Consider the following 69,348-nt stretch of genomic DNA (forward strand, 5'->3'; position numbering starts at 1 on the left):
GGATGTTGGACATTTCCTGATGCTTATTTAGAGGCAAGAAATCTGGATCATCCAAGACTCTTAAAAAGTCATCTTTTCAGACCTCTGCTTTCATGAAGACCTAATCCTAAGTAATTAGGGGCCAAGTCAGAACTTTGAAGGGAACCTCTTGTGACCTTAGGGTGTCCGCTGTGTGTGAGTAGTCACAGGGCTGCCTGGGCAGCATCCTGGGGTCTTGAGAACATTTTCCTGGCTGGGGGAGAAGTTTGCCTGGGCCTGTGGCTCTCTCTTACCTTCTTCAGAGCCACGAACTCATTCTCAGCATTGGCCCGGAGCACCACCTCCTCTTCATACCTGGATGATAAGGAATAAGAGAGTAAATTCTCACTCTGAACTGAGAGCCAGTTCATGACCTCTTGCGACCTCTCTGCTCCATCGAGCCTGGCTCCCTGTTGCCACCTGCATGTTCTCATCCACCGTGTCCCATCTTTACAGCCTTTTATGAGTCAGTGGCCCTCAGTTTCTCTAAATCACTTTTACTTTCTCAAAGTGGATGTGGGGTTTGAAAATCTGAACTTTTGCTGTGTTCCTTTGCTGGAAAATCCTTAGGGTCTTTGCACCTGACCTCAGAGGAAGTGGGACCCAACTATGGCTGGACCTGGGCACTGTTCTCAAAACCAGGGGCTCCTTTTTCTGGGGTCGATTCACTCATTTCCACAGGGGGGATTAGGGACAAATCATGATCAATTCCAGTTCTCCTTTTTCCTCAGGACCCACAGAAGGAATCCTTCTCCCATACATATCAGAGCCCCACCCCTGTCTTCAGGCTGGGGATTGAAACCAGCATTCAACCCTAATCCTTTCAGTGGCTCTCATCTGAGTTTGGCCCCTGCTTTGGGGACCAGCCCATGCCCATCCTTGGTCAGTGCTGTGCAGAAGCCACTCACTTCTTCTTGAAACCCTCAAGGACATCCTGCATGTTGTTCCTCTCAGCTTCTAACCGGGCTCGATCGCTGCTCACTACATCCAGCTGGTGCCGCAGGTTGGTGATGTAGTTCTCAAAGAGGGGCTCCAGGTTGCTCCTGGTACCTTTCTGCTCTTGCAGGAAGCTCCACTTGGTCTCTAGGAGTTTATTCTGCTGCTCCAGGAAGCGCACCTAAATCCACAGGGGCAAAGACATGGCAATGGAAGCACTCCATAGAGTCACCTCCGTGTCGGCTAGTTGCTCAAATGGCCAGAGGTGACTTAACACGTGGTGACATCGTTCCTTCCTCTGTTGACTTGCATTCCTCCTCTAACTCAGTAGGACCCGGCAGAGCAGGGCTATGACCCCTCCTCGCGCTCAGCTAGGCTTAGCTACAGACAGAAGCTTTTGAACCCAAGCTCTTCAGTACCGTTTTCCCCGCAACCTTCTGAGAAAGGTGAGGGATGGTTGACTGGGAAGTTGGAGATTGAGTCTGCCTGAGCTGAGGTTTGCCTTTATCTGAAAACGGATGTCAGCCATCCCTGGCAGGGAATGAGGAGCAGAGTAAAGTACATTTGAGGTGGGATGTGCATTAAGTGAAAATTTCACATCATTGGTCACACCCATCACCCCAGATACCCTATCCACTGAGGCTGATAGAGCTGGAGGAGAATGTAGAGAACATTTGCTCCAAGCCCTCATTTCAGAGGTGAGGAAACTGAAGCTCACAGTGTTGAGTTCCTAGACTCAGACACAATCAGAGCATCCATCTCCGTGGAGACATGGCATCCGGGATGTCAGTTCCACCTCTATGTTCCTCACATCAACCTGAAGATCACTGACCACCAGTGGTTGTTCCAAGCTCTTTCCCTCCATCTAATTGACTCTGCTGAATCTGGATACCCCACATGGGAGAGGGGTATGAATCCTTTGTTTTATATGAAAATGACTCAACTCCATTCTCCATTTCCTTAAGCTGGAATGGCTACCCAGCCTCAGGAACCATGAAAACTTCCAAGAGAGCATGAGGAGCTCAAAGGATAAAACCTCTTAAACCTGGACCAGCCAATACCTGGTGAAAGATATTTCTAAGTGACTAGGTGGAAGGCCTTAGTTTGTCCAGATGTCTTTAGATTTAGCTGGATGGTCCTCCCTCCTCCAGAAGACACTGCCACTGTTTTAGTCTATTCCTCCACGCAGTGCTTCCTCAAACTCATCCTCGCTTTGCCACAGAACAACCCAGAAATCATACTGCCATGTCTTTAGTTGATGTCTGAAGGATCTGAGGTCAAGGTCTATGCCCCAGGCATGGACCAGGTCTTAAGGGAAAGAACACCCCAATGCATTTAGCTCTCACCATCCCAGACCCAGAGGCTGGGCTGTCCCACGTACCTTGTCGATAAAGGAAGCAAATTTGTTGTTGAGGGTCTTGATTTGCTCCTTCTCATCCCTCTTCACCCTCTGGGCATTGGGGTCAATCTCCAGGTTGAGGGGGGTCAACAGGCTCTGGTTAACAGTCACTGCTGTGATAGATGGGGCTGCTGGCACTCCAATTCCTCCAACTCGGTAGCCAAAGCCAGGGCCGCCAAAACCATAGCCAAGGCCACTGCCAGCTCCAAATCCCAGACCAACACAACTGCCAGACCCAAACCCCAGACCAGCGCCGCTCCCATCACCATAGCCAAAGGCCATCCCATTGCCAACACCAAAGCCAACTCCACAGCGGATGGGACGAGGGCCCACGGCTGCTATCCGGGGTGAGCATGATCCAAAGCTGATGACACTCCGACTGCCAAAGCCACTAAGACCCCGGAAGCTGGGCCCACTCCTGCAGGAGACAGAGCTGGTCCGGAAGCGGTTCAGGTTCTGGTGGGTCATTGCTGAGCAAGAGCTGAAGTTGCCCACACGGCGACCAGAGCTGACTCTGTAGGAGCGGCAAGACATGATGGCCTCCTGCTTGAGAGCAAAGCGGAGCTGCAGAGTGGGGTAAGCTGAAGCTGGGAGTCCCTCTGAGGCTAGTCGATCCCTCTCGCCCCTTTTATGTGTGTGGGGATCTGAGGGTTGGCCCCATAAAAAGGAAGAAAAAGCCATTTGGAAGCATTTATGAGCTTGGGTAGTTAGCAGAAACTCTTCATGCCTGTAACCTACTTCGCAATGAGCTAATCTCAGACACACCTATTCTCCTCAGGATCAGGGCCATAACATCCAACCTATAAACATTAAAAACGTATAAATGCATAAACATTATGGTCCTATTTTCCCTGCAAGTCCTCAGTAATTGCCATTATGGGGACATTAATTTGCTTTGGTCATTAATCCAATAGACTTTCCACTTTAAGTGTGGCTAACCACCAGAAAGTTAGGATGGCAGCAGCTCCAGCTAGAGGCTTGTAAGGGAGGCATCTATATAGATTCAATCCCCTACATAGGTGAGGGGTGTGCGGAAGGGAGGCAGGGTCTGCATAGCTCCAAGAAAGAAATGATGAGCCTATAGCTTATTGCATCCCTGTAGATGGATTAAACAATCCAGAAGCCATTTGCCGTGTTTCATCTATCCTCTATGATCTGGTTTCACTTTTTGCATAAGAACTGAATAGTTAGTAAAGCTCATTTGGGTTAGTGTAGATTCATGTCTGCTTTGAGACACTCCAAGTAGATTCATTCATTCACTCAATCATTAATTCATTCAACAACTACCAGGTGCCCACTCTATTCCAGGTAATGTACTTGGTGCCAAATGTACAGAGATAAAAAAGATGGTGGCAGAGGGAGATTAATCTTGAGGACTTCCACCAGTCAATACTTTTGTGGCATAATTTGAGGCTGGAACATGCAATGATGTGGCCTTATATCTGTGTGGAAAGCTAACCACACGATTTTGAGCTCCCCCCTCCCCCAAATACACATTAAGGCTGATCTACAATCCTGTCTGTACAGGTTCCTTGCCTTCTTGATGAATCTTTGGTTAGGATGGAGAGACACAAACCAATAAGCAGCTGGGTGGAAAATGAAAAGTTCTAAGCCACTGTGTATTGATATCATTGTTATCAATATTCCAGATATTTCAGGACCCAGAGACAGGTGTTTGCCTTTTTGTAGTCTAGCGAATGATATGATGTATCCTGTTTGTCTGTGCCTGGGGAAAACTTGTGTTTGATTGGATGCTTACTTGGGATTCTACTCGGAAGGATATGTGCTTTTGACTGGAGCTATCCAGCTCGGGTCTTCACTCTTCTCTTCCTCTCCAATCTCTATACCTCTTTCTTTTCCTTGTCTTACTGCATTAGCTAAGATTTTCAGTTTGGTGTTGAAAAGGGAGCATCTTTGCCTTATTCCTGATTTTTAGTGAGAAAGCTTCAAGTTTCTCGGCAATAAGTATGATGCTAGTTGTAGTTTTTTTTTTTTTTAATCAAGTTGAGGAAGTTTTCCTCTGCCCTAGTTTTACTACTATTTTCCATAGATTCAGCTATCAGGTGTATTTCCAAAGAGAGAAGAAGCAGAAACATAGTTATAAGAGAATGCTTCTTGGGAGTTCATGTCGTGGCTCAGTGGAAATGAATCTTAGTATCCATGAGGATGCAGGTTCCATCCTGGCCTTGCTCAGTGGGTTAAGGATCCTGAGTTGCTGTGAGCTGCAGTGTAGGGTGCAGATTCAGCTCCAATCTGGTGTCGCTGTGGCTGGGGTGTAGGCTGGCAGCTGTAGCTCTGATTCGGCCCCTAGCCTGGGAACCTTCATATGCAGCGGGTGTGGCCCTAAAAAAAAAAGAAAAAAAAGAATACCTCTCATGAAGATTGCGGAGAGGCTTCCATGTTGCTAAATTCAGTGCTCTGTTCTCAGCCTTCAGTTAACTTAGCAAGATTTGACATAGTTGCTCATTCCCTTCCCTCAAAACGATTTCTTCTTTTAGTTTCTAGACACCACGTTCACCTGATTTTCTTTCCGTATTATTGACTGCTTCTTTTCAGTCTTCTCAGCAGGCTTCGCCTCATATCTCCAGCCTCTACACACCATAGTGTTCTTGGGCTCAGCCTTTGTATCTGCTCATGTCTTTATCTACACTTGTTCCCTTGGTGACATCATAGAGCCTCATGACTTTAAATGCCATCTATCCACTGATGACTGCCGAGGTGTATCTCTACCCTGGACATCCATTCTGGGCCCACATATATATTTCGGTCAACATCTCTATCTGGATATCAATGAGGCACCTCAACTTTAATCTGTCCAAAACCGTTCTCCGGATCGATTGTTCCTATGAAATACATTCCACTTGCCAGATTCACTATCCCTGCCATAGTTCAGGCCAAAAATCTGGGAGTCATCTTTTATTCCTCAGCTTTTTCCATATCCCACATTGAATCCATCAAAATATATCTGGACTCCTACTGCTTCTCACCACCCCGCTGCTACCATGTTGGCCCAAGCCCATCACTCCTCACAGGATCTCTTGAAGTGTTCTCCCAGCTAGTCACTCTGCTTCCTCCATTGCCCCTTCTGTCTTTTCTTGACACCACAGTCAGAGCGGTCCTTTAAAAAACATGGCAGGTTATGCCATTTCTAAGTGAACCCCTTCCAGTGGTTTCCCATCCCGCTCAGAGTAAATGCCACACAGGATTCTACACAGTCTGCCCTCCCTTTTCATGAACCTCATGTCCTTTTGTCCAGCCTACTGCTCACCCTGCTCCAGCCACCCTGGCCTCCTGTGTGTCCATCAAACAGGTAGGAAAACTGCTCACTTTCCCATTTGCTTTTATTTTTTTTTTCCCTGTTGGGAGCTCTTTTCCCTCAAATAGCTACATGGCTGAGTCCCTCACCTCTTCCAGTTCTTTGCTCATAGGTCACCTTCTATTTAAAGCCCTCCCACCGCCTTCTTAGCACTTCTTACCATCCGAGATCCCCTCCTACATGGATTTACTTATTTATTGTCGGCTTTCCCATATAATATAAGGTCCAGGCACTGCTGTCTATTTTTTTTTGTTTTTTGTTTTTTTTGGCTATACCCGTGGTATATAGAAGTTCCCAGGCCGGGGATTGAACCCGTGCCACTGCAGAGGCTACACCAGGTCCTTAACCCACTGTGCCACAATGGGAACTCTTGCTCTACATTTTTTTTTTATTCTCCTCTGTGTCCCCTGCTTGGGAGAGTGGGGCACGTGGTAAGCATGTTACATAGTTTTGTGGAATGAATGAAGACCCTGCAAAGATTAAAAGCAGGAGGAAAGGGGGAAAGAAGCAGGGGGCCAAAAAGAAGAGGAATTTGGGCATTTGGCTTCATAGGTATTTCAGGAAGAGGAGATTCCAGTTTCCAACATGGACAAGAATGTCCCTGAAGGTGATGATGGTGCAGAAACTCAAGAGCTCAGTGGGGCCCCACCCAGTTTGCCCTGCAGCTCCAGCCTCTTGGGGTGTGAGTCTGGCTGCTTGGAGGAAAGGGCGTCCCCCTCCCCTGAGGTCAGGCAAGTGGGTCCAGGAGACTAGGAAGGGGACTGAGGACACCTGTGGAGGGGAAAAAGGGAGGGGAGCAGGAGGGATGGCATGGAGGACACCACAAGTATGCTGGGCTGGGGACAGAAGACTTGACCCAGCCCTTGGAGTCAGATGGACCTGGGTTCAATCCCAGTGTTTTGTTTTGTTGTTTTGTTGTTCTGTTTTTGCTTTTTAGGGCCACACCCATGACATATGGAAGTTCCCAGGCTAGGGGTCGAATCAGAGCGGCAACTGCCAACCTACACCACAGCCACAGCCACATGGGATCCGAGCTGCACTTATGACCTACACTACAGCTCACAGCAATGCCGGATCCTTAAGCCACTGAGCGACACCAGGGATTGAACCGCATCCTTATGGATACTAGTCGGATTCGTAACTGCTGAGCCACAACAGAAACTCCTCAATCCCAGTTTTGTCACCAGTCCACAGTGTGACCTTGGCTGGTGGTGCCGCAAGGGTTCAGCAGTGGCTGTCTTTGGGGGGAGGCAATAAGGGGTGCTTGTCTGTAGAGAACTTAAAAACAATGATACATCCAACTAAAAGTCTGTCGCCTTTTATTATCACTGTGCAAATGCGTGCTCTCCATGGTATACCAGTGACCCAAGGAAATTGTTTAACCTCTCCAAGCCTCAGTTTCCTCATCTGTAAAATGGAATTATAACAACTGCGCAGGATGTCAGGGTTACACATGAAAGTGTCTGGAGTGGATGCTGTGTGGTGCGTGGCATGGTTATTGTCCTTTATGTCTTTCCTTTGCTCTCTTTCCTCCCTCCATCCATCTTTTCTTCCCTCTGCCCCTTCCCGTCTCTTTTTTGCCCAAATCTCCTTTTCACTTCTAAGCTGTCATCTCTGTTCCCGTCCAGCATCCCACCTCCCTCCCGCTCTGGTGGCTGTGGCCTCATTTCCTCACCAGCCATTTCTGGGGCTGCCCCACGTCTCAGGCTGGGCTGGGTGGGGTGGGGGTAATTGAGCCCAGTCAAGCATAACCCCTGTCCTGGGATGAGCTGTCGCCATCAGCCGTTTATAGTTCTGAGGCATTATTTCGCCAGATGATGCATAACACAAACTCAGCCGTTTGTTAGGGGGTGGCAGGTGGGGAGATGGGAGGAGCTGCCCTGGAAACTCTGAGCTGGGGCTTTTGCTGCTCTGACAGTTTCTTCTTCCTGTTGGGAGTCAGGCTGGATGTAATCCTGAGATCTGCTGGCTGAGCCCAGCCGCGGCTCCTCACTGAGCTAATGTAGACCCATTGCTGGCTCATGGAGATGCTATCGGCATGGGGGGTGGGGGAGGGCTGCTGAGGTTGGGGAAGGTGGGGAGGAGGGGTTGGGAGGGGAGGGGGCTGTCCTGGTTGGCTGAGCAGAGCCTGGGAACCCTGGGCATGCTGCGACTATGCGTGAGTGTGTGTGTGTGCACGTGTGTGTGTGTGTGTGTGTGTGTCTGTCTGTCTGTCTGTCTATCTGTGTCTGTGTATGTGTGAGCATGTGGGAGGGAAGGAGGTGGACAGGGAAATCCCAGGTGATGAAAAGCCTCTGCAAAAAGCCGCCTTCTTAAGAGTGTTTCCGTTTGGCCAGGGGACAAGTTTGGGCTGGAGAGAGGCACTGGGAGGTGTTCAAGCTGAGACCTGCCCCGGTGACAAGAGAAGCTCAGGAGTCCCGCAGCAGCAGGAAGGGGATGATGGGGAGAGGCTGAAACCTTCCAACCCTGTCAGACTAATGATGCTTGGACAGAATCTGAACACCTCCCAGGACAGACAAACCACCCCCTGCTTGGGCACATCCCACCCTTTCAGGCAGAATGATTTTTTTCAGGTTCAGCCCAAATGCCTCACCTGCCTACACACTTGTCACCCGTCAGGGTGAAATGATGCTGCTTGTAGGCGTGCAGGTCACTTTGCTTCAACAAACCTTGCTGATGTGAGCCCGGCATCTAGGTTAGGTGTTGGGACCTTCTATCAGACATGGTAACCCTAAATTCTCCTCCTCTGCTCACAGTTCCATTTCTTTCTTTTTTTTTCTTCTTTTTTTTATGGCCACACCCAAGGCATATGGAAATTCCCTGGCGGGGGATTGCATCCAAGTTGTAGTTGCAACCTATGCCACAGCTTCCACAACCCTGGATATTTTAACCTACTGTGCAGGGCTAGGGATCAAACCCACAGCTCCACAGTGACTGGAGCCACTGCAGTCGGATTCTTCTTCTTCTTCTTTTCTTTTTGTCTTTTATCTTTTTAGGGCCGCACCTGTGGCATATGGAGGTTCCCAGGCTAGGGGTTAAATTGGAGTTTTACCTGCCAGCCACAGCCACAGCCACAGCAATGTGGAATCTGAGTCGTGTCTGCGACCTGCACCACAGCTCATGGCAATGCTGGGTCCTTAACCCACTGAGTGAGGCCAGGGATTGAACCTGCGCCCTCACAGATGCTAGTCAGATTCATTTCCACTGAGCCACAACAGGAACTCCTGCAGTTGGATTCTTAACCCACTGCACCACAGCGGGAACTCCCACAGTTCCATCTCTGCTGCCATGTCCCTCAGTCCCAAGTCGAGAGTGGCATTAGTGGGTCCTCTTGGGGCCGCTGATGGGACTGGGACTAAGAAAGGGTCCTGGGGAGCCTGGGGGAGAAGCAGAGGGCACCTGAGGGAGGGGGCAGTGGGGTGAGGAAGGGCCTCCTGGTGAGAAGAGGGACCAGGAAATGGTAGATATTCTGGGGAGACAGATGCAGAAACAGGGGGCTCCCTTCTGGGTCCTCCCCCACTCCCCAGGCCTTCTTGGGCTGTACTCCATCTGTCCTCACGGGGGCGCTCTGGAAAGGGCTGGGATCTGGATTCTGGAGGCCCTGTGGATGCAATGAGGCCTCACGCAGACGGTTCTCCCTTCCTCCCCAGGGCAGGGCTGGGGCCTGAGCCTCCCTGTAATCCCAGCACCCAGTGCAGGGCGGGTCCCTGGAGAAGCACAGGAGATGCTTCCCTGCGTGAGTGATGAACAGCCAGGCCACCACCAGGAGGCACTTTCGTCCTGCCTGTCTCCCTGGGGAGACAGGGACGTTGGGGGCAGGGCTGCACAGCATTCAGGGGGATCCCCTGGTGGAGGCCCTGGAGGGGTGCCCCAGGACCTCTAGCTCACGTCCAGGTCTGAGCTGGGGTGCCTCACTATTGGACTGTGTCTGCCTTGTGGGTGGTTCCAGACATGCCTCCCTCCCCCAGGCGCAGCGGGAGGTGGGGGGCAGGAGGGGGCTGGACCACTGTGGAATAGGAATTCCCAAATTGATGGTGAGCAAGCCCACCTTGCATGAGGATGGGGGAGTCTTTCCTCCCTCTCCTCCTTTGCTCCCCTGAGGTGTTCCTGGGCCTGGAGTGGGTTGTCGTCTACGGGTAGAGGGTGGGCGGGCTCTTGGAATCTGGGCTTTTGCTGACTCCTGGCCAGAGTGTCCCTGTAGTTTCCAGAGCTTTAATTTTAATCAGTGAGGAGCTTGGGTGGCTCTAGGCCTAGGTCCAGAGTGACAGGGCTTCAAGTGGGAACCAAGGCTGTGAGGTCCCCACTGTTCCGTCCCCTCCTTCCCTGGGTGTGGATGTGTGTCCCTTACATGGCCAGCCTCACCTGCCTGACTCTGTGCACTCAGGCTCACAGTTGCTGATCCCTAGCCTGTAGCCCCCTCTGTGTTTCCTTGCTTCCTCTCAGTCCTGCTGGCCTTCGGGCTCCAGCTTGCCTGCCCCTACTCTGGGGACTCTCCCAAGGCCTGTGACTAGGGCAGGACCCTTAGTCATGTCCTCCTTCACAACAAACCTTGCATCTATAGTTTCTTTTTATCTTTTCTTTTTTTTGTCTTTTTTTGCCTTTTCTAGGGCCGCTCCTGCAGCATATAGAGGTTCCCAGGCTGGGGGTCTAATTAGAACTGTAGCTGCCAGCCTACGCTACAGGCACAGCAATGCGGGATCTGAGCCACATCTGTGACCTACACCACAGCTCACGGCAACGCCGGATCCTTAACCCATTGAGCAAGGCCAGGGATCGAACCCGCAACCTCATAGTTCCTAGTCGAGTTCGTTAACCACTGCACCATGATGGGAACTCCGCATCTATAGGTTCTTGTTCCAGGTCTGCATCACTGGCCAGGCTGCAAGCCCCAAAGGCATGCACTGGGCCCAAGGCCCCATTTTTTAGAAACAGCTTTATTAAGATGTAACTCCCATATCATATAATTCACTCACTTTTAATTGTGCAGTTTAGTGATTTTGGTATATTCCCAGATATGTACAACCATCAGCAAAATTGATTTTAAAAATTCTTATCACCTCATAAAGAAACTTTTAGCTGTCCCCCGCCCCCCATGCCATCTTCTCCTTCCTGCAGCCCTAGGCAAGCACGGATCTACTTTCTGTCTCTGTGGATTTTCCTAATCTGGAATTTCATACGAATGGAATCATAGAACATGTGGTCCCTCTGTCTGGATTCTCCATATTTTTCTTTCTAGGCCTGCACCTGCGGCATATGGAAGTTCCCAAAGGGGTTGAAATGAAGCTGCAGCTGCCGGCCCACACCAGCCACAGCAATGCTGGATTCGAGCCACATCTGTGACCTATGCAGCAGCTTGCCACAGCACTGGATCCTTAACCCACTGAGGGAGGCCAGGGATCAAACCCACATCCTCATGGACATTACATCGGGTTCTTAGCCTGCTGAACCACAATGGGAACTCCTGTCTGGCTTCTTTTATCTACCGTATGTTTTCAAAGTTCATTCACGTTGTAACCTGTATTGGGACTTCACTCCTTTTTATGGGTGAATAATATTTCACTGTGTGGAAAGACCAAAATTTGATGATCCATCCATCCATTGATGGACATTTGGGTTATTTCCATTTCTTAGCGACTGTGAACTGTGCTGCAATGAAACTTCACGTACAAGTTTTTGCATGAATGTATGTTTTTCTTTCTCTTGAGTACAAACCTATGAGTGGAATGGCTGGGCCACCTGGTAACTCTGTCTACCATTTTGAGGAAAAGCAAGATTGTCTTGCAAAGTGGCTGCACCAGGTTACTGCCCCCACCATGGGCTCGAGATCCTGTGTCTGCTGTCCCTCCTGGTAGATATGCCCTGACTGGGGCTGCCTTGTTTACCACTGTGGCACCAGCCCCTGGGTGGCCTGACCCATAGCAGGTGTTTGATAAATATATTGAGTGAGTAAGAACACGAGCGGGTGGGCCCTTTGGACTCTGTTGCCTGCAGATCTGTAATCCTTGTCCGTTCAGACCCTGACCTTGCAATCTTCTCTGGGAACCTCCCTCTGACCCCTTGCTGGGCATTATCATGAGTTGCTTTTTCTTGTCGCTCCCATCTTCTCTGGCTTTCATTACTATGACTCCTCTGTGGGGCAGAGTCCCTCCAGGGTTCACAGGATGCATAGTCACTTCTGTATAACCAGCTTCTAATGCAGGGCTTGGCACAGGAGCCATACCCTGAGTGGGTATGGCTTTGCCCCAATGCTTAGGGGACAGGAACCACAGGGGGGAGTTTGTGGTGGTGGGAGGGTCGTTATAGGGGATCAGTGAGGCAGCAAGGGAAGGTATCAGGACCCCACAGAGGGTGGAACTGATGCCACCAAGTCTCATCTCTCGGTCCCTCTCCTTAGCTGGGCTGCTGCCCATCTTCCCTGCTTTCCCCAGGCCTGTACATGGTACACACAGTCCAGAGGAAGGGAAGGCAGAGCCCGGGCTTGGAGGCTGCTAAGTACAGATGTGATAGGGGGTCCCATGGACTTTCTCTAGGACACGTGCCAGGGACCATGTGGTGGGGATGCCTATGGGGAAGAGACCCGTGGTTTTCAATGTGCAAGTGACTTGCATGCTCTTGGGGTGCCATGTACAGGTTTTAAGCGTGATCTGTATGGATCCGCATTTATTCCACAGGCTACTTGCCCATCACTCCTATGGAGTTTTCCACTTTGTGTAATAACCTCCATTTCCGCTGCCAACTCCCCGATCCTCCAGCCCCCAAAGGCTGTTCATCAGTCTCCCCTCATTGCCCTTCACAGAGCGGGGTGAAGAATCCTGATTCTGGTAGCCTGTGAACAGTCAATTTATTGGGAATAGACAAGCCCAGAGGCTCATGGCAGAGACATGGATCCCTGGGTGGGTGAAGCTTCTGCAGGTACAGTGCTGTGCAAGGGTGAGGGGATGAAGGGGGACTCTGGGGAGGTGGGGTCAGCCCAGCACCTCCTCTTCCCCCATGGCTCATGAGCCAGAGCCCCCACGTCTGCTGAGGGAGCCCTGCATCACTGGAGCCAGGAAGACCTGTTTATATCAGACCCAAAGCGAGAGGAACTCCAGGGAGAAGGAGCAGGACAGGGTAGCCAGGTACAGAGGGTGGGGGTGGGGCTTGATCCCATTGAACAAATAATGTCAGCTCTTGATTGTCCCTTTGTTCAGTAAATACTCCATGTCCTTTGCCTTTGTGCTGGGCATTTCTCAGCCATCAGGTGCCAGTGTGAGCTCAGGAAAAATACATATTTTCAAAAGGGCAAGTGCCACACACCTGAGCAGGTAAATTTACTGCCCAAGACCACGTCTTGATTCTGTGTGCTAACCATTGGCAGGTCCCAAGTGATCCTGAAATCCTGGCACTTGGCGTTGGGATTCGGAATGGGATTTTGAGGTATCTCCTTTTGATACTTGCAATCATGCATGTATTAGGTGGGCGTTAAAAGGAGTTCACGTTTCTTAGGTGCCTGACAGCGGAGGTAAGAGACAGCGGAGGTCAGGGGTGTGGGAGGCTGGATGTGTAAGGAATGTTCCATGAGATCATCCACAAAGCGGACTGTGATGTGATGTGTCCCTTTCTTTGGCTTTCTCACGGGGAAGAGAAGGGCTTGGGGGCCACTGCCCTTCTCTTGGTCCCCCTAAAGCCTGACTGTGAGCATGTCAGGGATTCAGGGTGGGGGTGCCTTTTCTTTCTGTGCATCCCACCCCTACCCCAGGGCCTAGCTCGGGGTCTGCACACAGCTAAGTGAAAAGTGACCCTTGGAAATACCTGAGCGGCAGCTCCCATGAAAACCCAATAGAAACCTTCAGTCAGTACAGGATGGGGGGATTTTGGAAGAGCCTTGTCTTCAACCCTGGTGGGAGGGCAACACCCCTGGCTGGGGGGCTGGTGCCCTGTCCCCTGGGCTTCCACCTTCTGGGGCTGTCCTAACACTTGTGGCAGGAAGGGCTGCCCCCAGTCCCGAGCTTCACGCTGGAGTTCCGCCCACTCCCACAGCTGAGCAGCCCCTGGGGCTCGCAGGGGATGTAGAGTTCACCGGTGCCCACCATGCTACAGCCTCCGCTGCTCTTGAGGACACTGGGGCCCCCTGGACAGTACACGGGTGTGCTGACCACGCACGGCTCGTAGAGGACTGCGCCTTTGGAGCTGCTCACAGCTGCAGGAACAGGAAGGGAGGCTCAGGGCCCTGCACCGTGGGCTCTAAGGACCCTGCCCTGAAACATCTCAACCAGGCCCTGTGCCTACCTGCTGCCACTCACCCCTAAGGACACCCCCGTCCCAGCTACCAAAGCCACGTCTCCCACGCTAGCCACATTAACTGCTGGAACGTTCCCCACGTGTTTCTCCTCTTTTCCCTAGAGCTCTATCTTCTGCATCACCCTCTCTGTTTCTATTTGTCTCAGGCTGCTTCAAGTCCTCTTTCTCCAGAAAAGCATCTCTCTGTCTCTACGGTTCCTGGTAGCTTCTGGGACCTGAAGCACCGGGACCGTGCTGCGTGTCTGCTCCTGGTTCTGACTCCCATAGACTCAGGTGGCCCTGAGAGAGAGCCTCTCCATCTGCCAGGAGCTTCCAGGCAGACAGAACTCTTCCTTTGGGGTGGGAGAGGCACGCTAAGGTTCGGTGTGGTCTGTCTGTACTGGGTCGATCAGCATCCAAGACCCCAGCCCCGCTCCGCCCAACGCCACCCCATGACAGCTCATCTACTTACAGATATTCACGGGCCCGATGCCTTCACACAGCCTGGGGATGAGAGGAAAAAAGAAACACAAGGGAACTCACATTATCACTGGGTCACCATGCTGTACAGTAGAAAATTGACAGAACAGTGTAAACCAGCTATCATGGAAAAAAAAAATAAAAATCATTATTAAAAAAAAAGGAAACACAAGAGAACTGCATCAGGGAACAGGCCAAGGACTGCGCGGCACGCCCCTCCTCCTGCCCGCCCCACGGATCCTGTCAATGAGGAGGGTCTGCAGACTGCATGCCGCTGTGGATTCTCCACCGCTGTGATGGGCAGCGGCAGCAGCAGCAACCAGAGGGCAGGAGAATAGACACACCTGGAGCCCATTCTTGACTTACCTGTGCTCCTCGCCCTCCAGCAGGCGCCGGTAGGTGGCGATCTCGATGTCCAGGCCCAGCTTGGAGTTCAGCACCTCCTGGTACTCCTTGAGCAGGCAGGCCATGTCCTGCTTGGCCTTCTGCAAGGCCTCCTCCAGCCCCGCCAGCTTGCACTTGGCATCGTTGAGGGCCGCCTCGCCCTGCTGCTCAGCCTCAGCTATGGTACCCTCCAGTTTGCAGCGCTGGGGAGAGAGGGAACAGAAAGGCATTACTGGGGGCCCCGGAGTCCTGGGCTGACTCTCAGAAGAACATTGAGAACATGGTCATTGTGAGATAATGGGAAACAATATATATTGGTCTCTGCCCTGGTTCCTGGCACAGAGATCCCCCCATACCCTGTAATTTCCTAAGTGATAAGCACACTAGGAGCATCCTTTGTCTTAACATTTGGACTTTGACTCTAATTTCTGACACAGAGTCCCTAAATCCCTTAAAATTTTCTGGGTATTGGCAATGTCTTTGTTTTAATAGGATGACGCTAGGTGGGCTTCTGGACGGGGGCTGGTCACCAATAAGGCCAAGCCATGATTAGAAGCTTGGAATTTTTCAGCCCACCCTGCCATTCTCTGGAGACGGGAGAGGGGCTGGAAATGGAGTTAATAATTGATCATGCGAGGAAGACTCCATAAAAATCCCAGTAGTAGATGATTTGGAGAGCTTCTGTGTTGGTGAAAAGGTATAGGCCTGGACATGAAGCTCCATCCCCTTCCCACATATCTTGCCTTAACCATCTCTTCCACCTGGGTGTTCATCTTTATCCCTTATCATATCCTTTTATAATAAAATGGTAAGTTATGTGAGCTACTCCAACAAATTAATGGAACCCAAGGCAGGGGAAAGAGGAGCGTCATGGAAACCTCCGCTATATAACCAATTAGTCACAACCTGGACTTGGGATAGGCATCTGAAGTGGGGGCATCATGTGAAACTTGGGGGCCAGGCCCTAAGCTGTGGGATCCGTTGCTATTTCCAGGGAGTGACATAAATGAGTTAAATTGTAGAATACTCAGCTGGTGTCGCAGAGCTGGTTGGCGTGGGAAAATCCTCCACACCACTGGTGTCAGAAGTGGGAATGTGGGGCTTTCCCATTGTGGCGCAGTGGAAACGAACCCAACTAGCATCCATGAGGATGTGGGTTCGATCCCTGGCCTTGCTCAGTGGGTTAAGGATCTGGCATTGCTGAGAGCTGTGGTGTAGCTTGCAGGTGTGGCTCGGATATGGTGTTGCTGTGGCCATGGTGTAGAACGGTGGCTACAGCTCCGATTCAACCCCTAGCCTGGGAACTTCTGTTTGTCACAGCTGTGGCCCTAAAACGCAAAAAGTGAAAAAAAAAAGTGTGAATGGGGTTGTGGGAGAGGAATGGAGGGACACAGGAGGAAGAGTGAGTTTTTCCTATAGTCATGGTTACCTGCCGGATTCAACTGTGCTGTGGGTTTCACTCTAGGATTGTGACATTTGGTTCCTCTGGGGGCTTGGGCCCAGTTCTCCTGGCTATAATACCTCGAGGAGATAAGAGAGTTTCACCTTAGATATGCCAAGAAATTTCTTTGTGGCTAGTAGATTTTAAGCTCCTGCTTGGTTTCCACTAGCCTAGGAGAACGGAGCCGTCTGATTTTATGAACTCTGCAGAGTCACCTTGAATTTCAGGATCGTAGAATTACAGAATCTTGGTTGGAAGGGGCCAGGAAAGCATCTTTTCTTATTTTTTCCCCCCTTTTTAGGGCTGCACATGCAGCATATGGAAGTTCATAGGGGTTGCATCAGAGTTACAGGTGCAAGCGTATGCTACAGCCGCAGCAACACAGGATCCGAGCTGCATCTGCAACCTAAACCACAATTCATGGCAACACCAGATCCTTAACCCACTGAGTGAGCCCAGGGATTGAACCCGAATCCTCATGGATACTTCGGCTTCGTTACTGCTGAGCCACAATGGGAACTCCCGGAAAGCATCTTTTCTATACTCCCATTTACTGAAGCACACTTGCTGTCTCATCATGATGAAAGTAGGTTACCTTGCCTCTGCCGGGGGTCAGCTCTTTTGTAGAAAGGGCTGTCTCCTTCTTATGGGAGGTAGCAAAAGTGTATTCCCTCTATAGCAGGGTTCCCGGTGGCAGGGGTTGGGGGACGGGATGGGCACGCCCCTCACAACCAGGACCAGCCTGTGATGGGGGTCAGCCTGTGATGGGAGTCAGCCTGTGATGGCCTCACCTGGGCTTTCACATTTTCAATGTCTTGCTGCAGCCGCTGGATCAGCTTGTTCATTTCCAGGATCTCGTTCTTGCGGGTGCGGAGGTTGTCACAGTGGTTCCCAGCTGTTAGTCGCAACTCCTCATACTGCCAGACAGACTGGGAGGTCAGAACCTGGGCGCTGCGCTGTGGCCCCTCCCAGCCCCCTTTCCCCACTGTCTTGAGTCTCTTCTCGCCTGATTTCCTGGCTCAGGTGCTCTCTGGATTCTTAGGCTTATTCTGTTGCCCTTCCTGTTCCATTGCCGGGCCATTTTGGGGTCCTTTTCCAGGTTGCTCTTTATTCCCTTCTTACCTTTAACCTTCGGGCTTATTAAATTCTCTAAGCTCCAAGCTCCTCTCCTCTGTTTAGGAGTTCTGTGTCGCATCCTTTTCTCTCTGCCCCAGAACTTCCCTCCCTTTTGCTCCATCCCTGCTCTGGACCTTGGAGGGGGGGTTTCTGTGCTCAGCCTGGGGCACCTAACAGACCAAGGACCAAGGAAGCAGCAGTCTGCCCCCCAGGGTGAATATGTTTGCACATTCTCATTCAAAACAATTGAAAACACAATGAAACATTCCTCCCTATCTTGGCTTAACACTTTTTTTTTGACCTTTGCACTTTGGATCTAATTTCTGAATAGTATGTTATGGATTACATTAATGGATTTAAAAATATCAGCCAGCTTTACATTTCCTGCATATAATGGATGGGAGTGTTTTGCATAGAAAATGCAAAGCAAGGGATAAACACAAATCACTCTCTTTGGTTATTGTGGGAAAGCCTGTAGTTGCCTAATCAATATCCATTTTCCTCTTCTTCAAACAGAAGCCCAAATAAGAGATATTTCTTATCAATGAGGTTTATGGCCATTGCTTGGTAGGGCTTCCAGGAAAGCCGTTTAAAGTCAGGGATGACTCAACTGGCATGTTCCTATTACCCTCTGTTCTTCCTTCTGTCTGGAATGATCATGTGATATTGGTGGTATTGCAGCCATCTTGGTACATGAAGACACCATGAGGATAAAAGCAGTGTGTTAAGAATGGCAGAATAGAAAGCTAGAAGGAAGCTGTGCTCCTGATGGTGACTTGGAATGCTGGTGTTACCTCTGGACAGTCTATTTCTGTACTTCAAGATATTTGAGAAAAAAGTAAAAATCAAATTTGTTTTAACTGGGAGTTCCTGTTGTTTCAGCAGAAATGAACCCAACTAGTATCACTGAGGATGCAGGTTCAATCCCTGGCCTCACTCAGAGGGTTAAGGATCAGGCATTGCCATGAGCTGTGGTAGGTCGCAGATGTGGATCAGATCCTAAGTTGCTGTGGCTACGGCATAGACTGGCAGCTGCAGCTCCCATCCGACCCCTCTCCTGGGAACTTCCATATGCTGCAGGTGTGGCCCTAAAAAAGACCAAAAACATTTGTTTTAACTACTATTATTATTATTATTGTTGATTTCTGATCCTCACAGCTAAATACAGGTTTTTTTTTTTTTTTTTGTCACACCCATGGCATGTGGAAGTTCTGGGGCCAGGGATCAAACCCATGCAATAGCAGTGACTGAAGCCACAGAATTGACAACACCATATCCTTAACTGGCTGAGCCAACAGGGACCTCCCAAATGCAATTTTAAAATAATAGAGTTATCTTTCTAGTTCTGACTTAGGAGGATGGGAAACTGTGTTGTTTTCCTTGAGGCCACCACAGTGATGGGTGGCTCAGGAGAGCAACCAGAGGAGGGGCCAGCCGGAGTGAGCCCTGGCTGTGGATGGGCCAGAGACTGAGTCACAGGGCACTGACTTTAGGCCAGTGTCTGATACCTTGATCACCAAGAATTTCCAGACAAAGGTCAGAGCATTGCTGGGGGCACTCCCGGAGAGGGAGGGGTGGGAGGCATTGCCCTCAGTAAATAGTCCAAAGCACTTTAGCCCAGCTCGGCAGCTCTGCCCCCCTGTCTCCAGCCTCATCGCCTTCATGGTGCTTCCTGCCCTGGGGCACTTCCCTTTCATCCTTCTTTGGCCTGGCTCCTGCTGGCTCCCGATGGCCCTCAGCCAGACGTAGGCTGCCCCCCTGCTCTGTGTATTTCAATCCCACTTGGCCTCCAAGATCCGATCAAATGCCAGAGCCTCTGCCTTTCCAGTTGCAATTTATTGCTTCCATCCTGGTCACACTCCCTCAGCCTGCTGCTTGACTTCAGCTGCCTCGTATTTCTGTTTGGTTGGCAACAGGTTTCTTTCCTGTGGGCTGTGATCTCCTTGAGGACAGGGATGGTCTGACTTAGTATCCTCGTGGTGTCACACACCCCCAGGAAGGCCACCCTTCCCTGGCACCCTATTAGAAGCCGTTGCCACCACACTCCCTACGCTTCATTCTGACTTATTTTCTCTGTAGCACGTGTCTAACTGACATCCACGGTACTTCTATTTTGTTTATCCGTCCCACCCGTTCCTCTAGAATAAAAGTGACATGAAGGCAGGGATGGCTGTCTATCCTGCTGGATCTCTGGCATCTAGGAAGGTGCTTAGCAGGATAGATGCTCAGTAAACAGTTATTAATGAGTGCATGAGTGAATGAATGAATGGTGTTTTTCACAGACGGGGCAGCTGAGACTGAGATGATCATATTTGTTAAATCAAATTGCCCTCAGGGGCACCGACTGCCCTCCCGGCAAGCCCCTAATTACCTAAATCTGGGGTTACCTTAATCACTGTTTTGGCTCTACCATTAGCAGCCACTCCATGCCATTAGCCTCCTCCCACGCCTTGAAGCCTGGAGCCCTCTTTGCCATCATTGCCAATTAGCACTCCTTGAAGGCTCCTTAGAGAAGTGCTTCCTGAGAGTCTGTGGGTGAACAAAGCTGGGGAGCTCGGATGACAGGCCTGGGGGGTTTCTCACTCACCCTGTGGGGACCTGGCCTGGGGCCGGGCAGAACAACAGGGGCTGGGGTTTATGGGGCTGCCTGTCACTATTCGCTCCTCACCCACTTCCTGGGGGAGGGTGGGTCTGAGGTTCCCCCCCCACCCCATGCCCCGCACCGCCTGCCTCCCGCCACCACGCCCTTCCTGGGCCTTACCCGGCCCTGGTACCAGGCCTCTGCTTCCGCTTTGCTGCGGCTGGCGATTTCGTCGTACTGGGCCTTGATCTCGGCAATGATGCCATCCACATCTAGCTCCCGGCTATTGTCCATCTTCACAATGACCGAGGTCTCTGAGATCTGAGACTGGAGCAGGCAGATCTCCTGGGGGAGGGGGACCGGGGGTGAGGCGGGGAGAATAGACGGGCTCTTTTGAGGATAAAGTGGGGGAGGGAGGGAGGAGGACAGGCGGAGGTCTGGCTCTGACCTTCCCACAGTAGATTTGCCTGGGCTTTGCTTAGCTGTCCTGGCCTTCGATCCCCAACCTGCTCCTCATCCCCACGCTCCACGTACACAGAGACCCAGGATGCAAGGTCCGGACTTCTGGGAGGCTCACTGCCTGAGAAGCAGCTGTCTCGCACTTCTTCAGGTGCTCCCTTTTTTATTTATTTGTTTGCTCTTTTTTAAGGGCCAAACATGCAGCATATGGAAGTTTCCAGGCTAGGGGTTGAATTGGAGAGGTACCACAGCCACAGCAACACCTGATCCGAGCTGTATCTGTGACCTACACTGAAGCTCGTGGCAATGCTGGATTCTTTCTTTCTTTCTTTCTTTCTTTTTTTTTTTTTGTCTTTTCACGCACCCATGGCATATGGAGGTTCTCAGGCTAGGGATCTAATCTGAACTGTTGACATTAGCCTATACCAGAGCAACAGCAATGCTGGATCCAAGCCGTGTCTGCGATCTACACCACAGATGACAACAACACCAGATCCTTAACCCACTGAGCGAGGCCAGGGATTGAACCCGCAACCTCATGGTTCCTCGTTGGATTCATTAACCACTGTGCCAGGACGGGAACTCCAACACTGGATTCTTAACCCACTGGGCAGAGCCAGGGATCAAACCCACATCCTCATGGATAACAGTCAGGTTCATTACCACTGAGCCTCAGGGGGAACTCTAACGTGCTCACTTTTAAGTCAGCCTGCCCCGAAACGTACCTACTGGACAGGAGCTTTCCCACCCTGTCCTCCCCACAGCACTGTCCCCTGGCTGACACCTGTGGCTGTAGGTACCTCATCATACAGGCTTCTCAGGAAGTCGAGCTCCTGGATCAGAGCCTCCGTGTTGGTCTCCAGGTCAGCCTTTTTCAGGAAGGCCGTGTCCACATCCTGCGGCCAGAGCAGTGACAGCCATAACCTAGGGGCCACCTCCCAGACAAGCTGGGGGCAGGCAGGTGGCAGGTACAAGTTCCACCATCCTCAGGCCCCCATGGAAGTGAAGGGGTGACAAAGCCAAGGATGCAGAGAGGGGTCCCCAGCCCCAGGACCCCACGCCTGGGCCTGGCCTCCCGATGGGGAAAGCCTGAGGGAGTGGGGTTCAAGGAGCCTTGAGGGCAGCTCCTGAGAGCTCCCCGTGTGGACCCGGGACCAGGAAACACCAAGCTATTGGAGGGAGCATCACAGTGGTTTTCCTCTTTGGGGATGTGCATCAGAGTTTTGTTTTTGATTTGGCAATTGCTGCTTCTCCAGCTTCCTGGGCAGGTGCAAAGACAACCCTTCGCACGAGCCGGGAGAAGGAGGCCAGGCCACTCACTGCCCTTCTGCAAGGGGTGGAGCCTGGCCCCCCCTCTCCCAGGGTTGAGGGGTTGGCACCGGGGACTGCAGGCACCTTTGGACCCAGTTCAGGGCTGAGTGGCCCCAGGCCTGCTGGGCCAGCTCAGGGGGGCCTTCTCCCTCTCTGGGCCATGTTTTCTCACCTTCTTCAAGGCAATGAACTCATTCTCAGCACAGGGCCGCAGGGAGAGCTCCTCTTCATATCTGGTGGCATGGACAGGAAAGAAATGTTTTAGCTGCGCTTGGAAAGGTATTGGCATCAGTTGAGGGTAGGAGGCTCTGTGGGTAAATGTGTCTCTCACTGACTGATGGCCCCAAGGAGGCTCCAGGCCACATTCTCTGGGAAGTCCTTCTTCTTTTTTTTTTTTTTTGGTCTTTTTAGGGCCACACCCACAGCATATGGAAGTTCCCAGGATAGGGGTCAAATCAGAGAGACAACTGCCCTCCTACACCACAGCCACAGCAACATGGGATCTGAATCGAGTCTGTGACTTACACCACAGCTCATGGCAACGCCAGATCCTTAACCCACTGAGCAAGGCCAGAGATCAAACCCTCAACCTCATGGATACCAGTCGGGTTCGTAACCGGCTGAGCCACAATAGGAACTCCTGGGAAGTCCTTCTTAAAGCTACCTTTATTCTCTCTTGCTGCTGAGGAAGCTTACTTCATCCAGTGATTTCCCCTGGGGAGGTAGTGAAGAGGGGGCTGCCTGCTGCTGGCAGAGCTGTCTTTCCTGAGTGGTTCTGAGAATTGGCTGCAGTCACTAAAATCCCAGCCAACCCTGGGCCCCTTCTGGCCAAGAGAGTTCTGAGCCTGGGCTGTGCCTGGAGCTCACTTACAGAGGTAGCAATTACCCGCTTTACCAGATCCTCAGAGACAGCCCGGCTACTTCCTCTAGGCTCCACAGGAGCTCCTCGCCCACACACTGCCCCCCAAGGCAGTGGAATCGGGGTCAGAGGGTTCCGTCTGCCTGGAATGACTCAGTTTGATGAGCAGTTCAGTTTGAATGGTTCAGTTTCGAACCATTCAAAAGCTCCCTGTGCTTCCTGATGCCCGTTCACCAGAACTCTGGCTTGGTGCAGGCGCTGGACACCGAGCCTGCTGTCTGGGTTTCAATCCCAGCTCTGTCCCATGCTCATCATGTAACTGTGGGCAAATGACTTGGCCATCACCCAAGTTAACGTCCGCAAAGCACCAGGCCAGTGCCTGGTGCTGGAGAATGTGTGTTTGCTCTTATTGCTAAAATATCATCTACTCTCAGCCTTCTCCTGTTGCCCCACCTTAAAAATCCAAAGTCGTCATCTTGAGCTGCAAAACAACTCCTGCCCATCTTGTGTCCTACTCATCAGGAAAAGCATCACCCCTGCTTAGAGGGCTGGCCTCACCCTATCCTCGACCTTGCCACATCTTGCCCATCACAGTCTGTTTAGGTAGTCTCCTCTTGTTTGACATGGTCTGATCCTTCCTTGTCACCTGCTCCTTTTCCATATCCTTTTCTGAGGTCTATTCTGGACTCCTCCTTGATACGAAACCACTGGAATGAAACATAACCTTCAAGGCCCTAAGCAAAATGGCACCTCCCCCGGGAAGCCTTCCTGGGCTCCTTCTGCTCTCTCACTCCCTTGGAATTCCTCTCTCTTTGTGCCTTGTAACATCTTGTACCTGTTGGTGTGCATGCGTGGAGGTCTGTGCTGACTGGACCGGGGCATCTTGAGGGAAGGAACCAGACTTTCCCAACTTTATCACAGCCACACTGCCCAGCACAGCGTCTGGCCCCCAGCAGGCATGTGGCTGACACCTGCAGCGTGTGTCTCCTGCCCTGCTTCGTGACTTCATTCCACTGAACCTCGCTCACAGCATATTCACACTGTCTCTTGTCAATGGAGATGCGGCTCTTCTAACCCTTCCCCTGCAACACAGGAGATCCATCCAGGCCACCCAGGACCACGAGGCCACTGATCTGGGCCTTAGCTTCTTGCAAGAAGCACTGAATCTACTGGCCTGTGAGCTCTCCTTTAATGTATGCTTATCATCGAACTTCTGCTGTGTGAGTCGGGTCTGGAGCTGCCCTTCCGGAGGGCAAGTCTAGGCAGCTACATAACCTTAACCACAAAGAACTGAAAGGGAGATAGGGAGACAGAGGAAGTGATGGTAAGAGTGGGTGGGGGCTGGTGGTGATGACTTCCGGCTGCTGTGATGGGAGGAGGCAGAAAGACAAAGGGGCTTATCAGGAAGAAGGAACTGTGGAAGCCCAAGCGGGGACGGAGGAGGGTTTGGGGATCTCTTTGGGGAATGAGAAGTGCTCAGGATCTGCAGAGCAATTGATGGAAGCTGAGGGAGAACTGGTGGTAGGGCAGAGCCCTGGAATTCCAGGAACGGCAGAAGAAAACTTGTTTTCCATGAAGAGAGGAAGGAGGTGGTGGGAGGGAGATGAAGACAAATTCTCTATTCTCTAATAATTTAGATGGGAAACGACACTGAGAAAGAACGGATGTATGTGTATATAAAACTGATTCACTTTGCTGTACCCTTGAAACTAATGCAACATTGTAAGTCAGCGGTAATCCAATATAGAACATTTAATCTTGACACAAAGTCTAAATTGAGACTTCCTTGGACATACTAGACTTAAAATCAGCCTGGCTCTCAGCTCTCTTGCTGAGAACTCTCTATTTTCATTTTTATTTGCCTGCTTGTTTTGCTGTTTGTAGTTTTTAAAATTAGCTGTGTGGCATTTTATTTCATTTTTTTCTATGTCATATTTGAGAGTGAAATAAAACTCCTAGATTTTATTTATGATTCTAGACTGCAGAAAATCTGTCCATTTTGTAAGTTTAAAATTTTCTAGTTGGATGCAAAAAACAAAAAACAAAAAACAAAAAACAAAAAAAAAAACCAACAAAAACCTCCCAGTAAAACAATTACCTAAAAAAAAAGACACAAGCCCCCAATCTCAGCCCTCCTACCATGTGCCAGGTGGGCATCGTCCTCGATGTTCTGCCTACATTATCCCACATAATTGTGCTCCCACACGGTGAACTAAGTTTTCGGCTTCCCACTTAATAGATGGGACATGGGCGCCCAGATTGTTTGTCACTTGCCCTAGGCACCCCCCATGAGGTGGCAGCAGAGCAGACTCACTTTTTCTTGTAGGCCTCCAGCGTTTCCTGGACACTGCAGAGCTCCGACTCCAGCCGGGCCCGGTCCCCGGCCACGCAGTCCAGCTGCCTCCTAAGAGCACAGATGTAGGCCTCGAAGATGGGCTCGATGTTGTTCTGGCAGCACCTCTGCTGCTGCATGAAGTTCCATTTGGTCTCCAGGAGCTTGTTCTTCTGCTCCAGGAACCGGACCTGCCGTCAAGAATAGGATGTCACAGAGTGGTGGGGACCACGGGGACTGCAGCTGGCGAGGCTAAGTGCTGGTGGTGGGGGCAGCGGAGTCCGTCTGGACTCCTACTCCCGACACACTTCTGCTTCCTGCTGCCAGTGACTGTGTGTGGATGGGCCTCTGAGGCTGTGTCTCTGTGTCTCCCCTGCCTGGGGCACCTCATAGGACCCCACCTCCCACCCAGGGTGGCACATTGCAGTGGAAAGAGCGCTTCCCCAAGAGGCCTGGCTGTGTCCTCCTACCAGCCCTGCCTGCCTCCCCCGAGCCCTGTAACTGGGCAGAGGCATCCCAGCCCTTCAAGCCTCACTTTGCTGCCTAAATGTCCCACTCTCAGTCCTATGGGGAGACCTTGGTACACCTTCCTACTAGTGTAAGCTAGCGTGTATGCCGGGAATTGGGGTTTCTTCGATGAGAGCCCAGGGGTGCTCAGGGGAGAAAGCTCAAAGCCTTGGTCCTAGCGCCCTGAGCAACTCTGTCCCATCCTGCATGGCTGAGTCAAAACATGTCCCTGTCACAATGATGTGGCAGGCAGCTGGCCCACCTCCTTCATTTTCTTGGCTTGGAAACTGGGGTTAGGAGAAGCTGAGCGATAGCTGGGCCATAGTCACTGGCAGGGGACATGCGGGCTCCAGTCCTCACCCTCGGATTTTGCAGCTTGCTCACCGTCTCTCAAGAAAATGTTGGAGAGACTAACGTTGCCCCGTGTGTGTCAATGACCACATCACTAGGAGGCTCTCAGCCTCCCAGAAGGTGCTGTGATGTACCTGCTGTCGGGCCCATGTGGTTGGAATGAGTTTACAACCACAACTTAATGAGTTTTCAAAGGCGTTTAACAGTTCCCACGTCCTCAAACTAGTTCCTTTAAGGAGCACTTTTGCATAGATTACTTCCTGTCATTCTTCCACCATCACTGTCCCCTCCCCACCCTGGGCAGCAGGGTCCCCAAGGCTGGGGGGTAAGTGGTTTGCAGAGGACCTCAGGGTGACAGTCAGGAATGGAGCCAGTTCCAGGGTCCAGGTCTCTTGACTGCCAGCCCTGAACTTGGGGTCACCAGAAACACTAGCTCAGCACTTGGCATGTGTCCTCACCCCAGGAGCCTCCCTGGGGTCTAGGGACAGGCCAGGAGCAGCTGAGGTGACAGGCCAGTTCAGTGCCTTCCAAAGGCAGCATCACCCTTTACTGAAGCCCTTCAGAGCTGTGGCTCCAGGGTTGACAGATGTAAGATTTTGGTCATGGCCACTTTGTGTCCCCAGCTCTGGCTGTTCCACCTTCTCCTCATCCCAGCCTGAGCTGATGGCATATTCCAGGATCACAGTGCCAAAGGGTCACTTCAGCCCCAAGGGTCTCAGAAGCTGGTTCCTTTTTTAAAGGCTCATCAAGAAAGGCAGGTCTCTGTCTCTTTGGTTGCTCCTTTCAGTATATAACATTGCTTTGGAAGTTCCTCCTGTAGTCTAACCTCAGGCCCCCTTGGTGATTTTATCAGATGATATCCAGAGAGAGAGGACATATTAAAAAAAGGACTAGCAAGGAGTTCCTGTTGTGGCTCAGGGGTAACCAACCTGACTAGTATCCATGAGGATGTGGGTTCGATCCCTGGCCCCGCTCAGTGGGTTAAGGATATAGCATTGTCGTGAGCTCTGGTGTAGGTTGCAGACATGGCTTGACTCCCTCGTGGCTGTGCCAGTAGCTGCAGCTCCAAGTCGATCCCTAGCCTGGGAACTTCCAAATGCTGCAGGAGGCCCTATAAAGCAAACCAAAACAAAAACAAAAACAAAAACAAAAACAAAAACAAAGCATGATCTAAGGAGGTTTCAGTGATTAGGGGTGAGAGGCTAATGGATCCACCATGACGTCTTTTTTGTGTGTGTGTGTGTGTCTTTTTAGGGTCAAGCTTGCGGCATATGGAGATTCAGGCTAGGGGTCTAATTGGAGCTACAGCCATTGATCACCTATGATACAGCCACAGCAATGCCAGATCCAAGCTGCGTCTGTGATACACCACAGCTCACGGCAATGCTGGATTCTTAACCCACTGAGTGAGGCCAGGGATTGAACCTGCGTTCTCATGGAAACTAGTCAGATTTGTCTCTACTGAGCCAGGATGGGACCTCCTCACTATTGTCAGTCTCTCCCTGCTCCCCTGGGGCAGCTACAAGGCACTAACTGCCTCTCAGGACCCTTGGGCGAGCCCTCTTACCTTGTTGATGAAGGAGGCAAAGCGGTTATTGAGGCATTTGATCTGCTCCTTTTCATCCCTCTTCACCCTCTGCACCGACGGGTCGATCTCCAGCTCGAGTGGGACGAGCAGGCTCTCATTGATGGTGACGGGGGTGATGCAGGCAGAAGGCCCGCAGGCGGTGCCCACTCGGTACCCAAAGCTAGGCAGGCCACATCTGGAGGCGACCCGGGGCCTCCCGAAGCCCACATTGCACAGGCTCCGGGAGCCGAGGCAGCCCAGGGCACGGAGGCCCCCGCTGCCCCCGGGCCGGCACAGCCCCTTGCTCACTGCATAGTGGGTGACCATTCGAGGGAGGACGGCTGAGCAGGAGCTGAAGCTCCGGCTGCCACATCTGGAGCCCTGTTGGAAGGAGCGGCACGACATGGTAGGAGCAAGAGGCAGAGAGACGGGGCCCTGGCAGAAGGACGGAGGTGGGAATGATCAGGTCAGCTCAGCCTCACCCTTTTATCTGGTAAGGGATGGAGCGCTGAGCTGGGCCAAACCCCCAATCACCATGAAATCAGGTTAATGAGCTTGGCATATGGGTAGCTGCTAAGTATCGCAGTGGATAATTAGGGTAGCAAAGAGCACAGTGGGAGCCAGTGGTCAAGGCTGGTGGGTCCCATAAAAATCCTATTTGTCCTCTTTCCTTGTTTATGGGGGTGATGAAAGGGGCCAACCAGACAGATGTGTTTGGCCCATTCAGTGGCTCAGCCTCAAGGAAAGGGAGAGTTGGGACTACATGCCCTTTCATGGTGGGAGGTGGAGATGAATTATACACCCTGCTGCTCTGAGATTAGAGGCCAAATTAGATGTGCTTGAGGAGGCTCTATTCCCCCAAGGCTGTTTCTATGTTTTTCTGTGGATGCTCCAGGTCTAAGCGCCCTCCACCAGCTCCTAGGTGGTCCTGAAAGCGCCCAGCAATGGAGGCTTTGGGCATGAGAGAAGCCTCCCTAAACAGGCTGGGCCCTGGCCCTCCTCAGGCCAGCCGGGGTCCTGGCTCTGGTTAAGCCACCCCCTTTCCTTCTAGGGCTGCTGAGCTAGAAGTCCTCCAGACAGAGCCTGGTTAGTCCTGGCTGGAAGGGACTCAAGTAGAGGTGCCTTGCGCTAGAGGAGGGGAGGGGTGGACACTCTCCCCATGACTCTTTGGGCCCTGCATGACTGTGAGCATAACTGACACCATCTTGGCCTGTACAATTCCTCCTGTCCTTCTGCCCCCCTCCCCCCAACTCAGGACTGTACTGTGTGGGAAAGTACTTCCCTGTCATCAAGGGCTTTGTGGTTCATAGATACTGTTTTCTAATCATTGGGTCCAGATAGCCCCTCTGCTCTGTTAGCCCTATGCAACCATGAAAACCTTCCCTGACGCATTCCCGGAGCCCGTGACTTACCCATTCATAAATTATGACTTGGAAATGCATGTCCTCTTTCCAAGCACTGACCCCCACCCCATACCCCAAGTTAACTATACAATTGTCCCAAGGGTCCTTCAGGGGTACAGAGTGCAGCTTCGAATGCTTCTAGATTGTTCACTTGATCCCACCCCAGAAGTAAGTTACACGGTTGTAAATTGATCTCTTGATTATATGGAGCTGCCTGCTTCATTTTTTTGTCTTAAGATACTGTTTCAGTTCAATAGGTACTTTTCATTCCCTCCATCCTCCAACAGCGCCCCCACCCCAGACACGCACGGATGTCAGGTATTAGGTCAGGGTTCCTTTCCCTATCTCCCTACCTGAGTCTCCCTGAGGTGGACAGAACTTGCTCTGGCCCAAGAAAATCTCTGGGGATGGTCGTTGCTTTTAGGAGTTGTTCAGGTGGATGCAGGATACAGTCTTTCTCTCCAGAACCCAAGTCACAACTCTCTGGAGATGCTTGAAGCCCTCTTTCCATTGTCATCTCTCCCTCTTTCCATCAGTCCCACCAGTGAAACCACTGCTGTGACCAACTGGTCTTTCCCTTCTGCCCTGCGACCTTTTCCCAGGTCAAAATCAAGTCAACAATTTTAATAGTAGCATTTATTAAGTGCTTCTTCTGTGTTGGGAGCACCCTGTGCTCTACACCTGCTATCTCATTTAATTCTTCTGGCAACACCATGATGTAGTTTCTATTTTACAGATAAGGAAAATGGGGACCAGAGTGGTTAGGTAACTCCCCAAGCCACACCACTTATCTGAGACAGACTGGGATCCAACCCCATCCTTTTTGATGTCACCATGACTGTTACCTTCTTTCTCAGCTTCCCCACCTCTGGATTAGGAGACTGGAACACAGACATTTCTTGTGCCTGGCAATTCTCAGTCTAAGTGTGACATTGCATACTGTCCCCTTATGCATTGCCTTGACTTTGGGTCCTAGAATGCTTGGGAGGGGAAGACCGGGGCTTGGAGAGCTAAGGGGTAGAACAAGAGACCATAGCTGATGATGAGAGGCAGAGTCAGGTGGGGGTCCTGTGGCATGGTGTCAGGGGATTTTCACTCTGCCCTAGAGTAAGCATTGTGGGTGAATGGCACGTGCTCACAGACAACTCCATTTCCAAGGTCATCCTCTGATCGTGGGATAGGACATAGACTCAGTCAAGACCTAGAGAGCTCGGTGACCTTTTATTGCAGCGATTTCAGGGAATTAGGCAGGCGCAGGGAGCAGGCAGTTCAGAAGGGTTTGAGCTGTCGGAAGGGGAGTGACATTTTTTCCTGAAATTGTGACCTCTCCTTGTCCTGATAGGAGCGGCACGGCAGCCAGGCTCTCTTGCCTTTGGAGTACATTTGGGTCTTGACTACATGGCAGGTGTCTTGAGGGCTTACAGCTCTTTGGACTCCATGGGGAAACCACCCCGTGAAGGCCACTCGAAAAGATCTCTGTGTCTCCCCCACTTCCTTACTCCACCACCACCCCACCTCTGCTTCCTTCAAGGGGCTGAGCCACAAACCCGTTCAGGGGGAGGAAAAACAAACCCCCTCTCTCTTCCGGGTCTGCTGTCTTGGGCTTTCTGTGTGGGCAGAGAATCTGGTGAACTGCCTTAAAAGAGTTTGGTTCTGGCCAGGGCTGGGGATAGGCAAATCCGCACTGTAGACATTTCAGAGACAGAGAGATAGAAAAGGAAATGTTGGGAGATTGAGAACAGGAAATATACTGCCAAATGGACGACTGGGAGAGGAAGAAAAGAGAAATAAAGGCGAGGAGGGGAGAGGATGGAGAAAGGAGACACACAGGGTTAGAAGAGGAGGAACAGAAAAAGAGAGCAGGGAGTTCCCATCATGGTGCAGAGGAAACAAATCTGACGAGGAACCACGAGGTTGCAGGTTCGATCCCTGGGCTCGCTCAGTGGGTTAATGATCTGGCATTGCTGTGGCTCTGGTGTAGGCTGGCAGCTGCAGCTCCAATTTGACCCCTAGCCAGGGAACCTCCACATGCCTTGGGTGTGGCCCTAAAAAAAGAGACAAAAGACCAAAAAAAAAAAAGTAAAAGAAAAAGAAAAAGAAAAAGGGAGTGAGGGTGAAGAAGGAGGTGGAAGGCACAGGGTAAAAAGGAAGGAAAACCATGGCTGGATCAAAGGCAAGCGGAAACTCTGGTGCCTGGAGGATTTTTTGGAAGGACTGCTTCCCAAGGCAGTTCTAATACAGGCTGATGGGGTTCCTTTCCCTTGTTGTGTCTGTTCCTTGATGGTCTGGGGCTGTCTTTCCCTCACTGTCATGTGAGCCTGGCTTCCTGCCGGCTCATCCTCAGGACCTTTCTGATTGGGATGGCAATTTCAATATGGTCTTGAACGAGGCGGATGTGGAAGGGTGTAGCTCTGGGCTCTTAGGGAACGTAGCCCCACGCCACGGGGAAGTGTTGGGTTGTGGATAACGTTATCCATTCTAGTTTGAGTAATCGAATTGGTCATATTTTGAAGGGCATTGATTTCTCGTTCAAATATTTGGACGTCGGGAGGGGGCTGGGGAAGTGGCTGGAGGTCCTGCAGGGAGGAGAGGGAGGGCAGTGAGGAGCGACTCTGTGGGGAAGGGTTTGCCACATTGTCTCAGGCGAGGGCACCTGCAGGAGAGGTGTTCTGTCGGTGGTGGGAAAGCAGAGGCCTGAACTGCACTCAACGTCTCCGGGGGCACTAGGGTCAGTTCTAAGCAGCCCCCAAGAGGACTGTGGTTGCAGACGATCTGGGTCAGACAGGAAGAAGCCACCGCAGGGAATGTTCCAGCCCAAGTCTTGGCATATGGCATTTAGAACAGTTGCAATGGATGCCCGTGGACCCTGGAGGGCTCTGGGATGACCAACAAGTGGGGAACTTTTGCGAGGACCTGTCTGGAGGTGGAGGGATGGACGAGGACTTGCAAGCCACTTCCCTGCTCCCTGTGCCTTCCATTGATTCTGTGCATGGGGGTCAGCAAAGCGGCGGGTCTTAGGGCTGGGGTGGGGGTGGGGCGTAGAGGGGAGGCAGCCGGGTGGGAGTGGGGGGCGCAGGAGGGCCCTTTAGCTCCTGTAGCTCCTGGTGGACGAGGTCTTGGAAATGATGCGCATGCTGGAGGTGCTGCCGCTCATGTTGCGGCCGCTGGTGGAGCTGAAGCTGCCTCCGCTGCTGCCGTAGCTGAGGCCGCCCCCGGTCATGCAGAGGCCACCGCCGCTGCTGTAGCCTGAGCCCCCCGAGGAGGAGACCACGGCTGTGGAGAGAAGGCACAGAGCCCACTGGCAGGCTCCTCCCGGGTGTCTTGCCCAGGGGCTCCCAGGGGACCTCGCGACCGCATCACACGCTGCCTCCACGTACACAGGACGTGGCAAGCGTCAAAGCTTTCCCAGCTGTGACCACACTGGTCTCCTCATTGGACCTGAGTGGATGCCTTTACTACCATCACTCCCAGAGTTCCTGTCGTTGCAGGGCGGAAATGAATCCGACCAGGAACCATGAGGATGCGGTTTCGATCCCTGGCCTTGCTCAGTAGGTGAAGGGTCTGGCGTTGCTGTGAGCTGTGGCTCCAATTAGACCCCTAGCCTGGGAACTCCATATGCCATGGGTGCGGCCCTAAAAAAAAAGACAAAAGACAAAAAAAAAATCACTCCCATTAATAGAGTGGAAAACAGGTGCCAGTGGGCTGCCAAGGTCACATCTGCCAGAAACACAGGCTTTGGGGCCCTGTGCTCATCCCTCTTCTCTACCTGGGCCTCGCAAGCTGGTAGGGCATGAGGCTCCATATCATGTGTGGGGATCCTTGGCTCCCAGCCGGGAGGGGCCCGGAGGCCATCCAGGTGAACACCCCTGGACTGGAATCCCCTCCGCTGTGTCACCCTGAGGCAATTCTTCAGCTTCTGCTCCAATCCCCTCAGTGATGGGGAGCTCACTGCCTTGGGGTACAGCTCTCCCAGCCTGCCAGACACTTGAAGACACCTTTCGCCCTCCCCTCTCAGTGTCCCTTTCTCCAGGTGGAGCATCCTTGTTCTTTTTATTCATTCATTTACAGCCCTATCCTGGCTTTCCAGCCTCCCTTGCATGGTCTGACTCAAGTAGGGCCAAGGGAACTCCACCTCCCCCTGCTGGGGACACCACCATGCTCCACAGGTGCCACAGGAGCCTGTTGGTCCTTCTGCGGGATGGCTCCCCCCCGCCCCCCGACTTCCCTCCTGGCACCTGAGGCCAAGCCCTCCTGCTCTACTTGTCTAATTAATTTGCTTCAATTCTAAACGCAAGTCTTTAGACATCGGCTGTTGGATAGCCTCTTGTTAGTAGTGCGAGTTTGAATTCCTGCCAGAACAAGTTGAGAAATGAAATCAGGCATTCAGACTGGGAGCCTGTTGCTCTGTCCTGTAGCTGGTGTCCTTGGACCTGGGTGGAGCATTTCTGTGGACATGAGATGCCACTGGGACATCCTAGGGGGAGTCACCATGAGCCTCTCTTCATCCCCCTGAGGTCAAGGACCAAAGAAGAGAGAGACCCCTAGGAGGATCTTAATGGTGTCCCCCGCCCCAGCTTGCTCACTCTCGGTTCACCAAGTCCTTGTTAGGGATGTTATTAGCTTCCGTTTTACCTCCCACTTTTCTATCGTCCCAGGACATTTACTCACAGATGTTCACGGGTCCGACACCTTCTCCTGTGAGTCTGTTGCAGAAGGAGAGAGAAAGACACATTTCATTTGCTGAGAAGTTGGAGAGCCCTGGGTTCTTCATATTCAAAGCCATAAGCACAGAGGGTTTGCTGTGTGCCAGGTACTGTGCTTAACAAGCATTTCAGGAGTTCCTGTTGTGGCTCAGCAGAAACAAATCTGACTAGTATCCATGAAGATGCAGGTTTGATTCCTGGCCTCGCTCAGTGCGTTGAGGATCTGGTGTTGCCATGAGCTGTGGTGAAGGTGGCAGACGTGGCTCGAGTCTGGTGTTGCTGTGTCTGTGGCATGGGCTGGTGGCTACAGCTCTGATTCGACCTCTAGCCTGGGAACTTCCATATGCCTTGAGTGTGGCCCTAAAAAAGCAAAAAGCAAGCAAACAAAACCCCATGTGTTTCATTCATCTCATCAGTTGTAGGAAGCTAGTATGGATCTGGGAGGGCACATCCAGCACAGAGATCAAGTCAAGACATTATAGAGAAATGGGGACAGGGAGGGGCAGTCAGCAGGCATTTCTGGGCAGACACGGAGCCCTGGAGCCTCGTCTCAAGTGCGACCTCATTTGTTATGGAGCCTGGGCAGAAATGGCCCTGCCAGTGACTCTCCAGGTAGTCATGGGCCACCTCTTCCTGACACCTTCACCCTGGCTCCTGCTCTGGGTCCCACAGGGGCAATGGGAGGGAGCAGCTGCAGGACGCCTCCAGAGAACAGCTACATTTGAATCCCATTTCTGCCCTGGGCGTATCTATCTGGGGCCTGACACTGTGGGGCTCTTGGCCTCTGTGTTCTGGTAACATCCATTTGAACCATGGTAGGAGGAGAGGGTCGCCCACCTGCACTCCTCGCCCTCCAGCAGCTTGCGGTAGGTGGCGATCTCGATGTCCAGGGCCAGCTTGACGTTCATCAGCTCCTGGTACTCGCGCAGCTGCCGCGCCATGTCCTGCTTGGCCTTCTGCAGGGCGTCCTCCAGCTCGGCCAGCTTGTGCTTGGCGTCCTTGAGGGCCAGCTCCCCACGCTGCTCTGCGTCAGCGATGGCAGACTGGAGTGTGGCACACTGCAGAGGACACAGGCATTTGTGCAATCGTCCACGGGGAACGTAGCAAGGTGTGGGCTTTAGTTTAACAAATAGGGAAACAGATTTCATGAAAAGGAGGATGGTACTTCATCCTCTTTAAAAAGAAGATTAATCTCTGTTCCCTTTGGATAATCTGTGACTTAACCTGGAATGGAGAAATGATTTTGAAGGGGGTGTCCTTTTCAAGGCTGAACTTCTCTGGATTGTGGGTAGGTAAAGTGAGTCAAAGATTTGGGCTTTCTTTTCTTTTCTTTTTTTTGCTCTTTAGGGCCATACTTGCGGCACATGGAGGTTCCCAGGCTAAGGGTCGAATCAGAGCTACAGCTACCGGCCTAGGTCACAGCCACAGCAACGCCAGATCCAAGCCTCATCTGTGACCTACACCACAGCTCACGGCAATACCAGATCCCCAACCCACTGAGAAAGGCCAGGGATCAAACCTGCATGTTCATGGATACTAGTTGGATTCATTTCTGCTGCGCCACAACAGCAACTCCTAAGTTTTGTATCTTTCCTAGAGGAATTGGTGTCGGGCAGATCTCCGAAAGAAGGCCCTGATGTCCCCAGGGGAGTGGGAGGCTGTCCATTTACATTCCTGGACGGTCAGCCATCTGGGGAGGCTTCGTGGGCTGAATGAAGACAGGCCAGGTCTGCCCAGAGGCAGGGGCATGGATGGGATGGCCCCTGGGGGCTCAGCCCTACCTGCTTCTTCAGGTTGTCAATCTCAGAGCGCAGCCTCTGTATCACCCGGTTCAGCTCAGAGATCTCCATCTTGGTGGAGCGGAGGTCGTCCCCATGCCGGCCGGCCGACCGCTGCAGCTCCTCGTACTGGGAGCAGGAGAAGCAGGAGGCAGGGATGGTCAGGCCAGAGGAGAGAAGGCGGTGAATTCCCAGGGCCCAACAGGCTTCCAAGGTGCTGCCTGGGGGCACTTCCTTTTGCCCCCAGCCCTCTCCATCACTCCATCTCTTTATCACCTCTTGGCTCTGCCCTTCATTCTCCATGTCTGCAGGCTCCACCTCACAGCTGGCCCCTTCCTCTATCCCGCCTTACAGGCCTCTTCTCCAGCACCAGGCTTCTCACTCCCACAAACTCGGCATCCTGCAGAGTTGCCTATCACTCTTTGATTTTAAAGCTTTTTCATACCTCTTTTCCTTGGCACTAGGTGTTATATCCCAAGGGACTCCCTAGCCCACCCTCCCTCTCTCACCCCTGCTGGCATTGGTGGCCATCCCTCTCCTCTCTTCTGTAGGGCATTGGAGGTGTGTCCATCCCTCCCCCCACCCGCCCCCATGGCAGAAGGACAGACCACCTCTTGCCTTTGTCTGGCCCTTCCCCCAGGTCCTGATGGTGCCATCTGAGGAGTGCTCAGAACAGAGGGGGAGCCCCAAGCTGAACTCAGATCCCTTTGACCCCATCTGACTGGGAAGGCAAGGCTCTTATCTAATCCACCTTTGAGGCCCCAGTTCTCTACCATTGTTTCCTGAACTTGACCTTGACACCTCACCTTGATCTGGTACCAAGACTCAGCCTCGGCCCGACTACGGTTGGCAATGTCCTCATACTGGGCCTTGACCTCGGAGATGATGCTGTCTAGGTCCAGCTTACGGTTGTTGTCCATGGACAGGATCACAGAGGTCTCGGAGATCTGGGCCTGAAGCTGAGCCAGCTCCTGTGAGAGGGCCCAGAAGGGAGAGCTGAAGCAGGGTGTGTGTGTGTGTGTGCGTGTGCGCGCACACGCGCACGTGCGTGCATGCACATGTGCATCTATGCATGTGTATTGGGAGACTGACCAGGCCCGCAGAATAGACTTGGCATCGAGGACCTCACTAGCACTCTTAGGATGGAACAGCCAGCTTAGGTCTGAAAGGGAGGTCACTGAATTTATGCCCATTCTCTGTCACTACCTCATCTGCACAGAGGGAGCAGCATCTCAGGTAATTCTCCAGAAGTCACTCCCAGTGTCAAGGGCATGCATCTTGCTGTGACCTGTCAGTGCTGTGATGTCTCATACTCCAAGAAAATGCAGCCTTTCGCCCCAAATAAAGACATTATTGTGGGAAAGAAAACTGAGTCAGAAAGAGCCAGAGAGATGTGCTGCGTCCAAGCCCCATTTCCCAGCTTTGCTCCGCCCTGCTCCTCGGGCATGGGAAGTGAAAACCAGCTCGAAACAGCAGAAAGACCTGAAAAATTCAAGTCTTGGATCTGCCAAGCAGGTTAGATAGCATCTCTGTGTCAGAGGGACTAGTCATCCTGCTGCTTCCCAGGATTTCTGTGAGAACGAAATGCATTCATGTCCGCATAAGATGGGTTTTGAAACAGAAAATGCATAATTAATTTGTTAGGGATTATTTTTCAAAATCATCTAAGGCAGGGGTTCCCAAAATGTGACCCTTGGACCAGCAGCATCAGTATCACCTGGGAGCTTGATTAAAATGAAACAATTTGGGCCCCACCCTAGTCTTCCTGAGTCAAGACTGGTGTTCTAACAAGATCTCTAGAAGATTCTGATGAGCTGTAAAATTTGAGCTAAAATCTATGTAAAAATACCCCCTTTCTTTCTTTTTTGGTTCCTGCATTTCCTGTTTTTGTTGTTGTGATGCAATTTGTTTTTTTCCAAATAGTTTTTCCTTGTAGCAGACCTAGCTGGGTTAGCCCAAAGGTTTGCTATTCGGAATTGGGAGCCAACACCACCCTGGTGAATAAGCAGAGAAAGTGATGCCTTTTTTTTGCCCCAAGTGGGTCAGATGGTCTTGGAAGCCATTTGAAGACATAGATCCATGTTCCTTCTCCCAAAACATGGCCAACTTCTGTTGGGCATCAAACATGTGTAACCTCATGGGCCTGTCACCTGTCCTCACCAGGCCCACCTGCAAGACTCAGTGCACCTGCATTCCCACCATAACATCTCTGATCCCATCTCTACTACTCCCCACTCGCTTACTCCACTCTGGCCACCTGGGCCTCCTCCTTGTGTTCCTGGGTCCTCAATTCCTTCAGGTTATCACCCACTACTGACTGGGGGTGGGGTGGGGAAGGGTGTACCTGGCACCACTTACCGCATCGTAGAAAGCCCTTAGAAAGTTGATTTCGTCCATTAAGGCTTCCACCTTGGCCTCCAACTCCACCTTGCTCATGTAGGCAGCATCCACGTCCTAGGCACAGAAGATGCTGTCACTATGAGTACCCCCACTTCCTGGGTCAGCCAGCCCCTCCATCTGTGAATGAGGTCAGAGAACTTCAGCTCCCCAGGTGAGCATGTTTCACTCTCCCAGGCCATGGCTGGAGTGGAATTTACAGGGGCTGCAAGCTGTGTGAGGACCAGGACACTCAGGGAAATGCCCGCCTGCTCATCAGTGGGTGCCGCGTGGAAAGCCCTCCCAAGTCTTCACGTGGTGAGGACCACCCATCCCGGGTCTCCCCTGTGTCTGAGAGGCTTGCCCTCCTCCTCAAAATCTGCCCCTCCCTCCCCTTCAGACACAGATGCTCTGTTCTTCCTCCTCCAGACGAACTCCTGAGGCCGGTCCTCCCCCTCCCTCTGCCCATCTCTGCTAAGCAGAAAGGTCCATGGCTCCTGGATCTCCTCTCCTGGAACTGGTCCCCATCCTGTGTCCATCTCAAGCCTGACTTGAGGTCCTACAGACTCATCTCAATGCAAGACCCCGTTTGCTTCCCCTCTTCCTGTACCTGACTCCACCTGGGGAGGGGGCAGGGGTCATGATTTACATCTGGGACTCTGGTGTCCTGACTGGCTTCTAGTTATCTGGGTAACCTGGGGGACATTTATTTAACTTCCCTGACCCTGAGTCTTCTCCCTCCTAAAGTAAAACCTGCTTCCAAGATTGCCTGTGCCAATTAAATAAAGCCTCGCCTGCAGGGCTGCTGGCTTAGGTGACAACTGTCACTCCCAGAAGGGGCCGCCTGGGCCCAGAGTCAGGAGGGAGCACCTTCTGACTCACCTTCTTGAGCACCACGAACTCATTCTCTGCCACCGTGCGCCTGTTGATTTCTTCTTCGTACCTGTGGGAAGGATGAAGCGGATGGGTGCTGGGGGTGGGGTGAGATCCCGTAGTGAGATGGCAGGTGGGATTCCAGAGCAGACTTGGAAAATGGGCGGCTGTGGCATTGCTCTCCCCAATCCCAATTCCATCAAACAACCACCCCGTCCACCCGAATCCCAAACTCAGAACAGGAGCAACACAGAACCATCCCTCATGCCTCCTGAGGTGGCTTTCTCACAGCTCTGCTCCTCAGAACGGGTGCACGTGCTTCCTTTTTTCCCCTGTGGTCTCACCCCAACCCAGCCAGGGTGGTCATGAGGGGAGGAACAGAGGACAGAAGAGGCAGGCAGCCTAGGCCTGGGTGGGCACCTGCACCCCGTGGCTCCCTCACATTACCTCACTCTTCTGCTCTCAGCCACGGACCCGTGGCCTGGGGAGCAGAGTCTTCAGGCTCATAAGATACCTCCCTCTTGTCCCTCCATCAAGTTTTCTCATCTTCAGTTTTCCCTTAGGCAATAAGCTCCCGCCCCCTTGGGTTCCCCCTTCTATCCATCCCCCACCCCCCGCCAACTGGTCTCTGGGAAGGATGTTTTACGTCTACTCTGAATAACCCATTTCCCATCCCACCTCCTATTGGGATCTGCCAATCCCACCCTCTTGGAGGCTCTGGATGGCTGGGCTGTGGTTCGGGCTTTATCCCTTCCACCTACCAGCTGAATAACCTGGGAAGGGTCACTTGACCTCTCAGAGGTTCTTTGCCATCTATGGGTCATCTTATTATTATTTTTAAAACCACAAAGTACTATCCCACATGGCATGCATAGCCATAATCTCCCCTGCTTTTATCTTTCTTCTATTGTCCAGTAGGATCTGAGAAAACTCTTTCCTGCGACACCATTTTCAGAACTGTGCTCTCTCCTAGGTTCTCTGGGACAACCGATTTGGGTTTCCTTATTAGGTCTTCGTGGTGTCTTTTCATTAAATCTGACCACTGCACCTAACTCCGTGCAATTGTCCTTCTGCATTCCCAGTTCACAGGGCCTCTGCCAGAGGGCAAGCATCACGAGGCCCTGCACGGACCTCTCAGACACCTGCCACAGGAACATCACAGTCCTTTAACCAGGAGCACATTCTCAACAGATCCCCCCACCCCGTATCCCTCCTCTGTGCCTCTTTCCTTCTCAATCTTAAGCTTGTGTCTCCTCCCCCAGGAAGCCTTCTTGGATTGAAACACTATTTTCCCACATTTGCATGATATTGTAAATTGCCCATCTGCACTTGCTTCTCTTGTCTATGTTTGCATCGCTACACAATATACCTAACCATCAATACAGTAAAAATAGCTAGCATGTATTACGGGCTTGCTTTTGTGCCAGGCACCAAAAAGGCAGTCTATCAAGTGAGTACTTTAGATGTGAGTTTTGGTTTAATATTCTCCCTCTCCCATGAAGTGAGTACTGTTAATATCCTTTTTAACAGACGAAGTAAACTGGGGCTTTGAGAAGTTAGTCTTCTTTGGGTCATTGATCCAGTAAGTGGTTGAGCCAAGATTATAATATCTGACTAGATTCTGCAGTGCTGCTCAGGAGAACGTTCAGTGGTGATGGAAATACTCTATGTCTACAGCCATTATGGGACCCATTAGTCACATGGGATGACTGGGCACTTGAAAGTGGCTAGTGTCACTGAAGGGCTGACTTTTATATTTAATTTAATTTTCCTTAATTTAAACTTAAATAGCCCCATGTGGCTACCATGTTAGTGCAATTCTAAAAGCTGGACACTCGCTACATTATGCAAATAGGAACCAAAATTTATTTTGTTTGGACCAAGAACACTAGAAATAAATTAAAACAATAAAAATAAGGAATTGTTCATATCTATAGGCACTAACATGCTATTATGTTTCATGGTGTGTGTGTGTGTCTGTGTGTGTGTGTGAAGTTCCAGGGAGAAGGCAGCAGCTATGCCTCTTTTTTCTTCATTCTCCAGCCTTGTCCTGGGTTGGGTTAGATACATGTACATTGCATAAGTCAGCAATGGGGTTACGTTGAACAAAGGTGAGCATGGGATTCTGGGGGCTTGGTTCATAACTCATGGGTTGCACTTATATAAGCTTGGATGAGTCAGTTACTATCTCAGAGCCTTACTTTCCTCATCTGCAGGGTTTGCAGAATCACACATACCTCGCTCTGCGTGCCCATGTTAGTTATCATCTCTGAGCCCAGCCTTTCCCCAAAGCCTCAGCATTCTTGACTGCAGGGTCCCAGTTCTTTTTCTGAGTCCACCTCCTTGCCCTAAGTGTGTATCCTCTTTCCCGCTGGGCACTTCTGGAGCGTGGGGCCTCCCCTGGAGCCTCAGGGGCTGAGCCCCTACTCACTTGTTCTTGAAGTCCTCCACCACGTCCTGCATGCTCTTCAGCTCCACCTCCAGCCTGGAGCGCTCTCCCCCCAGGCTGTCCAGCTGCCGCCTCAGGTTGCTGATGTAGGCTTCAAACATAGGCTCGATGTTGGCCCTGGTGGTTTTATGCTCCTGCAAGAGGCTCCACTTTGTCTCCAGGACCTTATTCTGCTGCTCCAGGAACCGCACCTGCTCCCACCAGAGGTAAGAGATGGTGAGTGCTTCCCTGCAGAGCAGCCTCCCGGAAGAGGGCTCTGGGATACTGGACTCCCAACAATGCAGGGGGTGGGGGACTGCAAGACCTCAGGGGTCCAGGTGGCAGGCCCCTCCTCCTCAGCATGGAAGGAGCCAAGCCAGTGTTGATGCAGTGAGTCTGGAGACAGGTGCTGGCTTGGTTTGGAGGTGGGACAAGTGAGGAGGGCCAGAGGGGCTGGAAACCCTCTGAATACACCAAACCATGCTGATGCGTGGCTGCTGAAGAAGAGAACACGCTGCCATGTTTCTGAGTGGGATTTCGATTCCTTTTAAATTGGCAGGAGGTTCTTGGTAGAAAATTCAATCCGTTTTCGTTCTGACCTGGTTTCTCTAGATCTAGAATCTGGACTCAGTGGCCTGCACACTCCAGGAATGCTGGAATGGGTCACTCTAGTCACCCTGAGGGGACCTGGGCACAGTCCCAGCCATGTCCCTTACCAGCTGTGTGGCCCTGGACAAACCCCTTCTTCTCTCTGCCCTCTTGGGACCCTGTGATCTTGTGCTACTACTTTGGTTTGTTTGAATTGAATTGCCCTCATCTGCTCCCCTGTCTGGGAGGTAGAATTGGGAAGAGGCAAAAATCATTCTCCCTAAAGAAATCCTTCTGTTGGGAGTGGCTGGGGGACCACGGAGTCCCAGAGAACAAAGGAACAAAGGCTTCAAGACTTTGGGATGGGCAGCGTGTCTACAGAGGGTCTTTAACAAACACACCCCACCACCCACCTTCTCTTCCATTGTCCTGGATCCCAGTCCTCTGCAGCCACATCCCATGACCCCATGACCGCTTCAAATAAACCCAGGAAAGCAGGACCCACAACTTTCCCCTCAGAGCCAGGCTTCTGGAAATCTCACATCTGTTGCTGCAAATGCCAGGCCACAGAGGACAGGAGTCATAAAGGCCTCAGCTGGGCTTTTGATTCTATTTATAGTTTCAAAGTCCTGGGTCTATAGCACAAGGCAATTCTTAGCTTGTTAGACCTGCACGGGGACTTTAGGGTCTATCTGTCCAACCTAACGGAGGCCGGAGAAGTTAGGGATGCTCCTAGCAGGAGAGCTGAGGATGGAGCCTGGGCTGGTTGCCTCTTAGTTTGGCCCTCTTTATTCCAGACTCCAGGTATGGAGCTAAACAGTCCAGATCTTTGAATTGGTTTTTCCAAGGCATAAAAAAAAACCCAGCTCAGGGATGAACTGACATTTGTACACCTGTTTCTTTCTCCAGAACTGGGGAAATCCCTCAGGTTGACAGCAGGAGGGACTCAGGGCTGAAGTCATAGCTTCCCTCAGACCAAAAAGAAAATCTGAAACACTGAGTACACCCACTCGCCAACCACGCCCACATCACTAGAGAGGTCGCCATAGGACTTGCCCCTATTAACTGGCAGGCAAAAGTGACTCCAGCCCACTTTTGGGAGCTGAACTTGTAAATTCCATTCCTTTATCCCCTGCCCTCCAAACGAATTCCTTTTTGTTATCTACTTCTAAGCCAAGTGCAGGATCACTATTCATCAAAAGAGCAATGGCCTTGCAGTGGATCAGACAGCTCTGGAGTCTGCAGATGGACATTTTGCTCATCTCATCAAGGTGGGAAATCACCTCCCCCTCCACCCTATTAGCGGGGGTGCCAGCCAGCCCCTAGGACCTTGGAAGAGCACAAAAAGCAGAGATCCCCCTGGGCACCAACTGCTTTCCTGATGGAGACCCCACCAGCCTCTCACCTTGTCGATGAAGGAGGCGAACTTGTTGTTGAGGGTCTTGATCTGCTCCCGCTCCTCCTTCCGCACCCGCTGGAGGGATGGATCGATCTCCAGGTGGAGGGGGGTCAGGAGGCTCTGGTTGACAGTGACCTCCTGGATGCCCCCAGCTCCAGTCGTCATCCCACCTCCAAATCCATAGCCGCTGCAGGCTCCCCCAACCCTGTACCCTATGCCCCCTAGACCCAGCCCATAGCCAGCACCTCCGAAGTTGGCCCGGCCCGACCGATAGCCGCCACTGATGGAGATTCTTTTGCTACCCCCAAAGCTGTGGAGGCTCCTGGTCCCAAATCCGCCCCCGAAACCACCCCCAAAGCTCTTCCCGCCCTGGGACACAGAGATGGAGCTGAAACTGGGCCGGCAGCCTGGGAGGAGGCTGGCAGAGGAAGCACTGAAGTTCCGAGAGCCCCCTGACTTGATGGTGACAGAGGAGCGTTGGGTCATGGTGGGAGCCAGCGCCAGAGGGTGAGAGGAATGAAAATGTCAAAGAGATGAGGAGCCGTTCAAGTCTAGCTCTCCCCAGCTCTCCTTGACTTTTATCCCTTTCAAGAACTGGGCTTGGCCAGAGAAGATCAAAGACCACGCTGTTGAGTTCATCTCAAAGGCATGTCTGGCCACGGCCCATCTTCCTGCCCCGCTCATCATCGCGGGGGAACACCCCACCCAGGGCAGGACCAGGCCTGGGTCCTGAACTCCCCTCCACCCGTAGCCCCCCTCCCCATCCAGGTTCTCAGCCACACGCTGCAGACACTCCCACTGCTTCCCATGTATCTCTTCTCGATTTCCAGGTCTTAGACTCTGAACCCAAGCAGTTGACTATGCCTTTCCCATCACGATCACTTATAAAGGAAAAACCCCATTTATTGAGGACTTACTCTGTGCCAGATCATGTTCAGGTCAGTCATAAGCATTAAATTATTTGATTCTTTTTTCTTTTTCTTTTCAGGGCTGCGCCTGCGGCATATGGAAGTTCCTGGGTTGGGGGTGGAATTGGAGCTGCAGCTGCCGGCCTACACCACAGCCACAGCAGTGTGGGATCCAAGCTGCATCTGTGACCTACACCACAGCTCATGGCAACACCAGATCCTTAACCCACCGAGTGAGGCCAGGGATCATGCCCGCATCCTCATGGATACTAGTTGGGTTCTTAACCTGTGGAGCCACAACTCCTCTTTGATTCTTATAATAACATTGTGAGGTTGCATGAGAGCTACGATAAGTAACTCCTTAACACCTGTCTTCTCATAAACTTCACACAGTGCCATGGAGTAGCTATTATGCTTGTTTTGCACAGGAAGCCATTGAGGTGCAGAGTAGATAAGAAACTCAGGACTGCAGGTTACCGGCTCTGAATCACCATTCCTCACATTGAAGGAGGAGAGGTGGCTTGCCCAAGGCAAGGAGCATATTCAGGATTTCACTCCAAATTCCCGTCCTTCTCCCCCTCTTCCCCGAGGTTTCATCCCCTGGTCACCCCTGGGGATCAGGGACACACTCTCAGTGTCATTTCTCTCCTTTGTGCCATCCTCTCCTTCCCAACCCTTCTAAACTTCAGCCCCTGGTTTTACACTCATCTTCCCACATCCCTCATGGTCTCTCCCTTCCCTGCTGCTTAGTGTCCTGCTCCTTCATCCTGGCTCTGCCTCAGATCCCTGGTTCTTAGCACCCACCAGTTCCGAGCATGGTACCAAGCTCCGAGCCCATTCCGCACCCTCCAAGCCCACACCAGCTGCCTCCACTCTGGGCAATGCCGGGGGCTCAGGCCTGATGGGAGAGGTCCAGAGACTGTAAACTCCCACATTTTTACTGTAAACTGTAAAAATGTGGGAGCTGCCTGCAATTATGGGCCAAAATGGCCCCTCTGCTGGGTGGAAGCATCACCCCCAGGGCTGCCTTTTAACTCCTCTCCTGGCCTGTTATTTCCCAGCTCAGGTCTGCAAGTTGGAAGCTGTCAGGGAACAATCGGCCCTTTGCTGGCAGAGGGCTGGGCCGCCCACCCTACGTCAGTGTCCTCGGAACCCAGTCTGGGCTTGGGAGGGAACAGCATCGGCCTGCATGACATACAGAGTGGGGAGGCTGGGCAGAGCTTCTGCCCAGCAGCTTGGGCTTCTCAAAGAAGGCATCTTAACAAGAGACAGGAGGAAGTGGGCAGAAGCTTGGGAAGGGGTGCTCTGCCCTCCTGCCCCTCCCATCTTCCCAAGCCAGACTTCTTGGCACTCTGAGGGAAAGGGGAAGGTCTGGTGCGTTCTGAGCCCTCCCTATGTGGGGCCCCATGCAGGGTGGAGGCTGGCAGGAGAAGGAGGATTGCTCTGTGTTCTATCACATTCCAAACAGAGGGCTGGACACCAAACGCATTACAAATGCATTTAATAGACACAGTCCAGGGAGGAAAGAGAGGGAGACTGTACTCCCACGCAGCTCATAAGCACTGTGAGCCAGGTGGGTTGACATTGAGATGGCACAGGAGACACAGACTGCTCATCACTGCATCGGAAGGGAGGGAGAGGGGCGGAGCTGATGGGGAATCTCCAAAAGACAAGCCTACTGTGAATTTTGAAAGAGAGAAGGCTTTGGCACTGAGCGGTACCAGGAGCCCTCTGGGGACTGTTGGGAGGGCAGAGGCTAGCTTGGGCTGGGGAACGGGGTTTAGCTGGAATGCCAGGCTTCCCAGCAGCACAGGTGGGCCTCTCAGAAGGAAGATGTAGGAGAAGCCCCCAGGTGAGCAGGAGCAAGTGCAGACAGGCCAGGTGAGTGGGAGGAGCTGGCTTCAGGGCAGGGCCGAAGGTAAGGGGCGGCTGCCCTTAGTGCTTATAGCTCTTCCGGCTGGAGGACATGGTGGAGACAAACTTGACGCTGGAGCCACTGCCCCTGAGGCCCCGGCTGCTACTGGCACTGAAGCCAGAGCCCCCCAGGCTCGTCCCCAGACTGTGCCCACCACTGGTGGTGAAGGAGTAGCTGCTGCCCCCACTGACGCCGAGGCTGCTGCCACCAATGCCGCTGCCAGCTCCGTAGCCACTGGAGACGGTGGAGGTGACCACAGCTGCCGGAAGAGAGGAGACGTGATCAGACCAAGGGCAGGAGAGGAGACCCTTGGGGCGTCGGGGCTGGTGCCCCAGAGTTTACAGAATGGGGATGGTGGTTTGCCTCCTTCCAATTCTCTTGCCCACTTCGTGAGGTCACTGTCCTTCATCTCAGCCTGGTTTTCTCTGCACCCCAGTGTCAGGCATCCATCAGGTCCCAAATGCTTGCTGCCGCCCTTCTGCTCCTATTTGGTGTTTCCCTTTTCCTTCCAGAGCTTCCTGGAGAATTCTCTCCTCCAGGAAGCTGTTCCGGTCCACACGCTTTCCCTTTGGATTCTTCCATACTCCCCTGCTGCTCTGTCCCCATCTCCCTCTGTGGCCCCGGCTCTGGTGTTTCCCTTCCTTCTGGGAGCTTGTAGGAAGGCATGTATGCATTTCCTTTTGTGTCCCCACTATAAATTCTCTGAATCCTAGGGCAGGGCTGGAATATTCTTTTTCTTTTTCTTCCTTTCTTTCTTTTTTTTTTTTTTGCCTCTTCTGAAGCCTGTGGAAGTTCCCAAGCCAGGATCGAACCCGTGCCACAGCAGTAACCTGAGCCACAGCATCTGACAATGCCAGATCCTTGACCTGGTAGGCTACCGGAAACTCCAGGGCTGGAATATTCTTGACAGACCAAGTGACAAATGAACCAGTGGCCAGGAATATTCTTGACAGACCGAGTGACAAATGAACCAGTGGCCGGGCAATTCTGCCCTTTTTCTTCCCTAACCTTCTCTTTTTCTAGTTTTATAACCACCCATCATCTTAGTCCTGATCCTTAATACCTGTAATGAAATCTTACTTGGAAATAGGATCTTGGGGATATAATCAGGTTAAGATAACATCATTAGGGTGGACTCTAATCCATTCTGACTAGTGTCCTTATTAGAAGAGGGAAGAGGTCCATGGGAAGACAGACACCCAGGGAGATGGCCACATGAGCACAGAGACAGAGAGGGGCGTAATGTGAGGCGCACCAAGGATTGACAGCTGCTGCCAGAAGCTGTGGAGAGGCATGGAAGGATTCTCCCTAGAGGTTTCAGAGGGAGTATAGTGCTGCCAACATTCTGGTTTTGGATTTCAGAACTGTGAGATGATCCATTTCTGTTTTAAGCCACCCAGTTTGTGGTACTGTGTTGGGACAAACTTAGGAAATGAATACAGTCTTTTAGGTGCTTTCAAGAGAAAGGAAAATTTAGAAGTTATACCATGCATTCCCAAAATTAGCTTTGAGTGTCTCTGGAGCCACTGGACAAGGACTTCTGGGAAGGAGGTCCCCTGGGTGGTTCAGAAGGATCCATCTTCTGGAACCATTGGTTAATGTCATCAATTGCTTTGGTGAATCCTGCATCAAGGAAACTGAGCTGACTTGTAGACCATAAGTTGTAAGAGTCATCTCTTGGCCTCACGAGGCCAGCACTGAGCTCCACTAGTGACAACTTCTGTGCTTAGCTGTCTGTGGCTGTGCCAGCTCGCTAACAAATGCCCCTCCTGTTTCTGAGCAGCTGCACCCAACTGCTGGGTCTTGAGCTCCCGCTGCTTGACAGCCTTGGTGGGCTTTCTGCATTTATACTCTGCAAGCTGAGAAGAGCGGTGGGGCTTCTCTGGGAAGGGGCTACCTAGCGCCTAGTTCTGAAGTCCTAGTGCCCAGGGTAAAGTCTCCCTTCAAAGGCTGTGGGCAGACAGGAGTTTTCAAAAATCCTGTCTGCACTGAGCACTCAACTCTGAGCTAGACTGACTGCCCCAGCTAGAAAGGTGTGGAATTCTGGGAGGTGGGAGGGGCAGTGAGTGGGTCTTTCCAACCCAAGCAGAAGGATTACAGCAAACCTCTCATGGCTCCCTTCTGGGGAGTCCTCTCACTTGCAAAGAGGTAAGAATGGTGACATTAAAGACTTTCCTAACACAGCTCTTTTTAATGCATTCAGAGGCTCAAACCCTCTCAAAATGAACCTCATCAATGGGATCCCCTCCAATGCCCCGTGTGTCCCCCCACCACCCAGGCTCTGACACAAGCATACACTCCAAATGACACAAGAGGAGGGTCATACTCACAGATGTTAACTGGAGAAACCCCCTCTCCACTCAGCCTGGTTTGGGAGAAGGGGGGAGAAGGAAGGTTACCATGGTGTCCGACAGCTTGTGGGCATTCGAAACAACATCTTGAACATTGTTTTAAATGCATTTAAAAAAAAAAACGCTTAATTATTTTTACTGCAGAAGTAATGGAGGTTGAATTACTTAAATTATTTAAATATGAGTAATATATTTTTACTGTTATAAAAATAGTAATCTAATCAATGAAATAATGCAGAGTTTGAGGTTCATGGGAGTAAAACCTGCAATCTCAGAAACACATTTTTGGCATAAACTAGGGAGACATCTTAAAAAAAAGTTAAAGCTGGAGTTCCTGTCATGGCGCGCAGTGGAAACGAAACTGACTAGGAACCATGAGGTTGCAGTTTTGATCCCTGGCCTCACTCAGCGAGCTAAGGATCTGGTGTTGCCATGAGCGGTGGTGTAAGGCTGCAGACGCAGCTCGGATCTGGTGTTGCTGTGGCTCTGGTGTAGGCTGGCAGCTGTAGCTCTGATTCGACCCCTAGCCTGGGAATTTCCATATGCTTCGGGTGTGGCCATAAAAAGAAAAAAAAAATTAAAGCTAATCACATGTTAGTGTCAGTTGGAAAGGCAGGGCTGTCATAGAACAAGAAGATCTCTCTTTCAACAATGCACTATTGTCATTCACTGAAGTTATTATAGGTGTGGAGATGAGTCCGAGTCACAAATGTAACAAGGCCAATCATCAGTCTATCATTGTTCTACCAACTGGAGTAATTTTGCATCCTGAAGACAGAAGTGGCATTCATTCATAAACACAGGCTTAGAACATTGAAGACTGCTACCTACCTGTTACCTACATTATGCCACTGAATTCTCTTAATAACAACCCTATTAAGTAGATATTATTATCTCATTTTTATGGATGGGGCAATTGAAGACCAGAGAGGTTACTTCATGATCACAAAGCTGGATTTGACACCAAAGCCCATATCTTCGGCCACTAAAGTAAAAGATAGCTAACATTTATTGACCACTTGCTGGGTCCCACACATTGTCCTGAGAGTTAATGTGTAGTCCTTTACTTTAATCCTCTTGATAACATGTAAAATAGAAACTCTGGTTATCTCCATTTTACAGGTGAGGAATGGAAGATCAATAACTTGCCTTCCGGAGTTCCCGTCTTGGCGCAGTGGTTAACGAATCCGACTAGGAACCATGAGGTTTCGGGTTCGGTCCCTGCCCTTGCTCAGTGGGTTAACGATCCGGCGTTGCCGTGAGCTGTGGTGTAGGTTGCAGACGCTGCTCGGATCCTGCGTTGCTGTGGCTCTGGTGTAGGCCAGTGGCTACAGCTCCGATTGGACCCCTAGCCTGGGAACCTCCATATGCCATGGGAGCGGCCCAAAGAAATAGCATAAAGACAAAAAAACCAAAAAACAAACAAAACAAAACAAAACAAAACTTGCCTTCCGTCATACAACTGGTAATTGGCAGAGCACAAAGCTCCCACTAAGCTTTGGGGATCACATGACCTGGCCTCTTTATTCTGTCACTAAAGAAATTGAAGTTCAGAGAGGGGATACTCACTTTCCCAGGCTTACATAGATAGTTAGTGGTGGACCTGTAAGCCCAAATCCTAGGATATTTTATCTGCAGCCCAGAGCCTTTCTTACCACAAATGAGCCCCATAGTATAACCAAATTTTTCCTTTGATAGAATTTGATTACCTAGATCCAATCAGGTCCTAGATTTCTATGGGATGCTCGAAGTAGTTCCATCTTAAATATGGGAATCTAATGATGATTTACCTGGAAAGAAATTGCATCTGCATTCTTTGTCAGAGCCCAAATCCACCTGCCTTGTGCTCCTTTCCCGGGCAAGAAGGGGCTTGCATAAACCTGAGCCCCCAGGAATGCCCAGGCAGCTGGGGTGGGGTTGGTGCATCTGCCCTCACCTGCACTCCTCGCCCTCCAGCAGCTTCCTGTAGGTGGCGATCTCCACGTCCAGAGCCAGCTTGATGTTCATGAGCTCCTGGTACTCGCGCAGCAGCCGTGCCATGTCCTGCTTGGCCTTCTGCAGGGCATCCTCCAGGTCCACCAGCTTGGCCCGTGCATCCTTGAGGGCCAGTTCTCCACGCTGTTCTGCGTCGGCGATGGCTGTTTGCAGGCTGGCGCACTGTAAGGAAAGGGGGAAGCCATTAGCCTTACAAGAGTCTGGATCCTTCTTAGGTAGGAGCCCCATAAGTGTGGCCGAATGACCCAGGAGTGAGTGTGTGGGGAGCTCTGGGCCCTCCCAAAATGTACCTGCTTCTTGACGCTGTCGATCTCGGCTCTCAGCCTCTGGATCATCCGGTTTGTCTCAGAGATCTCTTGTTTGGTGTTTCGGAGATCGTCGCCGTGCCGCCCGGCTGTGACCTGCAGCTCTTCATACTGACAGAACCAGAGCCGAGTCAGTCACCCCCTCAAACGCCGGCCTGGGCACTCCCCATGGAGTGCTGTCCCTCGGGGCCCTGAGCGGGCCCACCCGCCCGCTGATCATTCACAATTCCCTCGCTCCCTACTTCTTCTTTTTTAAAAATTGTTATCATTTTATTTTTATGTTTTGTCTTTTTAGGACCACACCTCTGGCCTATGGAAGTTCCCAGGCAAGTGGCTGAATCTGAGCCACATCTGCAACCTACACCACAGCTCATGGCAATGCCGGATCCCTAACCCACTGAGCAAGGCCAGGGATCGAACCTGCATCCTCATGGATGCTAGTCAGGTTCGTTACCACGCTGAGCCATGACCGGAACTTCCCCTTGCTCCCTTCTTGAACACATCTACCTGCCAGGCATGTCCCAGGCTCTGGGACTATCATGAAGAGCATAATCGGACTCCTGCCTACAGTTTATTGGGAAAGATAAATAATAATCGTATTGGCATATTAGCAAATGTATAGTTTCACACTGAGATAAGTATCCCTTAGGAAGTGAACAGAGGCCTATGAAGGCACAATAAAGGAATCTGATCTAGACATGGCAGTGGGGGTAGGACAGGCAGGGAAGTCTTTCCAGAGATGGAGAGGCTCCAAGCATGGGAAGGAGTGACCTAAGTGATGGGGTTGGGGGAGAATATTCTAGATGAGGGAAACAGCCTGTGTGTGAAGACCCTGGGACAGGAAAGAGCAAGAGAGCTCTGAGAGTAAGACACTGTCCTTGGGGCATTCTTGGTCATGGGGCATTCATCCTGATCAAGTATGACCATGAATTTTGGTGACCCTCCGGACAACAGTGCTGGGGAAATAGGGAGGAGATGGAAGGAACCAATGCTGAATGGAGCCCAGGCTGCAGAAGGCCTTGACTTTGTAACAGAACCCTCTGTCTTGGGCGGCTCTCCATTTAATGGTGCACATCCAGGACACACCCATTTGGGAGCAATAAATACACTCTGTGTCCTCCAGCATAACAGAGAAAACCTCTACCTTTCCCAAAGGAAGAAAAGCCCCTGCCTGTGTGAAGATCTGTCCAGTTTTGAAGGTGCTGAATAGCTCAGCCCCTTAGTTTCTAGACACACACATGGTTAAAAGGAACAACCACATTGCCAACAAAAGGAATCTTTCACTATATATTTCAACCACTCCTCCTAGGGTTAAGTGCATCCCACCTTCACTAACCACCAAAGGACTGCTTCTGCCCTTGCATCCCAGCACTTGACACTCTGCTTCCTTTCTATCCCGTTGCAGGGATAGGTAGGGACTCAGGCAGGCCCAGAGCAGGGCAAGGATGGGAGCCAGCTTGCAGGTGAGCAGCTGCCCATGAAAAGCATTTGGCAGAGAACCGATCTCATGGATTGGATCATCCGGGCTACTACAACCCTTAAAGCCAAACTTCTAGCCATATACAGCTTCAGGCAGCAGCTTATTTTGGTCACCCCAACGTCCTTATTTCTAGTACAAATTCTCTTGCTCAGCAAAGCACTCATTTCTGCCTTCCAGCCCCACAGGACCACGCATTCGGCCTTAAACACCTCCTCGCTCCTTGGCAATCTTTTTTCCTTCTCTGCTTCCAAAACAGACTGAAAACCCTCTTCTTCTTGGAAGTGTTTTATTAATGCTGTCTTTTCCTCTTCTGTGATTCTTCATTCACTTCATGGCCTCCCAGACTTTGGGTTCCTTTTACAGTTTACTTATTTACAACTCTGCAGTCCCGCTTGGCAGTGGGAGCTCTGTAATTCTGTCATCAATCAATAAACCCTTTATTTTTATTTTTTATTTTGTCTTTTTAGGGCTGAACCTGCAGCATACGGAATTTCCCAGGTGAGGGGTCCAATTGGAGCTGTAGCTGCCGGCCTATACCACAGCCACAGCAATGCCAGATCCTAGCTGTGTCTGCAACCGAAACCACAGCTCAGAGCAATGCCAGATCCTTAACCCACTGAGCAGGGCTGAGTCCTCCTGGGTACTAGTCAGGTTTGTTACCACTGAACGGCAAGGAGAACTCCCCAATAAACCTTTTAGAAACAATGTTATGACTGTTTCTTGTCTGTTTCAGAATCTTACCCATTCCCCAACTACTTGGTAAGGGATGTGGGAACTGTGACTGTCCTTTTGAGCATTCAACATTGCCTGATCACATATCAGTGTGTAAGTGTAGTAACGTTTTCACATGCACTTCAAGTTAAGTTTTCATAGCATCAAAGACACTTCTGCCAGGTTGGAGGAAACATGGTCACACGTTTCCCAAGGCTTCAGAGAAACTCTAGCCCTGGAACCTACTGTGGAGCTGCTCACACTCACCTTGGTCTGGTACCAGGACTCAGCCTCGGCCCGGCTGCGGTTGGCGATGTCCTCATACTGCGCTTTGACCTCGGCGATGATGCTGTCCAGGTCCAGGCTGCGGTTGTTGTCCATGGACAGGACCACCGATGTGTCGCTGACATGTGTCTGCATTTGGGACAGCTCCTGCAGGGCCAGCAAACTCAGTGTCATTGCAGCATAAAAAAGAAGGGGTCTTGAAATCACGCGGTTGACCACCTAGGTCAGAAATCTCTTCTTCGACCTCCCTGGCAGGAATTTTCTAGCTCTTCTCGTGCCAGGCTTTTAAGGGGTCCCATGCCAATCCCCAAGGAGTTTCTGGGTCATAGATCAGGGTGATGGGTGCCACAGCATCCTTTCTCAAGGTTCTCCTCTGTGCTTTTGCCCTGAGGTTGAAGGATGGGTAAGCGTTCTATGAATTCAGATTATAACAAGTTGAATACAACATGTGATTCATATGCCAGCATTAAAGTTTCTACAAGATTGGGCGGGTTTTAGAATTGCCTGCCCCCCAGTGTGACTTCATCACTCTCTACCCCCTTCCTCCCCTTTCTCAGACCCAGGTCTCTGCCATCAGAGTGGAAGTGTCCAGAATGAGACATCTTCAGAGGCTAAGAAGCACCCCAACCAATAGGCTGAGGGGCAGCTTGCCCATTGAACTTTTCTGGGAAAGGGAAGGGAGAGGTGGGTCTTGATTCTTTGGGAATGTTACCCAATGACCTGAGATTTTAGGAATCAATATTTTCTCCTTGCTAGGCCATGGGGTTGAGGGAAGAAGCCTTGGAGCTGGGTGGGGTTGAATATGGCAGGATTTCAAGCAGTTCTTCTCAATACCCAAGCCCTGACTTGGAGTATCTGGGGCACCATGCCAGCTAGGGGCACTCTATGGATGACACTCTGCAACGTCCTTTTCTTTTCAGGCTCCAGACATAGGCAGGAAAAAAAGACATTTGCAGGCTCTTACTGCTTCAAAGAGCATCCGCAAGAAGTTGATCTCATCAGTCAGAGAGTTGACCTTGGCCTCCAGCTCCATCTTGTTCATGTAGGCAGCATCCACATCCTGGAAAGACAGCACAGGATGCTCCACTGAGACCTTGGCCCGAGAAAGCAAGCCCAAAAGAATATGGGAAGTCTCCTTCCTGAACTTTCTAGGTTGGATTTTAGCAAACTCTGCACTGGGGGCTTGGGGGTGGGAGTGGGTGATTGCTGGGTGTTTCCTGGGCTAACAGAAACCCGAGTGGGGTCACTGGGGCCATAAATGGGGTGGGCAGTTTATGGCAGATTTGAGCTCTCCAGATCTCCTTAAGTTACCATGATGTCACTTTTCTTGGGTGGCCCAAGAGTCAGTCATCCCACACTCCCAGATTCGGGCTTTTTTTTTTTTTGTCTTTTTTTTAGGGCTGCAGCCACAGCATATGGAAGTTCCCAGGATAGGGGTCTAATCTGAGCTACAGCTGCTGGTCTATGCCACAGCCACAGCAACACCAGATCCGAGCCACATCTGTGACCTACACCACAGCTCACGGCAATGCCGGGTCCTTAACCCACTGAGTGAGGCCAGGGATCGAACCTGAAACCTCATGGTTCCTAGTCAGATTTGTTTCCACTGTGCCACAATGGGAACTCCCCCCAAATTCAGTTTTGAATCTTCTTCTTTGAGAGACATGTCCACGAACCTTCTTCAGAGCTACAAATTCATTCTCGGCAGCCGTGCGCTTGTTAATTTCATCCTCATATCTGTAAGCACAGAGGAGGGGGGCGGGCTGTTGAGCAAGGGCTTGATTGAACTCTTCCCAGGCTGAGGAGGACTGTACTGGTGTAACAACAGTTAAGAGACCTTAAGTCCTCCCAAGCTCTTCCGCTGACCTGTGTGTGACTTTGAGTGATTCACTTAACCTTCACTTCTCCCCCTATAAAAAGGGAAATAATTTCTTCTGCCAGGGATTTTTTTTTTTCTTTTGTAAGACTAGAAGGTGAGCAAGGAGCTGATGAGAATAAAAACATGTACTGATGCAACTCCATCATCTTAGCGGTGTGCAATGCCAATCCCTAAAAAAATTTTTTTCTTTCGCTGCCTCCAATACCTGCTGGAAGTGTGGGCTGGACTTTGTTCAGGACCCTGTTCTGGTCAATTTTGACATATTTTCACTGAACCTCAGGGTATCCACTTAAATTGAGCTTTTGGTGTGTAGGGGTTGCTCTAACTCAGAAACGAAGGGTGAACCAGCTAAGGGGTTGGCAAGGACCATCCTTTCTGTTGAATACCTCACCTACTGCAGCCCAGAGGATGGCCAGTCAAACTTGCCTCCGCAAAGGAGGGTCCGAATGTTTTTGCTCTAGTGTGCATCTTAGAAATGCAAGCATCTCAACATCAGAGCCGACGTCCAATGGAGTTAAATAATAAGCTGACTGTAAAACAATAGATTGCTTTCCAGAGGCAGGATGTTTTGTGAGATGGCAAAGCTATCCCTTTGTGGTTATGGAGATAGATGAGAATGGGCTTCTTGTTAATAGTTATACATGAGATGAAGGTCCCTTTGTTACCCCACATCTCATGGGAAAATGACTGCAAATCCTAACCTCCCCAATGTGAGTTTTTGCTCTTTGGCACCCCTCTCGTCCTCATAAAGGGTCCTGGGATGATTAAATGTGACCAGAAGGGTCTCCCACTCTCACCTGACTTTGAAATCTTCCACGACATCTTGCATATTCCTCAGCTCAGCGTCCAGCCTGCCCCTCTCAGTGGTGACATTGTCCAGCTGCCGCCGGAGGTCATTGACATAGGCGTCAAAGAGGGGCTCCAGGTTCTGCCTGACAGTCCTGGTGCCCTGCTCCTGCAGGAGGCTCCACTTGGTCTCCAGGACCTTGTTCTGCTGCTCCAGGAACCGCACCTGGGTGGGAGAAGAAGAGGATGAAGTCTGGAGAAAGTGGGGAAGCAGAGCCAGACACCCCAATTGATAAGGGAGAGAGGAAGAAAGTACAATTTCCACCTGATGCCTATCTGCCAATGATATAATTGACAACTCCAACTCAAGATGGGAAAGCTCTTGAAGCTTCCCTGATGTTCTCAGAGGCTCCACAGAAGCAGCAGCAGCAGCAGGGCTTGGAGCTCTGGATGGGGAGCCTCCATTCCCCACTCATTCCCAGGCTGAGTACTCTGGGTTAGGTTAGTTAGAACTTCGTTCTTCCCTCTGTGTTGACAGAACCAGCTGGCAGGACTCCCCAGGCATAAGAGGGGAAATTCCAATGGGTCCTGCAGAGCAGGCTGGTGCCACCCACTGATCCCTCTGCCCCTGGGAGATGCTTGTTGAGCAGGTGCGCTTTCCCAGGGAGGCTATTGAGTGAGTGCTCCCCAACCCCATGAATCAGATGAGCCCCTGCCTTACCTTGTCGATGAAGGAGGCGAACTTGTTGTTGAGGGTCTTGATCTGTTCCCGCTCCTCTTTCCGCACCCGCTGGATGGTGGGGTCGATTTGCAGGTTGAGGGGAGTCAGGAGACTCTGGTTGACCGTGACCTCTTGGATGCCTCCGGAGGGGCAGACGGAGAACCCGGAGCCCACATAACTCCCTCCAATCCCACCCCCATAGCCAAATCCACCGCTGACCCCAAACCCGCCACTTGCCCTGCCACCAAAGCCGCTTCGGAAGTTGCTGCCACACCCACCGATGGAGACCCGCTTGGTCCCCCCGAGGTTGTAGAGGCTGCGGCTTCCAAAGCCAGCCCCAGCGCCACTGATCTTTCCCAGCCCTCCGCTGCCCCCAGGAGAGCGGGTCACTGAGACCGAGCTGAAGCGGGAGCGGCTGGTGGTTGGGGTGGTGGCGGAGGAGGTGCTGAAGCCCCTGCGGCTGCCGGTCTGGAAGGTGATGGTGGACTGCCTGGACATGGTGGCTGGGAGAGGCTGGCTAGGAAAGCTCCTGACCTGGGTGCGTGAGGAGGGGGATGGAGAAGACCAGGCATGTGGGGAGCCTCGAACCCCCCGGGGCTTTTATGTTCCTCCAAGGGGGCGGGGCGTGCTCATGCCAGCCTCTGATGGCATCCTCTCGGCATCTGCATCCGCCAGCCTTGAGCCCACACTCAGCCCCCCTCTGCAAATGGTGGAAAAGCTGCTGGTTGGCTGCCTGGCTGCCCTCCCCCACATGGAAGCTTCTTTCCAGCCGCAACTTGATCAGCAGTTGAATGAGAAGCGCCTTAATTGCCTTCAGTCATGTCCTAATCTTGCATCTCATAATGGACTCAGAAAACACTGCCTCATTTCTAAACCGCTCTCTTAGGCCTGGGACCAACTCCCTCCTGTCCAAACATCTTGTGTCAACCCCTGTGCCTGCGATTCACTGTTTCCTGTCCCTTCCTCCCCTTTGGTGCTCCTCTTCCTCTGGAACACTTTCTCAGCAGTTAATTCCCCCAGGGTCCCCCTCCCACCCCCGCCAGCTGCAGCCCAAGTCTTCCCTCCAGATCTTGAAAATCCCGCTCCACATTCCTCTTTCTCAGGAATCCACCGCCGTCTTGATGGCCCCTTTATTTTTCTCTGAAGCTGCCATCTCTATTGTGTGGGTCACACACGACGTTCTGGGGTGTGAACGTGTGCCTTTGTACAAGTACGTATGGTCCTGTCTACTCCTGTGGAATATGACCCTCAGGGCTGAGCCCTCAGCCTGTATGAGGGTGAGACGATGAGTTGGAATCCCAGCCCCATTGCTTCCTAGTGGTGAGACATGGGACTCAGAGGAAGAGGAGCACCTAATGGGGAGGAAGGGGAAGGAAACTGTGAATTGCAGGCACTGTGGTTGACACAGGGGGCACATGGGACCAGCCGTGAAACTTCCCTGGGCCTCAACTTGGGTGTCTGTGAAGGGGGGTTTGTGATGACTGTCCATGTGGGAAAACAGCTTTTGCAATACTGAGGACATGCAAATGCTTAGCCAGTGTTTGTTGAGTCTTCGCTCCTGATGTGATCAGGTGTAGTGAAGGAAGTGCCAGCGGGCTGTCCGTCCTGAGGCAAATCCTGTGGGGATTCGAGAGAAGCACAGTAGTCGTTCTTTAATGACAGGCTTGCAGTCTGTTGGGAAGATAAAATGGAAGCCCACTGAGGAACTTATGAAAAGGTTGTTGGCAGCAAAGCACTATCTCCCGACTCTGCTTGAGGCTCCCTTATTCCCGAAGCCTCCCTGACTGTATACTCCTCCTGCTGATGGCCAGGGATTCCAACTCTTGAATCCTTCCTCAAAAGGCCAGGGGACTTCCCTGATGGCTCATTGGGTTGAGGATCCAGCATTGTTGCTGTGGCTCACGTCACTGCTGTGGCGTAGGTTCGATCCCTGGCCCTAGATCTTTTGTGTGCCATATGTGAACACACACACACACACATACACACACATACACAAAGCCCCAGTGGCTGCACTGAGTAGAGGACTTGTTCTCTTCTTCCCTGTTAGTCTTGTTGATGAAGTCCTCAGCCCCCATCAGTCTAAACTGATAAGGAGTCTCCAGGGCTCCTCGTCCCCTTTCTTCTGCATCACCTCCCCGTCCTTACCACAGGGGGAATCAGACAGAAAAATGGTCACATCTTTTGTCTTGCAGACTTCTTTCTTCTTGTGAGAAGGATGAGAGAGTGAGAGAGGAGCTGAAATGGATTCAGTCTGTTTTGTGGATGAAGAAATCTAGTCCCTCAATGGTAAACAGAGGAGACCGACACTGCCCAGCGAGAGAGAGCCAGGTCCCTGGTCTCTCCACACAGGTGCCCTTTCAGAGGTGCAGCTGATGGGTTGGCAGATGCTCATCAGCCTGGAATGGCTTGGCACTTGAACTGGCGGTTCTCTGTTCTCTGCGCTACTTCCTCCTTGGGGCTGAGGCCAGGGGGCTGGGCCTCTCCTCCCTTGAGAGATTGTTTGTGAATCTCAGTTTCCACAGGGAACCCATGAATCATAGCTTTTGTTGACACAGGCCAGGAGGAGCACAGCAGTTCTCCCACCCAGTTGCTGATGTGCCCATGTCCTAGCTGGGGTGGCGCCTGTGTCTGGGGTGGAAAGAATAATTGTCTGTGTTTTCTGTACTCATTGTAAGATTATCTTTCTCCCAGAAGAAGGGAATCTTGTTTCCTGAGTCATGTTGAGCAAACTTTTCAGAGCTTTCCGTGGAATAAAAGTTGGTGTAGGATCAAGGCTGGGAGTACCTTAGCGAGCATGTCCATGGGAACGGGGCCACGGCAGCTCTTGGCCATCAAGCTTTCTGCGTGGAAGCTGCTCCAGGCTGCTTTTCCTCCTGGGTCAGGGCTTTCTTTCCCAAATCCTTTCCTGGGAGCCAATTCCATTGCCATGTCATCCTATGTCCATTCTCATTGCCCCCGACCATCACCTCTTGTTTGTGGTTGCCCACATTCTTCCTTCCCTCCCTCCTCTCTCTAATTCTTCTACCTGGACTATTGTTTCCAAAGCTAGATTGTCTTACTTTCTGACTTTGTGAAAAAAAAATGGAAATAGCTATGTCTTACCCTCTTAGCCCCTTGTCCTTCTTCACGTCACCTTCTGTGATCTTGGATCTTCACTGTGAACTTCACCCTGGTGGACCCTGTATACATGAATGCCTAGGACATCCTGGTCTCCCCGACAGCCTGTGTGCCCACCCACTTTGAAACCTCGAAACTTAGAGACTGTGAACACCCCTGTTTTCCTTCTTGCCAACAAGATATTTTATTTCGATTTTAACCTCCTTAATAATTTTGCTTTGCACTCTCCCCCAAGAAGCCCTCTCAGATAAACTGTGCCCAAGGACCAGCCCCTTCACACTTGTTCCCTGAGCAGGCCTGTGCTTGGCTTGCTCACAGGGTGTGCTTTTTCACCTGAATTGGCTTCTGGGTTCATCTCTGGGTTGGGCATGCCCCTCCCCACCCCCTGCCCTGCCTCCTGGCACCCTACATAAAACAGTTCATAGGTTGTCTAGTTTAAAGAGCTTTATGGAGTTCCCACTGTGGCTCAGCAGGTTAAGAACCCGACTAGGGTCTGTGAGGATGCAAGTTCGATCTCTGGCCTTGCTCAGTGGGTTAAGGATACGGTATTGCCATGAGCTGTTCTGTAGCTTGAAGGTGCTGCTTGGATTCCGAGTTGCTGTGCCTGTGGTGTAGGCTGGCAGCTGAAGCTCTCATTTAACCCCTAGCCTGGGAACTTCCATATGCTATGGGTGCAGCCCTAAAAAATTAAATTAAAAAATGAAGAAGAACGTTATGAATGTATTCCTTTCTACTCTCCAAATCTCCTGAGTCTCTCCAGTCCTTTGTGGATGGGTCTATCTGGGAGGAGTTTTCTTGAGGTTTGGGGAGTGGTGAGTTTAAAAGCTATGGTATGTGATCTGGTGCCCAAGGTTGGGAGTGCCAAACCCCTCTACTTCCCTGTTCCCACCACCTCCTGCTCAGGGTGTCTCTCCCATCCTCAGAGGTTTGCTGAGGCCCTTGGCTGTGGTGGATTTCAAGGATACTGGGCCTGTGGGGGGGCAACCAGGGCTTGAGGTTGGGGGGAGAGGGGAAGAAGGGTTGGAGGAATGCCTCCCAAGGCTGAGGGAGTTGGGGGGGTGCACCAAGGAGCTTGGGCTTCCAACAAGGTCAGGGCCAGAAGAGGGCAGGCTAGAGGGCACAAAGGTGATTGAGTCATCCTCTAGAACAGGCTGGCCTGATGCTCAGTCAGAATCCCTTGGCCCAGTGTCCAAAGACTCAGGCCCCAGCCACCTACCTCCAGCCCCTCCATATGCTAGATCCCTCTCAAATGGCCTTTTCTTACTGTCTCAGGGAGTCCTGCCTCTAGCTACTAACTATTTACTAGCATCTGCTAGATCCCAGATGTTTCTTGGTCTTGGCACAGGAGATACAGCAGTGAACAGAGCAGACAAACTCCTTTCTTCCTGGATATTACACTGAAAGAGAAAGGGGACTGAGGCTGTTTGGAGGTGCAGTCATAACCTGGGTCTTACAACTCTCAGGAACTGAATATACAGAAGACCATTCCGTGGTGGTGGTACCTGAGATGACCCATCAGAAACATTCCTCAACCTCGACTGGTCATGCTGGGCTGCTGACTTCCTCAACGCAAGGTATCTCTAACAGGTACAGCCCAGCCTGCCCCCTCAGGGGTCAGAACCTCCACCTCAGAGCCTCCTTGGCTCCTACATTCAGTGGCAACAAATTCCTCTCAAAAGGGATTAAATATGCCATGCAACCTCAAGGAACCACTGAGGTTCAGGACTGGGGACATGGACTTGCATCTTTCACTGGGGCCCAGATTCGATGGGCAGGTATGGTGCCTGATATATGTGGGCAAGTGGCCCTCAAGTCCTCTTCAGCCAATTTCAGCAGCAGAATGGGGTGCTCTTTCCATCCAAACTTGTGCTTAAGAGAAACAAGATGAAGCGGCCCCTGCCCTCCACCATCTAGAGCTTCAGACACACTTGACAAATATGCATAGACCATGTGCAGACAGACACATGGACACGTGTCTTAAGAACGTTTACAAATTGATGGTTGACATATGAATGGGGTGTTGACTGGGAATGTCAAAGTGGAGGGGTGTAGTGAAGGAGCAGAGTCAGTCTTTAGAGCTGAAGGAGCCTTAGAGAAGAGAAAACCAAGGGCAGGAACCACTGAAGGCCACACAGCCATCTGGTAGACCAGCCAGAGCTCCCAGTCCCATCTGATGCTGCCTTTGGTGGAAGCCTCCTTCACATCCTAGAGCCAGGGGGGAGAAGAGCCCCCTATTGCCCAGGAAGCACAGTTGGTGTTCTTCCTGGAGGGAGAGGGTGGTAGAATGCCAGTGTCTCAAGGGCCCTTGCAGTGCATCCCCATAAAAATCACCTGGGGGGATTCCAATGTGTCTTGGCCATCTACCTCCGACCACTTTAACAGCCTCCCCTGACCTCAGGAGCGGGGGCCCTTGTCCCAGTTTCTCTGGTTGGTGCTGAGGGAGAGCTGCCAAACAGGGAGAGGAAAGTGGGGGAGGAATGGGATGCCCTGAGGCTCTTCCTGAGCTGTCTGTGAACAGAGGTACACAATACCTAGAAACTCTGGCAAGGTAAACATGGCATGTAGCCACAGCCTAGTGGGCTGGGTGATACTCAAGCACCGAGGGAGGCTCTTTACACCATCCCACTGGCTCTTTGGCTGCTGTTGAGGCTGGGTGTGCATGTCACCAACTGGGAAGTAACAGCCATAAGCATCAACCTCACCCCTGTGCTAGGCTTGGCACTGCTTCATGTCTCATGAACTTGGACATCAAAGAAACACTTTTCTCCTGCCTTCTTTCTGTTCTCATGCTCTCAGCTGCAGATATTCTGACATGAGCCTTCTGACAAGACTCATTTGCTCATTTAATCTTTCAACAAATATTTGTGGGATTACCAATGTGCTTGGTGCAAGGATATGAGAGTGAAGGGGGTCCCATCACCGTCATTGCTTCCGGGGAACAGATCATAGAGTGATGTGGTGTCACCATATGGATAGGAGTAGGCATAGGATTGTGCAGGGAGCTCTGACACACCTTCCAGGTGTCCAGGAGGCCGGGCCATGACTCTGGGGTCTGAACCCTAGGCCCTTGCTTGCTAACCTCAGTTCTGCCTTGCCTATTTTGTGGATGAGGGGAGTGAGGCCCAGAACCCCACAAGAAGTTGAGAATAAATTTGAAGTTAGGGCTCTTGTCCCCTGTCCCCTAGCACAGGGCTTGTACCCACTCCACCTTGGTCCCTGCTGTATTAAAGGTACCTATTCCATATGTTCCCACCCCCAGGGGCTTGCTGGACTATGAGGAGGATAAAACTGACCTAGGTGAAACCATACGAGTCATATAAAGTGGCACATGACAGAACTAAAAAATACGAAATTTAGACAGTGAGCAGCATGACCAATCGCAGGATGGGTGCTGAGGATTGCAGACAAGATTTGCTCCCCCTGTTGGCTCCCAAGGCCACAGTTTTGGGGTACACAGAGGATATGGCCTCCTGAGTGCAGGAGGAGAGGTGGGGGGAGCCAGCTGGGTTTAATATTTCTTATGGATAAATCACAGCATGAATCCATCCATAGACCTTTGAGATGAGATTGTTGATCTGCTGAACACACACCCACATACCTTGTCTGTAAAGCCACCTTCCTGTCTGAGACCTCTTGGAGATGCATCATTTACATGGGTATTTCCATAGGCAGGAGCTTCTGCATGTGGGGCTATATTTTCCACCATCCCCCAGAGGGTCAGGCCCATGGGGCATCCAGCCTTGGCCTCAGAGTCCCTGCCCCATTCTGGACTGTCTGACACCCAGTTGACCTGTGGCCACCAAGCAAGCACCTGCTGATGATGAGGATGGTGACAATGACAACTGTTGGAAAGCCGAGAGCCATTAAGCTGGGAGCAATTGACTCCAGGTAACTGGAGAACCAATAGTTCTCCATGCTCTGATTCAAAAGTCCAGACACAGAGGGATGAAAAATCAGTACTCATTATTGCAAAAGAGTTCATCTCTTTGAAGAAGGACTTAGGAGAGGACCCTTCCAAGTGGCCAGCTCTCCTTATGTCCACTCAGAATACAGTTGATTGAGACACAACTTCCCAGGAGGGCTTCTGGGGAGAAGCCCTCTGTAAAACCAGGTGTATTGCTGAAATGCGGTGGGATGAAATTGTTCCCATGGAACAGACCAGTGCCACATCTGTGACGCAGGTTACACTGAGCAGCCAGGAGTCCGCTCTCAACTTCCTTCCTGGAAAAGGGCTCAAATGGTGTATGACCCCACAGCCAGACACCTCAGTGCCCTCTGTGTGATTCTTTCCCATGGATATTCTGGATACGTTCCCCTCAGGCCAATGAGAGACACTAATTCCTTTTAAAGAAATGCTTCAAAGTGCTTGCCATTTGCCCTGAGCGCCGGCTTGTTAAGTAAGTGTTGGCCAACCTGGAGTGAGCCCAGAGACTCATGAAAATGACGAAGGAATTGGGAAATAGGAGGAGTGAGGAGAGGAGAAAGGTATTACGCTAGGAGGCCAATCTGTGTCTTCATCATTGTTGTATCCACTGGGGAATACCCTTCAACCTCAGCAAGAAGAATTCAACTCAATATCAAAAGGCTCCTCTAATGGCAAACAGGGAAATTCTCTCTCCAGGGATCTTTCTGGAATGATATAGAGGGTGTGATTCCACAATAAATGGAGTTCTTTTTGTTTGTTTTGTTTTTCTGGAGCATTTAATGTCTCTGTGAGATAAATACCTAGGTATTCTATCTGGATAAGGTTGTTTAGGTATCATGGTATTTTATAGGTTTTGTTCTAGAATATGGTTTCCCTACATCTTTTTAAAACTTCTCTTCACTTGAAAGAACCGACACTTGCTCAGCCTCTCTGAAATTGGGCCTGCCATTTGCTCATATACCTTCATACTTTGCATGCATCAGACTTGCCTCTTAACTTATGCGGTGTGTGTGTGTGTGTGTGTGTGTGTGTGTGTGTGTGTGTGTGTGTGTGTATGGGTGTAGTTCTGGCTCTGCCAGGTGAGAGGAATTTTTTCAAGGGTAGGCACATGATTCAGTTGAATCCAACCTGCACTTAATAATGCACCTACCTTCCTTTACATGATCTGTGGTGTCCAGAAGCTAGCTCTGTCACAGGTAACTCTACAATGAATTGCTGAGTGACTTTGGTGGGTTGCTGAGTGACACAGGGTGTATATGAGCAAATAATGAAGTTTGGAAAACATTTTTTTTTGAGACAAGAGTAATACAGGCCAAAGATAACCACCTTCCGCTCATTGTTTCCTCATCACCAAGGAATAAATGAGAAGGCAAAGTAGGGAAAATAAGGTTGCAGAGACTGGTAAGGGCTCTCAGGAGGAGGAAAGACAAAATAAAGCTTGGATAGATTCCAGACCTGGGGGAGGAGGGAGAGGGACTCTGGGCCAACTTGTGCAGACCGTCATTCATCTTCCAGTGTGGGTTGGGATTCTCAGGCTCAAGGGCAACATTGCTTGGCATTTGCCCTCAGTGTGGGGTATGTCACCAGCTGATGTCATGAACCAGCAGATCCCCCATTGAGATAAGGAGCCCACTCCCGTGTCTGCCCCTAGCACCCCAGCACAAGAGCGTCTCCACCAGAGGGCGAGCAAAGCCAGGAAGGGCTGGGGTGGTGGAGGAGGCCAGGCCAGTCCTTCTGGGTCCACACTTGCACCTCTGCCCATAACCAGAGCGAGAATGGATGGAGCCAGTCTGTGGGTGAGACCACACCTCCCTAGCACTGGGCAAGAGTACAGATTATGAAAGGAGGCAGGTTGGTCCTCGGATCCTGGCTCTGCCTCCTTCTTAATCATTAGAAGTGAGATAAAGTTTAGCAAATGTTTGGGTACAGGAATCAGTAACTCATGCACTACCTTTCAGTAATTAGAAAACATGACAGAGAAGAAGGTGTTCTAATTCACAACACAAAAATGTAACATCCCTAGGGAAACCTAATAGCAATAGCAGTGACAAAACAAAATGCACAAGAAATAACCAGAAAACATTGAAAAAAATGAGAAGAAATTGCTGTATCAGAAACCACCATGGTAACTATAAAACATTAATCAAGGGAATTAAAGAAGATGTAAAGAAATGGAAAGATAGTCCATGTTTCTGGATTGGAAAAATTAATACTGTAAAAATGGCCATATTACCCAAAGCAATCTACAGATTCAATGAAATCCTTATCAAATTACCCATGATATTTTTTCACAGAACTAGAACAAACAATGCAATAGTTTATATGGAACCACAAAAAAACCAGAATTGCCAAAGCAATTCTGAAGAACAAAAACCAAGTAAGAGGCATAACTCTCTCAGACTTCAGGCGATATTACAAAGCCACAGTCATCAAGACAGTGTGGTACTGGTACCAAAACAGACATACAGACCAATGGAACAGAACAGAAAATCCAAAAATAAATCCAGACACTTATGGTCACTTAATCTTTGACAAAGGATGCAAGAACATAAAATGGGAAAAAGACAGTCTATTCAGCAAGAATCGCTGGGAAACCAGGACAGCTACATGCAAATCAATGAAACTAGAATACACCCTCACACCATGCACAAAAATAAACTCAAAATTGCTTAAAGACTTAAATATAAGAAAAGACACCATCAAACTCCTGGAAGAGAACATAGGCAAAACATTCTCTGACATCAACCTTATGAATATTTTCTCAGGTCTGTCTCCCAAAGCAACAGAAATAAAAGCAATGAACATCTCCTTAGAAAAGAAAATCATGGACTTGGAGAAGAGACTTGTGGCTGCCTGATGGGAGGGGGAGGGAGTGGGAGGGATCGGGAGCTTGGGCTTATCAGACACAACTTAGAATAGATTTACAAGGAGATCCTGCTGAATAGCATTGAGAACTTTGTCTAGATACTCATGTTGCAACAGAAGAAAGGCTGGGGGAAAAATGTAATTGTAATGTATACATGTAAGGATAACCTGACCCCCTTGCTGTACAGTGGGAAAAAAAAAAGAAATAAAAGCAAAAATAAACCAATGGGACCTAACCAAACTGACAAGATTTTGCATAGCAAAGGAAACCAAAAAGACAATTACAGAATGGGAGAAAATAGTTTCAAATGATGCAACTTACAAGGGCTTAATCTCTAGAATATAGAAGCAACTTATACAACTCAACAACAAAAAAGCCAACAACCCAATGGAAAAATGGGCAAAAGACCTAAATAGACATTTCTCCAAGGAAGATATACAGATGGCCAACAAGCACATGAAAAAGTGCTCAACATCCCTGACTATTAAAGAAATGCAAATCAAAACTACCATGAGATACCACCTCACACCATCAGAATGTCAGAATGGCCATCATTAATAAGTCCACAAGTACTGGAGGGAATGTGGAGAAAAGGGAACCCTCCTGCACTGTTGGTGGGAATGTAAGCTGGTAGGACCACTAGGGAGAACAGTGTGGAGGTACCTTAGAAATCTATATGTAGAACTACCATATGACCCAGCAATCCCACTCTTGGGCATATATCCAGACAAAACTTTCCTTAAAAAAGACACATGCATCCCAATGTTCATGCAGCTCTGTTCACAATAGCCAAGACATGGAAACAACCCAAATGTTCATTGACAGATGATTGGATTAGGAAGATGCGGTATATACACAATGGAATACTACTCAGCCATAAAAAAGAATGAAATAATGCCATTTGCAGCAACATGGATGGAACTAGAGACTCTCATACTGAGTGAAGTAAGTCAGAAAGAGAAAGACAAATATCATATGATATCATTCATATCTGGAATCTCATGTACGGCACAAATGAACCTTTCCACAGAAAAGAAAATCATGGACTTGGAGAATAGACTTGAGGTTGGGAGGGAGTGGGAGGGCTTGGGAGCTTGGGGTTAACAGATGCAAACTACTGCTCTTGGAATGGATTTACAATGAGATCCTGCTGTGTAGCACTGAGAACTATGTCTAGATACAACTGGAGCATGACATGACAATGGGAGAAAAAATTATGTGTACATGTATGTGTAACTGGGTCCCCATGCTGCACAGAGGAAAAAAAAAGTGTTCTGGGGGAAATAACAATAAAAAATAAAAAAGAAACCACCATGAAAAAGAAACCTTCAGTAATGACAATGGTATGGCTGCACAAAGAGATGAATGGAATAGAAGAGAAAATATGTGAATTTAGCATGGAATAAAAGTTTATTTCAATGGGGGGAGGGGAGGAGGATATATTTTTATGTAATTAAAATGTACAAAGGGAAAAGAACATTTACCCAAATTCCTACTCCTCAGAATCAATCACTATTCATATTTTGACTTACGTATTTGTTTTCACTCTTTTCTCCATGTTAACGTTGTTTAATAAATCACATACATAATAAATAAACACAATTTGTCATTTAGAACAATCCATGGCTCAAGTTCTGGCTAAAATGGCCAACTAGCTGTACTGCTCGCTCTCTCTCCCAGGATCAAGACTGAGTAATTAGAGAGACACATAAAAGCCACGGGTGCCAGGAAACACCAAAGATGACTCACTCCTGTGAGAAACCCCAGGGGTGCTCAAGGCTGTTTGAGCTGATTTGTGTGGGGGCAGGTGGGTGGCTGTAGCCTGGAGATGTCCCTGAGGTAGCAGGGAGGGGGCGGTTTGGAGGGAAAGATCTTAGGTGTGTCCTTGCCTATCGTCTGCCCCTTCACAATAGACATTTGGAGCGGCAACCCAACCACCAGCACCCTTGTCTGTAGTTCAATATGTCTGTAGTTCATAGGAATGGTTGTCATATTTAGCAAATAAAAATATAAGATATGCTGTTCAATTTTAAATTCAGATTGACAACAGATTTTTTTTTAACATAGGTAGGTTCCATACAGTACTTGAGGCACAGTTCTGCTAAAATATTTTTGTTGTTTACGTGAAATTCAAGTTTAACAAGGCATCCTCCATTTTTTCAGGTGACCCTATTCATATATGGCTGGAGTAGTAATGCCTGGCCTGAGTGTCAAGCTGCTGACAAGTAGTGGCCTCCACAGACCTGGTGACTCATCAGATCCTGACTCCAGGGTGGCCAGGGAGACCCATATGTGACTTTTTTGGTATGGAGCTTCTCACTTGGGGAGGGAGAACCAGAGCCTGAGCCTGGTTCATTGGGAGGTTTCATCCCAGCTTTTGGGATTTTGTACAGCTTGGCTGTTCCTAAGCTCTGCTTCAATCATGCCCTTGATTCAAACCCTATAGCTACATAATAGCCATATAGGGAGATCACCAGTCCCAAGAAGTCTCCCCCACTAGGCTTCTGCCTAGTGACCTGGTCAACAGCAAGACCCTTGCCGACCTGTGGACAACCATGGAATAAGGCTAGATTGCAACTTGATATGCGACCAAGACTGAGGGTCTCTGCTGTGGCTTCGAATTAGCAAAAGGTATTATCACTGTACTGATTATTTGTTCTCATGGAAATTTTTCTTGCTTTTTATTCTCCTGGACACAGATAGGACCTGGTAGGAGTTTCTGTCATGGCTCAGCAGTAACAAACTCGACTATTATCCATGAGGATGTGGGTTTGATCCCTGGCCTCGCTCAGAATCTGGCGTTGCTATGAGCTGTGAAGTAGGTCGCAGATGAGGCTCAGATCCCGAGTTGCTTCGGCTGTGACATAGGATGTCATCTGAAGCTCTGATTTGACTCCTAGCCTGAGAACTCTCATATGCTGCACCTGTGCTCCCCCGCCAAAAAACCTGAAAAAAAGCTCACAAACCAAAACCCAAACGAAAAAACAAAAACCCCCGTCCAAATCAGATAGGACCTGGTAGAGAAAGCCTGATTCTAGAATGAGCTTGAGTAAACATGGCTTAAAAAATTGAGAGTCTATTTCTTCCTTCCTTCCTTCCTTCCTTCCTTCCTTCCTTCCTTCCTTCCTTCCTTCCTTCCTTCCTTCCTTCCTTCCTTCCTTCCTTTCGTCTTTTTAGGGCCACACCCGCAGCATGTAGAGTTCCCAGGCTAGGGGTCCAATTGGACACTGATAGCTGGGA

At 50.8% G+C, this 69,348-nt stretch overlaps 4 protein-coding genes across 4 annotated transcripts in view; all 4 read right to left on the minus strand.

The window, feature by feature from the left end:
- The window catches only part of KRT84 (keratin 84), an 8,672-nt gene extending 5,724 nt beyond the window's left edge, over positions 1–2,948 (minus strand). Inside the window, exons 1-3 of the mRNA XM_047786691.1 lie at positions 2,336–2,948; positions 927–1,135; positions 273–333 (exon numbers count right to left, since the gene is read on the minus strand). Of these exons, the coding sequence (XP_047642647.1) occupies positions 273–333; positions 927–1,135; positions 2,336–2,887 (822 nt within the window). The 5' untranslated portion in view covers positions 2,888–2,948. The remainder of the gene's footprint in view (positions 1–272; positions 334–926; positions 1,136–2,335) is intronic.
- A 9,545-nt stretch (positions 2,949–12,493) lies between these two features.
- On the minus strand, positions 12,494–27,796 carry KRT82 (keratin 82). Its single transcript, XM_047786692.1, has 9 exons — positions 27,317–27,796; positions 24,874–25,082; positions 21,873–21,933; positions 21,190–21,285; positions 20,111–20,275; positions 17,025–17,150; positions 14,775–14,995; positions 14,401–14,432; positions 12,494–13,848 (listed from the first exon to the last, which is right to left on the minus strand). Exons 1-9 carry the CDS (start codon positions 27,719–27,721, stop codon positions 13,619–13,621), a joined length of 1,545 nt encoding a protein of 514 aa, XP_047642648.1. The 5' UTR covers positions 27,722–27,796; the 3' UTR covers positions 12,494–13,618.
- Positions 27,797–31,804: 4,008 nt separating this feature from the next.
- Positions 31,805–43,353, minus strand: LOC125130846 (keratin, type II cytoskeletal 5-like). The gene is made up of 9 exons (XM_047786693.1): positions 42,871–43,353; positions 40,881–41,089; positions 38,459–38,519; positions 37,559–37,654; positions 36,007–36,171; positions 35,204–35,329; positions 34,260–34,480; positions 33,388–33,422; positions 31,805–31,992 (listed from the first exon to the last, which is right to left on the minus strand). The coding sequence occupies exons 1-9, from the start codon at positions 43,348–43,350 to the stop codon at positions 31,805–31,807; spliced, it is 1,581 nt and encodes a 526-aa protein (XP_047642649.1). The 5' UTR covers positions 43,351–43,353.
- A 1,905-nt stretch (positions 43,354–45,258) lies between these two features.
- Positions 45,259–56,766, minus strand: LOC125131660 (keratin, type II cytoskeletal 75). Its single transcript, XM_047788435.1, has 9 exons — positions 56,201–56,766; positions 55,491–55,705; positions 54,491–54,551; positions 53,779–53,874; positions 52,797–52,961; positions 50,324–50,449; positions 49,975–50,195; positions 48,018–48,052; positions 45,259–45,946 (listed from the first exon to the last, which is right to left on the minus strand). The coding sequence occupies exons 1-9, from the start codon at positions 56,696–56,698 to the stop codon at positions 45,708–45,710; spliced, it is 1,656 nt and encodes a 551-aa protein (XP_047644391.1). The 5' UTR covers positions 56,699–56,766; the 3' UTR covers positions 45,259–45,707.
- Between the last annotated feature and the right edge of the window lie 12,582 nt (positions 56,767–69,348).

This window comes from Phacochoerus africanus, chromosome 7 (genome assembly GCF_016906955.1).
Source record: "Phacochoerus africanus isolate WHEZ1 chromosome 7, ROS_Pafr_v1, whole genome shotgun sequence".
NCBI classification, from domain to species: domain Eukaryota; kingdom Metazoa; phylum Chordata; class Mammalia; order Artiodactyla; family Suidae; genus Phacochoerus; species Phacochoerus africanus.

Coding starts and splice junctions, on each gene's coding strand:
- KRT82 (XM_047786692.1), bottom strand. CDS start 27,721: ATGTCGTGCCGCTCCTTCCAACAGGGCTCCAGATGTGGCAGCCGGAGC. Junction 20,276..21,189: donor TGAGAAGCCTGTATGATGAG/GTACCTACAGCC, acceptor CCCCTCCCCCAG/GAGATCTGCCTGCTCCAGTC. Junction 13,849..14,400: donor CATCGGGCCCGTGAATATCT/GTAAGTAGATGA, acceptor CTGTTCCTGCAG/CTGTGAGCAGCTCCAAAGGC.
- LOC125130846 (XM_047786693.1), bottom strand. CDS start 43,350: ATGACCCAACGCTCCTCTGTCACCATCAAGTCAGGGGGCTCTCGGAAC. Junction 36,172..37,558: donor TAAGGGCTTTCTACGATGCG/GTAAGTGGTGCC, acceptor GCCCTCTCACAG/GAGCTGGCTCAGCTTCAGGC. Junction 31,993..33,387: donor TGTCGGACCCGTGAACATCT/GTGAGTAAATGT, acceptor TTCTCTCCACAG/CCGTGGTCTCCTCCTCGGGG.
- LOC125131660 (XM_047788435.1), bottom strand. CDS start 56,698: ATGTCCAGGCAGTCCACCATCACCTTCCAGACCGGCAGCCGCAGGGGC. Junction 52,962..53,778: donor TGCGGATGCTCTTTGAAGCA/GTAAGAGCCTGC, acceptor CTGGCCCTGCAG/GAGCTGTCCCAAATGCAGAC. Junction 48,053..49,974: donor CTGGAGGGCGAGGAGTGCAG/GTGAGGGCAGAT, acceptor CTCCCAAACCAG/GCTGAGTGGAGAGGGGGTTT.